The following is a 72,089-nucleotide window of genomic DNA, read 5'->3' on the forward strand; positions in this document are numbered from 1 at the left end:
GTTCCTCTCTTTGAAGACACCATTAACAAATTCCCTGCACTGGACTCCGCTGATAAAATAGCTGGGGCCTATCAAAATATGCTGGAGAATGCAATGTACATAAAGGCACCAGAAAAAACATGTCATATACGTAAAAGGGAATCTAACTGCTGGTATTCAGATGAAATTCAACATCTTAAAAGGATCAATCGCAAGGCCTTTAATTGCTGGAAGATGTCCAACTCTGAAGGCAATATAGCTAAATATCTTTTGCTCGCAAAAGTTCACAGAGATGCTGTTGCTTCGGCAAAGAAATGGGCCTTTGATCTAAGGATCAAAAGTGCAAACCTTGACATTAAAGAATTGTTTAAAACCTTGAGAGAACTCAAGGATCCGTTCCCTGCTACACCAATGATTAATAGAGACAAAAACAGGTATAATTCTGTTCTATTCTAATTCTATTCCAGAGGCTCTTATCAATAAAATACAAAAGATCCAGACTGATACTCAGCCATGATATTCCTGTGGAGGGGGAAGTGAACTTTCCTCCTTTTGAGTTTGTTCCCATCACGGAAAATGAAATGTTGGCCTTGTTGAGACAACTGAAACCCACCTTTTGTAATGGTGATCCGTGTCCATTGAGGGTGGTGAAAGCTTCTGCTGATCAGTTGATCCCACTTATTACCACATTTCTGAACTCTTCCTTTAGGAGAAGATATAGAAATACAAATCAACTACCCCTGTCTCAGTCTGCTGTGTACCGGGCAGGCCTTTACAAAATGAGTTGGTTTCTAGCTACCAACATCAATCATGTCCGAGTTCAAGAATACCTTTTTAAAATACATTTTATTCAAAAACATCAAATGCATTATTTAAAAATTACAAGAACCATTCATCAAAAGTAAAGGAAATGTGCACTTTCCACAACGCACAAATACATATAAAGTGACTTTCTCAGTGCGGTATTATATCCGGAAGTGGGGTTAGTAAGTGACATATATATATATAGACACAAATGACAAATTACTTATTTTCATACAGATTCATGTATTTTTTGTCAAATTGCACTATTTGATTGTAGCCGTTGCTTGGACAGAGGAATACATGTTTTTTCCTCCCTAACAGGATTGTTGTTTTTATCCCTTGGTTTTGTCTACATATGTTTCGGCGGAAAATATAAATTAAACACTATCCCTAGTGTCCATTTTCCTGTTTTAGCCGTCTTCAGGACAGATGTATTTCTTTAACGGGACAAAATTAATTCTTTCACCCCTTTTGTGGATGCACACACAGTCACTGTACAGGATTTTCTGTCGAATTGGAGTGTTTTCACTACTTTAAAAGAGGGGCATATATCCTCTTAGTGCGAGGGAGGGAACTCTGTTGCTGTTTGTTTGACCTCCACAATCGGTAACTCAGCGACCAGCATGTCGTTTTACTTTCTTTGGAAGTAAGCTTCTGTATTTATTAATCTTATTTATGAAGCTGGTCTTACATTTTGTAATGCTGGCCGTCATCTACTAATCCTAAATCTACAGACGGGAGCAAGCTACAACCATCAAATAATAATAACGCAGTCCTAGTGGTGTCTTGTCAAAATAAAACGGCCTATACTAAAAAACCTATAGCCAATCCTTACCTCTAAATACAACAAAATGTGAAAGGTGTATGAAATGCAAAAAGGATCAGTGTCCAAAATAATATGTCAGAATGGTAGATCAATAAAGTTCCCTTCCCCACATTTTCAGCACAGGGTAAGGTAGAGCACTCGGGCTCTATAGCACACTCTGCCTTCTCCTAGCACGAGGAGGCAGTATCTAAGGCCCGGCAGGAACTTCTAAGACGGAGTCTCTTAACAGCGCAAATAGCCTCTCGCTCGAAGAAAGTCTTGTTCAACCAAAAAGATCTAACAACGTAAAGTTCTCTTCCTTTTGCTCTTGACACATATCGGGTGGATTATCCACCCCGGGGTTTCCCTCTGCGGGGCTCAGAGTCCCTTCTATTTCAAAGACACTGTAGGCCCTCCTTGTTTAGGCTCAGGCCTTCCTTTCACTCATCATAATGTCCTTTGACTTGAGTAACTTCAATACTATATGTTTGTCACTGTTGCAGGCTCCCCTTGACTGGGTGCAAGCCTATCTTTCATTCTCTTGGGTATTTCTTGGGCTTGAATACTTTCGATTGTGCTAGGGATTTTTCTTAAACTCTTGCAGGACCACTTCGATTTTCTATCCAATCTCAAAAGTTTTATTTTCAGTATACCATCCTGGCATAGATCAGAGATCTTTCGACTGGCCACTCAGGTGGTGCTGGACCACTCTGCTATCAAATAAAAAAGGGGGTCTTTCTTCCTGTCTTTCCCAATGTTCCACTTTTATCTGGATTCCCTCACTCGCGTTTTCACCCATCTTTCATCAGTGACACTCTCGCCGCTGGCAACCTTTCTTCAACACAGCTCGCCTTGCACAAGTTCTCTCACCTCACCGGCTTCCTGCAGATCCATCTCGCTCACCATGCCACAGCTTCTCTTCGCTCTGATTCAGCATCTTGGCTTCACATTCTTCTCCAGTCTCTCAAGGCTTCTTTTTATGCACTCTGGCTTTCCAGGTCGTCTCTATGTTTCCGATTTCCCCCCAAAAGGTATTAGGGTTCGCCCTCTGCTGGGTTCGGACCCCTACTTAATGATTTACACAAAGGTCTCCCTCAGCCAGGCTCGGACCCCTCTCAGTTTTCACAAAGAACCAGTTTTGGACTTTCAGTCCTGGAATGCATTGTGGGGTATTTTGTTCCCACTTCAAAGCTCCCCAAAATGGCATTCCATGGCTTTGGGAGTTGCAGGACTTTTAATGGGGATGTGTATTGAGGTCAGGGTCTCACTGCCTGCCACTCGGAGACCAGGGCTCGCCTGCTTTGCCTAGGGGAGGAGCTCTGGTGTGGCAATGTCAGGCGACCCCAGTTGCCCTTGGTTTTGCCTCCTGAAGGTACAGTTAACTCTCCACACTGCAGCCTCGCCTATGATCAAAGGTCCAGTGTCTGGGTAGTTTCCCCCTCCTCCAGGTCTCCCAGGGTCTGTGCAGGTAACATGGTCTTCTGCTGGCTTCTCGGCACCTTCCAGCAGCCCTATCTCACTCCAAATGCTGTTTCTGGCTGCTGTTTTTATACTCCCAGCTAGAGTTGATTGGAGTCAGGTGTGAGTAGTTGTCCCTCTCTGCCTGACTTTGCCTGACAACATGGAGACTGCCCGTAGGAATCCATTGCCCATTGATTCCTATGGGTAATCTTCATGATTACCACCTGTCTTCTCTTCCTCCCAGTCCTTGGGTATTTCAACAGGGGAATGGGAACATGGGAATCGTGGTGTTACAGAAAGAAAGGATAAAGATGTTGTGGAATTTTGTCAGGAAAAGGCGTTTGGGTGTAAGGTTGTTGAAAAGTGGGTTTTGAGGAAAGAGGGGTAAAACTTGTGTTGGAATATAGGGATGGTACTTGTTTTCCCTTATGGTTTCTCTTTTCCTTGCAGAAAGGTGCCGGGGTATGATGGGACTCTGTTTACAATATCCCATGACAACTGAGGGGATGTCGGGTAGAGGTGTATCGGAATGGGAGGAATACCAAGAGCGATGGCCCGCCCCTGGTCACCTGAACAATGGATCCTCGTGAATAACCTGGAATAAATGCCTCAGGTTTCTCACGATGCCCATGTAAATGAGGTGGTGACAAATTCAAATGACTACTTGAGGGTTCTGAGACAGATCTGGCAACTGATAACCCCCTGGTAACTCGTGGAAAAACCGTGATAAACTAGTTTGAGCCATTGTCTTACCCAGACTTGGCTATTGCAACACCCTGCTAGATGGGACAAGCAAGAATTGTCTGGGTAAGCTCCAAAAGATCCAAAATGATGCGGTTCCAGCAGTCTCTAATATTGCTCAGAGAGAACCGTTATCCGGGTCCTGGAAGGAGCACCACTGACTCCCTGTTGTTGCCAGGTACCGGTTTAAGATACTCACGATGGGCCACAAATAAACCATATTATTTGAAGGAGAAACTGGAAGTTTACAAACCAGCTTGCAACCTTTGCTCTTCTGATGCACATTGTCTTTCTTACCAACCCACGTTTCAAAGAGAGGCAGGGGAAATGGTCGATCTTTCCCCATTTTGGTTGCTCAAGCTTGGAATGAGCTGCCTGATAACCTGCAAAAGGAAAAAAATCATCTTGTTTTTTGGAAGAACTTGAAAACTAGATTATTTGATTTGGTAGGTTTTACGTCATCTATTTTCTCCACTGTATAGTTCATATTGTCTTGTGTCTCTGCAGCGTCCTGATGCCTAAGGGCTTTGGTGCTTAACATATACATAGGAATAGAGGATTGTAAATCAATGAGGAAGCACAAATAGGTATTTGGGAAAACCACAAGAAGGTTATTAAGCATAATTGTGGAGAAACTATGAAAGCCATTATTAAGAGACTTAAAACCGCTCTGAATTATGTTCAAATATTAGTCTCCAAAATCAAAGAAAGGAAAAGGGGCACTGTCTTGTCCTATCACACCCACTCACTTACCCCTGCTCCCCAGCCTCACCCACATACTCAGCGGCAGCGGCAGCAACCCAGCCGAAGACGGGGGTTCCCAGCAGCTGGTGGCCCGAGGTCTATGCAGCTGTTTCCATACTGCCGGTTGCCGTAGCAACTCCATGCTAAGCGGCATTACACGGCCCCCTGGAAACCCTCCCATCACATGATCAGGAGACGACAACGGCATCGCAGGAGACATCTCCAATCATTCTCCTAGTCGCGGGTCACGTGACATGTGGCCACGGTCACGAGACCCGCGTCATGTGACTCCCATGCATTCAAATGGAGCAAACAGACGCGGAAGCAACGCTTCACAGCTGCTTCTCTGGAGGACTGTTTAGCGTTTTTTTTTTGTTGCAATTCTGGTATTTCCTGGACTACGGAATGTTTACCTGTACTGTTTTTTGGATCTCCCTTGACCTTGGCACAATCATTGTTTACCTGGATCACGACCTCTGGCTTGCATATCGGATATTGAACTGGTTTTCCTTGGCTGTGGTTTGAACTGCTGGTTTTCGACCTCGGACTGTTTTTGGACTTCTCACGGATTACGATCTTGATTGCTAATTGGCCCAGGTGTATTCACAGTCTCATCAGATCCACGCCAGCCTGCTGCCGAAGCCGGTAGTATCCTGCTCCCATCTTCAGGGTCTCCTCATCATCTCATTCAGTAAGCCCCGGGGGTTAAGCTTTGTTATAAGTACGCACTACTCGCTGTCACTGTATAATATAACCCTTTCTTGCTTTACAGCGGTTAGGGGGTTCTTCCGGTGTTCCCGGTTCCAGGCTGACAACACTGTACACCTGTGGCCTCAAAGATTGCATGGGTAGTGGTTCTTACTTTACTCGTGTGGTACTTGGGGATGGAGGTATCTCATATCTACATGATCATCAAGACAGAACAGAATGTGAAGCCTTACTGGTCGTTCGGATAATGGATACCTCAGCCGGGGACCCTGTGACCGCTTTAATGCAAGCAGTGGCAGTTCTTAGAACGGACATGGCTGCTGCCACATCTGCCATACACCACCATTTGGACGCCATACAAAGCACTCGCCATCCCTTGCCCGCAGACTCCGAGTTTGGGGACTCTCCTCCACCCCAAACCCCAGCTCCTGTCATACCCCCTCCTGTACCAACTGCTCCAATAGTTGTTCTGCCCCCTTTTCCTCTTGCTGCCCCCGAGAGATATCAGGGAGACCCGAGTAAATATCCCACATTTCTGAATCAATGCAAATTACACTTTTTGTACTGGCCCCAGGCGTTCCCAGACTCCGTATCCAAGGCAGCGTTTTTGCTTTCCCATTTGTCGGGTGTAGCCGCCACCTGGGCAAATCCCCTACTTGAGAGCGATCACCCAGCTCTCTATGATTTTGATCTGTTGGTAAGAGAAATGGCCAAAGTGTTCAACACCAGGTATAAGGCACAATCACGAGATATGGAGCTATTAGACCTCACCCAGGGCAGACAGACGCTCATAGGCTACATAACTAGGTTCAACCAATTATCAGCCGAGACATCCTGGCCTGAAGAAAAAAAGGCAGTGGTGCTTTACCGGGGTTTGTGTACTGCCATGAAAGACGCTTTGTCGGTAGTGCATCTCTACCAGCAGTCTATGCCGACATGGTCGATCTGGCTCTCCAGGTAGATGCCCGAAGGAATGAACGTAGGGCAGAAATTGGGCTTTCCCACTCTCAGACGACTCCCACACCTGATTCCACTAGCGAACCAATGCAGATAGGAGGGATACGTAGCCCCATCACCCAGACCGAACGAGAACGCAGAAGAACCGTCAATGCGTGTTTCTACTGCGGTCTCAACGGCCATTACGTCAAAGAGTGCCCTCGCCGTCCGAAGAACAAAGGCTCGGGTTTTCAGAAAGCTCGCCCTTGAGATCAGGGGCAAGGGTGAGTCCGTCACAAAACCCCCTTGAACCTGCCTTTGGCCCTATTAGACCAGTGGTGTTTCAGGCTCAGCTGAAAACCACCACAGACTGCATGCATCCAGTACACATAGTGATCGATTCAGGGGCCATTGGATGTTTCATAGACATCACGCTAGCCACTGTCCTGAACCTCCCATTGATATCAAAGAGACATCCTGAGCCAGTCCAGGCTGTTGATGGAACGTCACTCGCCTCGGGCCCGATCTTACAACAAACCGCCCCTTTGGAGGTAGTGATCCAAGAAACCCACAAAGAAGTCTTGTCTTTCGATCTTATCGCCACACCACAGTTCAGGGTCATCCTAGGCATACCATGGTTCAGGAAACACAATCCCTTGATCAACTGGGGCACGGGCCAGGTTTCCTTTGAGTCCGAGACATGCCAACATTTCTGCCTGGTTGAGTCTAGTACGGTTTCCAATCCAGCAAACGCCCTTGGGGCTGTGGCCTCTTTAACTCTCGAGGACGGTCTTGCGTCCATTGCCCCTCAGATGGTCAGAGCAGTCATGGCGGGAATACCGGCGGCTTATCACGACTTCCAGACCGTGTTTGACAAGGGGACAGCTGAAGGCCTCCCACCACATAGGCCTTACGATTGCCCTATTGATTTGGTTCCTGACGCGTCGATTTCAAGAGGTCGGGTATATTCCCTAACACGAGCGGAAGAACAGGCTCTACAGGAGTACATCCAACAGGCCTTACGGTTGGGTCACACAGGCCCCTCGTCCTCGCCAGCAGCGAGTCCGATCTTCTTCGTTCCAAAGAAGGAAGGGGACCTCCGCCCCTGTGTAGACTACAGGCGATTAAATTCCATTACCATAAAAAACAGGTACCCTATTCCTCTCATCTCCACGCTTTTGGATAGGCTTACACATGCTACAATCTACACCAAGCTGGATCTTCGGGGGGCTTATAACTTGATCCGCATGTGACGTGGGGATGAATGGAAAACGGCCTTTTGTTCAAGACAAGGATTATTTGAATATACCGTAATGCCATTCGGGCTATGCAATGCCCCTGCCACTTTTCAACGCTTTATTGATGACGTTTTCACTGACATTCTCAACCTATTTGTAGTGGTATACCTGGTATGATATCCTATTTTCTCCTCTTCTTTGGATGAGCATGTCCTACACGTCAGAGAAGTATTGTCTCGACTCAAGAAAAATGCATTGTACGCTAAACCTGAGAAATGCCTTTTTCACTCCAGCCAGGTCGAGTTTTGGGGTTTTCACATATCACCTGGGGGCCTGTCCATGAACCAATCAAATGTCTGTGCAATCACGGGCTGGCCAATTCCGGTGAATATCAAACAACTACAGTCCTTTTTAGGGTTTGCCAACCTTTACCGGCGGGTCATCGCCGGTTTCTCTTCCATAGTCACTCCTCTCACTGCCCTCACCAGTCCAGTGTTTTTGGATCTCCCTTGACCTTGGCACAATCATTGTTTACCTGGATCACGACCTCTGGCTTGCATATCGGATATTGAACTGGTTTTCCTTGGCTGTGGTTTGAACTGCTGGTTTTCGACCTCGGACTGTTTTTGGACTTCTCACGGATTACGATCTTGATCTCTACTTGGCTCAGGTGTATTCAGAGTCTCATCAGATCCACGCCAGCCTGCTGCCGCTGCCGGTACTATCCTGCTCCCATCTTCAGGGTCTCCTCCTAATCCCATTCGGTAAGCCCCGGGGGTTAAGCTTTGTTATGAGTAAGCACTACTCGCTGTCACTGTATAATATAACCCTTTCTTGCCTTACAGCGGTTAGGGGGTTCTTCCGGCGTTCCCGGTTCCAGGCTGACGACACTCTACACCTGTGGCCTCAAAGATTGCACGGGTAGTGGTTCTTACCTTACCCGTGTGGTACTTGGGGACGGAGGTATCTCATATCTACACGACCATCAAGACAGAACAGGAACCCAGAGGGGAGGTCCCAGGACTGATGGTGCGACTGGTGGTGCCATTGTGGAGTATGAACTATGACTATGGGCTACGAATCATTATGAAAGGGCACGTGTATATGGGGAAATAGCGAGAAAGTTATCAAGTAAACCAGGAGAAAGTCACCAAGTATAATTGTGGAGAAAACATGGAAGCCAAGGGTATAAGAGACCCCAATAGAGAAAGAATCAAGTTGAAAGAGTCTAAGGAACTAATAATAAGAGGATTCTATGTTATTTCATCATCAAGATTTATAACATCTGCCTTTTAAACGAGGATTACATTGAATTATTTTTGTTCTATGGTTTTCTTCTCGTTTAAAAGGCAGACTTTAAAAGCCTGGCGATGAAAGGATGATAGACCAATAAGAGGAAGGAATATACATCCAAAAGGATAGCAAGAAGGACATTAATTTATTTATTTATTTATTAACATTGATAAAGCGCATAGCAGTCCTAAGGCATCGTGGCGCTGTTACAGTGATAACATTACATTGCTGGTTACAGAGAGAAAAATACTTAGTTACATTGCATGAGATCTGGATATACATACTAGTTTACCTGGCAGTAAATAAGGTCTAGATGTAGTGGGAGTTGTGAGGGGGGAGGTATGGTGGGGAGAGTGTGTTAGTTGAAGATTGTAGTTTTGAGATTGATAGGTCTCACACACTCTGGCAGAGCCAACCTATGAACATACCGCAGAAACTCAAAAAAAAGACACTGGGAATCAGAATCAATAGTTCCTACTAACTTTTTGTCAGTTTATGACAAATTCAGACTTGTTGAAATTGGAAACCCTGAAATAAAGCTCCAAGAGAGACCGTTTAAGGAAAGGTGCCAGAAGATATATAATTGGCCATTTTCAGGTATCAGTTCTAGTGGTAGGGTCAGTTAGAACAAGGTTTTGGACTGAGGACGTTTTGCTTTGGACTTTTGAAGACAGACGAGCACCCTTAGTTAGTTTGTTTAGGCACAGAGTATTCCCATAGCAATAGGGAGAGGTAGGCATTTTTCATATTATTTAAATAAAACTGTTAAGAAAGTACAACTTGAGTCCGACTCCTTCTACCAACCTGACACAAAAGTAGCACTCTTGTATTACCCAATATTCTTCCTGCACCTTCTTGTATTTCCATGGAAATATGGAAGCATTATGTGGGGTGTACTCTAAGAGTTATGGATAATCTATTGGATCATCTATTGTGGCCCGTAGAGGTAGTAAAACCATGGGTGCTAGCACTAAATAGGTTTCATTCCATAGTGCTAGGTCAGAGATGGCAACAAGGATAGGAGTCCCAGCAGGTGGCTGCGTATCCAGCATCACTAATATTTAATTCAGAAGCAGTTATGTATGCCAATTTCATGTATGAATTATCCTCTAGTGAAGGTGATAGCTTAGCATGGGCATAATGTCCAAGGAGACTTATGATCCCTGTCAGTATGATGGTCCTCATTCTCCTTGTGTTTCTATCTCTCCCTCTGCCCCTCTGCCCCTTCAGATTCACCGGCCCAATGGTGGTGCAGATCCTTACCTGTTCGTGACTCAGGTTTACCGGTGGAGCGTATAGACGGCAGGTCCCTCAGATGGAACTGTGCCAATGTCTGTAATGGCCAAGTGGTATTGCCCTCTGTCTGGGTGTATGTGTGCCTTTGATAGTAATGTGGAATCGGCAGCCAGTAAGGGAGTCGCATTCCTCAAATTCTGGTTAAGGTGTTTCTCCCAGTGAGAGTCATGCCCACTCAGCAGGACAGGAAGTAAAGTCTTTTAGGGTGCAGTTATGTCTGGTGAGTGTCTTACAAATATGGCATTGATGAGAACGGTTTGTTTAGCAAATGTTAACACTAACAGATTGTGCACATTCCCATTTGATGTATTGTGAAAATGTGGTAAGGTTTGTGATCCCTGCCCATGTTATTTCTCTAGCCGTACCTTTTGAAGGAGTTTGAGTGCCTACTGTCTTCCTGTTTAACTGTTCTTCTCCAGGCTGATATGGGGATAAAAAAGAACAGTTCTTAGGTACTGGTAAGTGGAGTAATGACTTAATGCATTTACAGCAACACTTATCACAATCCCACCGAATATGTGCTTAGTACATGCGTGTGTTGCTAAGCATTTAACAATGCATCATACGCTCCTATTCTGAGTTGTGTGGCATCTATTGCTGCACATTTGCATTCTTCTGTGGGGACGTGATATAAAAAATGTTTGCAGAAAAACGGTAAACTGTTTTGTTGTTCTCACCACTGGCTACTTTTACCTGTGTTCTAGTACAATCACACACCGTTCTCTCCCACCACTGAGCTGCCAATTACTGTCTAATAGTTTTTCACCTTCTGTGTTTCCTTACTGAGTCCGATAGTGGTTACTGCTTTTCAGTATTGATTGATTTTGATTTTTTTCTCTACTTCTCAAATTATAATGAGAGGTTGTAGTTTAATCTTTCACTTTGTAAACTTCGGGTATTGCCTGTAAAGGTGCTTCTGGTGGTGTTGTGAAGGCAGGGAGCTGCTTCTACTTCTTGACATGCTCCTCATTGGTACACCCTCTAAGCGAATGGAAGTGTATGATGTCAAGAGGACCACATATGGGACTTTCCACCTTGTCTTCCATGCTGATTTCCAGGCGTGCAACTTACCAAACCTAATATTTCCAGGTTTTATATCATCAGGTGGATTGCTCAGCTGTTCTTGGAAGGTGGCAGAGACCTGTGAATGAAGGCACTGGAGGGTAGAGGTCAATGAAATAAAATAATGTAGCATGTTGTTGTCAGACAATGGAAGAGATGAGAATGCTCCTGTTGCTGTAGGCAAGCACAATGGATGAGCAGTGACAATTTCATTAGGGGAAATGGAGCCCTGCATTTACATTAATGCAATGGGCAAAGCTTGAGGCCAGTTAGGTTGATCAAGGATTAATTTTACTTGATTTCGACCAGAGTTTATATTCTTGCCATGCATTTTAGTTCGTTTTGTTCATTATTTGTGCACTCTGAGGGCATAGGACTTGTTGTGCTTTATACAAATTCCCTAATAATGATAAATAATAATAATATATGCGTAGATCTTCGCTAGACTACATTTAAGGACTTTATTGTGTCTCTACATTCGGGACGATGCCTGTGGTCGATAAGGGGTATGCAGCTTATGTTCAATAGATAAAGCTTTATAAATAAGACATGAAAACAAAAAAGGAAAATCAAACGAGAGACCTATCTGCTGAACATGGATGCCCTAAAGTGAGCAAGGATATTGTAAGTCCAAATGATCCCAGGAACACAAACAAGGACAAGAGAAGAGATTCCAGGAAATCAGAAATCCAGGTAAATTTAAAGGTAAAAAAATAACATAGTGATAGAAAAGAAACAAACAATTCCAGGAGTAACATGTCATAATCAGGATGCAGAAACAATCCGGTAGAACTAACCAAGTCAATCATGGGAAGTCGATACGGAGGGAGAAGAGAGAGGAAGGAATGGTACCGGAGAGCTTCAGGAAAGGAAAGGAGAAAGGGTTGGGAAAACTGAGTATCAGTAACTGAAAACTGAATAGGCGAGCACTGCATGGTAAAGGGCAACCAAGGACAACCCAGAGTCAGCAGGTGAGTGCACTCCCCCTCCCCATGACCCTCCTGGGCCCTGGGGAGCAACATCACGACCTGTGTGGCTGACCCCCTGCCCGCGATCGCCATCCTGCTTCCCCTGCCTTTTTCCTGCGTCCCTTCTCCCTCCTCCCGCCTCCTGGCCCACCCCCTCCCATGATTGGTGGAGCCTGACTCCTCGTTGGGCCTAGCGGCCGCAGTGGCCCATGCATGCCTCCTTCACACCCAGAGTCAGCAGGTGAGTGCACCCCGCCCACCCCCCTGGGCCCTGGGGAGCAACATCTCGGCCTGTGTGGCTGACCCTCTGCCCCCGATCGCCATCCTGCTTCCCCTGCCTTTTTCCCACATCCCTTCTCCCTCCTCCCGCCTCCTGGCCCACCCCCTCCCGTGATTGGTGGAGCCTGACTCCTCGTTGGGCCTAGCGGCCGCAGTGCCCCCTGCCTGCCTCCTTCACACCCAGAGGCAGCAGGTGAGTGCACCCCCCCCAGGACCCTCCTGGGCCCTGGGGAGCAACATCTCGGCCTGTGTGGCTGACCCCCTGCCCCCGATCGCCATCCTGCTTCCCCTGCCTTTTTCCTGCTTCCCTTCTCCCTCTTCCCGCCTCCTGGCCCACCCCCTCCCGCCTCCTGGCCCACCCCCTCCTCGTTGGGCCTAGCGGCCGCAGTGCCCCCTTCCTGCCTCCTTCACACCCAGAGTCAGTGGGTGAGTGCACCCCCACCCCAGGACCCTCCTGGGCCCTGGGGAGCAACATCTCGGCCTGTGTGGCTGACCCCCTGCCCCCGATCGCCATCCTGCTTCCCCTGCCTTTTTCCCGCATCCCTTCTCCCTCCTCCCGCCTCCTGGCCCACCCCCTCCCATGATTGGAGGAGCCTGACTCCTCGTTGGGCCTAGCGGCCGCAGTGCCCCTTGCCTGCCTCCTTCACACCCAGAGGCAGCAGGCTTTTGTGGCTGACCCCATATCCAGAGGCCTTTCTCATCCCCCAGCAGCCCGCTCCCACTCAGCACCCTCTTCCTGCTCTCCCTTCCCTCCCGCCTCCCAACCCGCTCAGGCCCGTTCTCATTGGTCCTCTCACCCTTCATCACTGGTCCTCCCAGGGCAGCCCTCTGCCCGTGCAGTCCCCGGCTAAGGGCCCCAAGGCCAAGGGTGGCTCCAACAGAGGCGGCTCCAGGAAGTGTCAGCAGGTGTCCGCAAGGGGACGCCAAGGAAGCCAGCAGCCAACAGACACCAACAAAAACCGTGAGTGTGGCATGGGTGGGGAGTAGAGCAATCACTCTACTCCAGAAAACCCCTGCCACTCTATCTTACCTACCAATAACATAGAGTGCCAGAATACTTCCATGCCCACTCTTAGATAGAATTGTGAACATTGGCCTGCGTCGCATCTAGATTGAATTGTGAATATTAGCTTGTCCACACTTAGACAGAATTGTGAATATTGGCCTGCGTTGCATCTAGATAGGACTTTGAAGGTTAGCATGTCCACACCTAGACAGAATTGTGCATATTAGCATGTCCACACTTAGATAGAATTGTGAACATTGGCCTGCGTCGCATCTAGATTGAATTGTGATTCTTTGCATGTCCACTCTTAGATAGAATTGTGAACATTGGCCTGCGTCGCATCTAGATGGAATTGTGAATGTTAACATGTCACTCTTAGATAGAATTGTGAACATTGGCCTGCGTCGCATCTGGATTGAACTGTGATTGTTAGCATGTCCACTCTTAGATAGAATTGTGAATGTTAGCATGTCCACACTTAGATAAAATTGTTAATGTTAGCATGCCCACTCTTAGATAGAATTGTGAACATTGGGCTGCGTCGCATCTAGATAGAACTGTGAAGGTTAGCATGCCCACTCTTAGATAGAATTGTGAATGTTAGCATGCCCACTCTTAGATAGAATTGTGAACATTGGGCTGCATCACATCTAGATGGAACAGTGAAGGTTAACATGCCCACTCATAGATAGAATTGTGAATGTTAGCATGTCCACACTTAGAAAAAATTGTGAATGTTAGCATGCCCACTCTTAGATAGAATTGTGAACATTGGGCTGCGTCGCATCTAGATGGAACTGTGAAGGTTAGCATGCCCACTCTTAGATAGAATTGTGAATGTTAGCATGCCCACTCTTAGATAGAATTGTGAACATTGGCCTGTGTCGCATCTAGATTGAAATGTGATTGTTAGCATGCCCATTCTTAGATAGAATTGTGAATGTTAGCATGTCCACACTTAGATAAAATTGTGAATGTTAGCATGCCCACTCTTAGATAGAATTGTGAACATTGGGCTGCGTCGCATCTAGATGGAACTGTGAAGGTTAGCATGCCCACTCTTAGAATTGTGAATGTTAGCATGCCCACACTTAGATAGAATTGTGAACATTGGCCTGCGTCGCATCTAGATTGAACTGTGATTGTTAGCATGTCCACACTTAGATACAATTGTGAATGTTAGCATGCCCACTCTTAGATAGAATTGTGAACATTGGGCTGCATCGCATCTAGATGGAACTGTGAAATTTAGCATGCCCACTCTTAGATAGAATTATGAATGTTAGCATGCCCACTCTTAGATAGAATTGTGAACATTGGCCTGCGTCGCATCTAGATTGAATTGTGATTCTTAGCATGTCCACTCTTAGATAGAATTGTGAATGTTAGCATGTCCACTCTTAGAATTGTGAATGTTAGCATGGCCACTCTTAGATAGAATTGTGAACATTGGCCTGCGTCGCATCTAGATTGAATTGTGAATGTTAACATGTCCACACTCACACAGAATTGTGAATATTAGCATGTCCACACTTAGAGACAGAATTGTGATTGTTAGCATGTCCACACTCACACAGAATTGTGAATATTAGCATGTCCACACTCAAACAGAACTGTGAATATTGGCCTGAGTTGCATTCTAGATAGGACTTTGAATGTTAGCATGTCCACACTTAGACAGTATTGTGAATATTAACATGTCCACACTCAGACAGAATTGTGAATATTAGCACGTCCACACCTAGACAGAATTGTGAATATTAGCATGTCCACACCTAGACAGAACTGTGAATATTAGCATGTCCACATTTAGACAAAAATGTGAATATTGGCCTATGTTGCATCTAGATAGGACTTTGAATATTAGCATGTCCACTCCTAGACAGAATTGTGAATATTAGCATGTCCACACCCAGACAGAATTGTGAATATTAGCATGTCCACACTTGCTAGTCCACACTCAGACAGAATTGTGAATACTAGCATGTCCACTCTTAGACAGAATTGTGAATATTGGCCTGCTTTGCATCTAGATAGGACCTTGAATGTTAGCATGTCCACACTTAGACAGAAAGGTGAATATTACCATGTCCACACTTGGTCTGAAATGCAGATAACGTTTGAAAGAGCATATAACCCATCATATCACACCATCATGCTTACTCTCTCCTTTACATCACCACTTAACTAGAACACAGGGATACTATGACACCATTCGGTATAACTGTTCTCATATCAACATCCGCGCTCACTCTACATCATTTTAAGTAAACACTGCTGGTTACACACCCCCCAGCCATGCGTTCTCCTCAGGCCTAACGCAGCCACATCCGATCTGGATAAATCCTGCCAGAACGAACACATACTCCTGACCTCTCAACCATCACACCTACCGCTAGAAAGCAGCTATTACACGGATACCGCACGAGCTGCACACATACCCGGTGCTCGCACGCACCTTTTGACCTTCTCTACTCCCTCTACTGATATGAAGTTCGGTTCCCAAGGGTGTTCAACCTACCAGCGCCTTCAGACCATACCAATGGTATATAAGGTGCTATATAAATGCAAAATAACATAACAAAAATAACATAACAAACAAGCAAAGGGAGCATCTGATGGCTGTGGTTAAATTCACAGTATCTGTTGTGGCAGACAGTCAGCAGGAGTCCGCTGACCAGAGTGACACCCCTTGCCTGATTTCATATGTTAATATCACTGCAGAAATGTCGCCATACAAGAATGGCTCTGTTTTTTTTGCGGCAATATTACCCCATGGAACATGCGGGGGACATCTCCACAACCCCCATATTTTTTTAAAGGGAGCATGGGAAACCCCCGCAATCCCTGCTCCCATTAAAACCTTACATTAACGCATCAATATTGTCGCCTATGCCATTTCCCGACGACCATATATATGACGACATTAATGGTGGGGATAATATTACATGATACCCCTTGCTTTGCGTGTTGCCGCAGAACCTGCAACGAAGTGTTGTTCTTCCAAACGTGTATCCACCATAGATTGCCCCATGCCGTATAGCAAAAACACTCTGAGCTGGGCACACTTCCTGGCAGAACCCTCCCTTAAGGGCCCACTACCGGATGGCTGCATGCGAAGACAATGATAGAAATGATCCACAATCTGAGGCGCATGAACCTGTGAAGCAGATTCCCAAGACCTGTCCTCAGGCACATATACTTTTAAGTCAGTATCTAAAATAGCTTGGACTTCATATTCTAACCTATCCTTCTCTCACTACATTTCTCTTACACTACATGCTTGCTGCTTTCATCTATACAATATCCGTAAAGCCCATCCATTTCTCACTTTTAAAGCTTCAAAACTGTTGATTTCTTCTTTGATCTTTTCTCGACTCTTCTACTGTTCCTCTGCTCTTTTTGGCGCTCAACTTCTCATCTTGTCCCTCTAAAATCTGTTTTTAACTCATCAATTCGTCTCCTTTGTCTCCTCTCTTTCCAAGATTCTATCTCATCTTCCCTCGCTACTCTTGGCTGGCTATCTTTTCACTCTCAACTCAAATTAAATTTTGTATGCCTAGTCTTCACGTCCCTTTATGGACTTGCTCCTGACTATCTCTCTGCTTTGGTACCTTACTTTACCCCTTCTCGTTCTATCCGCTCCTCCTCTCAATTTCTCTTGGTGGCACCTCGTTCGCCTTTTGTTCGATCTCGTTTTCGTACTTTTGCTTTTCTGGCTCCTTTAGACTGGAACCCCCTGCCTTACTCACTTTGTTCTAGTTCTGTCTATTCTTTATTTTGTAAGTGATTGAAGTCTCATCTTTTTCAACAGGTTTGATTGATTGTTTTCTTAATGTTTATGCTTATCCATTTTATTTTACAGTTCCCTGTTCCCGTTATACTGCATTGGTTTAAGGCGCTATATAAAATATAAATAAATACAAATGAATGCATATTCCTCAGAGTCGTCAATTGGTATCGGAATGGGTTTTTGAGGAAGGCGTGTGTTAAGGGGACAAGGTTTCATCAGAAATATGTGGATGACCAGATGAACTTTCCACGATTTGGGCAAGGAAAAATGTAACTCAACTGGGTTTATTACCCGTTGTACAGAATAGGGTCCCAGACAATTGGCTAACAATTTACGGGTCCTGTGTAACTTTAAATGTTGTGTTGACAATCACACATGATCATCCACTCGATAATTGAGGGCTACAGATCTGTGTAAATCAGCCCAACATTTTTGAGATTCCCGTGCAGCAATGAGGTTTTCTTTGATATTTCAATGAACAGCATGCATGCATCGAGCAGTCTCTGCCACTGCTGGCACAAAGCTGCCGTGGCGTAGTGTGTCTGGTAGCATTTGCGGGAGACATCCATAAGAAGAGACAAAAGGAGAAACCGTAGTTGAGGAATGGAGGGCATTATTGTAAACAAACTCTGTGGTTCTAACCAGTATCAATCAATCCTCCTGATTCTGAAGACACAAACATCATAGGTATTGTCTAAGGTATGACTCGGATGCTGACTTTGACCATCGGTCTGTGGATGATATGGAGATAAATAGCACAACCAAACAAACATGCTAGTGCTTTTCAGAATTTGGACATAAACTGTGTGCCTCGATCAGTTACAACAAAGGACATTAGACCATGCAGATGAAAAATAAGATGATTAAACAGGCATACAAGCTTGGCCGCATTGGGTAATCCCCTAGAGGCTATAAAATGACAAAATTTAATAAGCAACTCTATGACTGCCAGAATGGTGTTGTGTTTGTTAACTGAAGGCAGCTCCATGATGAAGTCCTTATGTAATGAATGCCTTGGGGTTGTGGGAAGAGGTAGTGGTCCGGACAGCCCAATAGGTTTACCAGGCGATTTATTGTCCTGGGACCAGATAGTACACGTAAGTAGATATTTGTGCATATGAGATCTCGTGGATGGCTACCCGATCCAATGATGCAATACAGCAAATGCCTTCAGAAAACCCATTTGTCTGGACAACTTGGTATCATGGCACCAGCTTAAGGCAAGTTGCCAGAGTTCTTCAGTGGGAATATTTAAAGTGAATTCCAACAAAGAAGTCCCTGTTTTTCTTCCACCCCTTTGGGTATCTCTGTAAGAGAAACTAGAGTTTTCCATGCATATAACCATTGCAACATGTGCGGAGGGGAGGTACAGAGACAGATTACATGTTCTGGGGCTAAGATATGTTCTTACACCTCATTCCCAGTATTGTTGGAACAATATTTATGTGAAAGCACATCTGCTTCCCCATTCTTCATGCCAGGACGATAGGAGTTAGTGAAACCGCAGGCCAACAAAAAACATGCCAGCGAGTCTGTTGGGCATTGATATATTTTGCTGTACTCAAAGCCTGTATATTTTTGTGGTCAGTAAATACTAGTACAGGGTGATTAGCCCCTAAACATTGGTATCTCCATTGCTGAAAGGTATTCACAATAGCTCATAACTCCTTATCTGTGAATGTGTAATGCCTTGCAGCAGAGGTTAATTTGCACGAGTAGATGTAACCGGGTCTAGACTTTGGGTTTGGCCACAACCATGAGATATAACTGCTCCAACAGCTACATCAGAAGCATCAGCTTCCACAACAGCTTCCACAACAAACATGGCTTCTGCATTAGAGTGCAACAACATAGGTGCTGTTGTAAATGCAGCGTTTAGTTCATCAAATGCCTTTGTTTAAGTGGAATGTGCATTTCACAAGTTTGGGGAAGCATCAGTGGGCATGTAACCGCTGAAGAGCTTCCCAAACATGGTGGACATGTTGACTTATTGATGGAGAATAGGTCACTATATCATCAAGATGTATGACAACAAACATATCCAATATATCGCAGAACACGTCATGAATACAATTTTAGAAGGTAGCCAGGGTATTACACAGGCTGTTGTGCATGACCGCACACTCGACCAAGCAATAGTGAGTGCAAAAGGCTATTTCCCACTCATGTTTGACTCTGACACAGACTAAATGATAGGCCCCACATAAGTCTAGTTTGTAATATACCACTGCTCCCTGTACCTGATACAACAGCTTAGAAATGAGGGGCAGTAGGTACATATTTTTAATGGTTATAGCATTCATATCTCTATAATCGATACAGGTTCTCGGTTTCCCTCATTTTTTAGCGACAACAAATAGTGGGCACGCTGCTGGAGATTTTGAATGTCAGATAAAGCCTCTTTGTAGGGAGTCTTCAAGTAATCATGCAGATGGCTAGTCTCTGTGCAAGGTGATATATACATCCACATGGAATACTAGATCTTGACACTAAACCTATTGGACAATAATAGACTATATGTGGGCAACCGTTCCATGCCCTTTTTGTTGAAAACGTCAAGAAATCCTGATAGCAATCAGGAAGCATGATCTGATGCACACCTATGTCATGGACAGCCAAAGAAAGAGCTGGACTGGGGTTGTCTACATTAGATTTGCCCAAAAGGCAGTTCTCCTCACAATGCGAAGGACAAATTGTCACAAACTTCTCTTCCCAATAAAACTTAAAAGCTAATATGCTTGCAAGGAAAACAAACAAGCTCAATAAGTACATACAGGAGTTTAAAGCTGAAAAAATCTATACATACTTAGTACCATACTTTTGGGAAATACGATATACTGAGAAAGTGCAATATATGTTGAACAGCCGTTTATCTTCTCTGAAAAAAGTAGCGACTCTGCCGGTGAGTATCCATATGTTTATGGCTATGAACAACATCAGCAACCAAGGGGCCAGACACTTTTTTAGGCAGACGCTATCCCTGAGATCGCGCATGGTACCCTTACTACCCATAATTTACCCCATGGGGTGGCAGGAGATGACAAAGACCCTGCAGGAAGACATACAAGAGATAGATAGGTTAATGTGACAACACATTAGAACAAACAAAATATGGAAATTCCAGTATTTAATATTTCAGGTATCACCCTGACATCAATGCAATTACAAGTCCTTTCTAAAGGACTATCATGTGTTCCGAGTAATCAGACGGATTGGTTCACATCGGAATTAGAGTTTAAAAAGTTTTCCAGAAAGTTGATACTTCAATGTTTCCCAGGTAAAGAGTGGAGAATACGGGGCTATGCATACCATCCGTTTTTACACCCATGTACAATCAAATCCCCAAGGAGTTCATTCTCCTTGAGAGATGTGTCATAGAGGACCTCCAACGATTAAGCACCCTAAAAAAACATGTTAGACGTCATTTATCTAACACTGAGAGGAAGGCCCTACAAACACTCACAGCGGCCCATAGATTAACCATAAAATCAGCAGAGAAAGGAGGTGGGGTGGTGATATTCAATAATGTCCAGTATAATTCAATCGTATCAGAATTACTGGAGGAGCTACCCGACACTGAGTCATGACTCCTGCCCTGAAATAAAACAAGACATTCTAGAAACTAGTCAATTTGGAGTAGACAGGGGATGGATTAAGAAAGAAGAATTTGAATATTTGAACCACTCTGAACAAAGAACCTGATGTTCTATGCCCTCCTCAAAATACATAAAGATACATCCAAGCCCCAGTTTAAATTTGTTGGTCTTTTCCTTCAATCAGTAAGCAATGAAACACTGACATATATTAAAGACACAATGGCAAAAAATCAAACAGTTTGAGGGTTTGGAATCTGATTCTAATACAAACGTCTTGGCGACCATGGACATACGATCCCTATATACCAATAATTTGGAAGACCAGGAGGTTGAAAAAATCAGGGAACACCTAACCCATGCGACAACACAACACAGGGTACCGGGTGAATTCATTTTAGACCTAATGAGCAGAGCCCTCAAAAGAAACTTCTTCCAGTATGCCAATCAATGTTATTTACAAACACGAGGGACTGCTATTGGTGCAACCTTTGCACCCAATCTAGCAGTACTCTTTATGGCAGCATTCGAAGAAGAATTTGTGCTCTCTGATAAAAACCCATTTAAGCCTCACATTTTATAATTGGCCACCAACTATAGCTGCTATTGTGTTCATCTGTACAGGGTCTGATGACTTCCTCTTTAACTTCTTAAACTGGCTGAATAGATGCCATGCCACTATCAAATTTAGAATGGAGTTTGACCACTATAGGATCCATTTCCTGGACCTGATAATAAAAACAGGAGGAGGGCTCCACTATATAAAAAAACCATAGATAGTAACACCACACTCCATTTCTCTACTCTTTATCTAAAGGACCTTAAGGAGAACCTACCTTTTGGGCAGTTTCTGCACCTCTTTGGAGGACTACTATGAACATGCAGAGACTCTCAGTACAAATCTCAAAAGACAGGCATATCCTAAGAAACGTATCTCCCACTCTATGAAAAGAGCTCAGTTCACACCAAGAGAAACTCTCCTGGTACCAAAGGACCGGGAGTCCACAGTAAAGAGACTTACTTGTGTGAGCACATATAATGCAAACTCCTACGATATCAAGAAAATGATCAGGAAATATTGGCCCATAGTGAGCGCTTGCATGCTGGATACATCACTGCCTCTCTTTGATTTTAAGAGATCTAAACATGTGAAGGTCAACTCAGTCCATTCAAAATCGAAACAGGAAAGGGCGACTCAGTCTAACTGGGAGCTATGCCCAATAAAGGGACACTGTAAGGTCTGTAAATTTACCAAGAAGACACAATCCTTTAAAATGAAGGAGTGACTATGGGAATTGAGGTTCATTTCGAATTGTAAAACAAGGAATGTGGTGTACTGCATCCAGTGCCCATGTGGACTCTGGTATGTAGGACAGATGAAAAGAGCTGTGTACATCTGAATTAATGAACATCGTTCAAAGATCTGATGTAAAAATATTGCCAATCCATTAGTCTCTCATTTCATGAAATATCAGCATACGGCTGATGATTTACTATGTTGGGTGATAGGCATTGTCAAATATGTGACCAACCCGAAGAAAATACTTCTACACAAGGAAGCAAGGTGGATATACCACCTTCTTAGCCTGGAAGTAGGCATCAATGAAGAAATGCCCAACCACTGGAGCATTAATGGATAAATAAGGTATCATAGGCTCTGTTCTGATATACAACCATCGATAGCATGGCATGTCATTCCCGATGGATGGTCTATGTGTTTAGATACTTCACCTACTACTACTACTACTACTACTACTTGCCGTCAGGAAATGGCCCCCCTGGCTCAGAGTCCATTCAATAAATAGGTGCATACACAACAGTTCCCTTCAGCAGGACATGTATGTTCCTAGCACCACTTGAGATACAGTTCTTACATGGATAAAGTAACAATTGCCATAGGACCTAGCGATGCCCACTTCTATGCCTTTGGATGTTTTGGAATTACCCGTATACAGCATGCAGTTTTCAAGGTTGTATTCAGGCAGCCCCTTTAGAACCAAATGGGCTCTCCAGTTTTAACAACAAGGGCCTGTCTATATATACTTTAATTCAGACCAGCACATCTTTCATTTTAGGCACACACAGTTTTCATTTGAAAGACACTGTGATTATTATAATGCTTCCGCTAAAGTGGGAGCAAATTTCTACTCCAATATGGCAATATGGTAACTCCTTCTGCTTAATAGAATCATGCCTAATTGCACGTATCCCCTGGTGTAGGCTCCCACAAGATTAAATATTCTGGTTCTACCTGCGTCACTCCAAGCTTTGATTATCTTGATAACCCGACACACGGATAGACGTGGATACACAGCCGTTCTCCCAATCCTCAGGTAAGAATAGATAGGACTTTGCTTATTCTATGCAGATTGCACCGCAGATGGAGACCGAGATAGGATGGGCATTTATGAGTCTTTTTGTCCCCCTTCCCACTTCTCCAGCAGAATTAATTCTGACTTGCAGGATATCCCGCTTCTGACCAGGCCTTAGGATTGGTTGCCTAGGTTTGGTCCCGACAAATCTATCTGCTCTGTATGTTCACTCTGTTTCTGCACCCTGTGCACCCAGGCATTTCCTACCTATATGCGCAGATTGGTTTCATTACATCTGGTGTTGGCTCCATTATCACCTACAGACCCATGGGCAAGCCAATGAAGAGTGCTACTCACAGACACAATACAGAGATTTCTCGCATAGAGGGGTGAACCATGTCCCCCGACTGATAGCGCGGGCTATGGCTTTCCTGTAGGTAGGTACCCTTCTATTGGCAGATAGGGATGCTGTTTCTTTTAGCAAATTCACCTTCCAGCCTATCTTCTTTTCTTAGTCCTTTGCCTTACTTACCTTAAATACAGAGCTCAAGTCATGCCCTCTATGATTGGCACATCACTCGCCCTATGATGTACATGACAAGAGAGGTTTAAGTCCTTCCCCCGATGGCAAAGTACCCCTCAAATGCTTGCGGGTGAGCTCACTGAGTAGAGTGCATGTTCAACTACTATTTAGAGAAACCTATCACAAGACTTCGGTTTATTTATGGTAATGGTGTTTATTTCCTGCTTCTGGTGGAGGACTCACTGGAAGCCTTTCTGCGAGAATAAGTTGCACATCTAAGATAATATCACAGTGGTTTCACTTAGTTAACTAGTATTAGTACCCAGCGAGGGCACAATCAGAATGAAAGAACGATTCTGATTGGCCCTCGCCGAGGCATTAGCCGGCCGGGAATCCCTTGCCATTGTCCCCGGCGGGGGGGAGTGGCAGCCCCTCAGCCAATGAGGAGGCTCCTCACGACTGAGAGGCTGCCATCGCCCCCCGCCAGGGAGTCAGGTAAGGCTTTGTTTTTTTGTCCCTTCCCCTTTCCTCCCTCCTCCCTGCCCTCCCCACTGCACTTACCTTCTGGCTCCTTTGTCCTCGGTGGAGGACGATGGCAGCCTCCAACCGTGTGGAGATTCGGAGTGGGGCCATCCCCGCTCCGCGCCTCCACATGGCTGGAGGCTTCCATCGTCCCCCGCCGGGGACCCAGGTACATTTTTTTTTTCATTTTTTCTTTTTCCCTCCCTTCTTTCCGCCCTCCCAAACCCACTTACCTTCTCTGTCTTCTTTCGGAAACAAACACTTCTTCTGTTCCCAGGGCGTCCGCTCCCGATGGCCACCATGGAAAGGGAAAACAGACTCCGTTTTCCCTTTCCTGGTGGGCATTTTTTTTTTTCTGTCCCGAAAGGCTGCAGCATTTCAGGACAGAAAGAAATGTTTTTAGTGCCCCGGTCATGCAGATATTGCTTCGCTTTCGCATATAACTGTGGGCCCGGGGCATTGCCTGAGTCGGTATTGCCCCTGCCGCTCGGGGCATATTGCTTAATTGGAATTGATCATATCTTATACGTTTATTTTATTTTTTGGTCCTTAGGGGTCACCTTATATCGTTTAGTTCTGAGGAAAGGCAGAGCACGAATACTCTGCTGCAGAAAATGACATCCCCCCTGTGGAGCACTTTCAGAACACAGTAGTGTAGCTACACAGTTACTGTACGTAGACCCCTGTTCCATGATTAGGTTTTTTGGCCTTGCACTGGCTATTTAGAGGCTAGTTAGATAGCAAGGGCAATGATGATAGAAAATAGACTGCAAACTCTGGCTTAATTGTGCTTCCTTGATCTATCACTTGCTTTTGATATTTTCCATAATAGGAACCAATCATGTTTTTCGTTATATGTTTCATATCTTCTTGTCTATATCCATTGTATTATGCATTCAAGTTACATATATATTTAAGTGCTTGTATATTTGTTTGAAGATTTAGATTAACTATTTTTGTCAAATAAAGAACCTGCAAGGTACAAAAAGATCAAGTGGCAATTTTGATTATCAAAACATTGGGGTCTGTCTGCCCTTGATTTAGATGGGCAGCACTGAGCGGAATAACATTGAGTATTCTGCCACCACCATATCAAACAATTTCAAATAATTAATTTCTTATGATAAAAAAATTTCCTGGCGGGACATTTCTTTTGTGTTTTGCTTCTCTTTGCAATAAACATTGGGGTGGTGTAATCACAACCAAGTTAGACCCAAAATAAACCCGAAATGCAGGGGTTGCGATAACATCAAAGGCTTGCACTTCTGTCTGGTCAGGAACAAAAGCCAGCACCACAGGTTTGGTACTATGGGTAATGGGACCCGATGCTAAAGCAGTGCCATCAAGGGCTCTAACAGGCTCCGGACTGATCTCCTATATCATTGGTATATGATGGTGGTATATGATGGTACTGGCCAAATGAAGCATCCATATAAATACCTGACGCCCCAGAATCTAAAAAGACGTCAGTGGATAACGCATCCCTAACTTCCATTTTTAACAGTATGGGAATCCCGAAGTGTGTGAAAGACATTTCTGCTTATTGTGGAGCAAAATGACTTTCTCAGACTTTTCTGCATGCTCCTTCCATGGACGAGCCTGTTTGTTTCCTTTATGTCTTGTGGTTTTACCTGGACACTGTGTTACGAAATGACTTACAGGGTAATTCATAGAATTTCGCAGAAAAGTGTCGCAAGCGGCTGGCGCAGAGTGTCCGCGTGCGATTGTCTGCGCCAGGCACGTGCGCTAAAACCGATTTCCGCGCACAGCGTATTCATGGATTTTAGGCTCCCAAACCAGCCGTGGCGCAGAGTATCGCAGCGACCCTGCAGCAGCGCCAGTAACGCCCCCAAGAACGCCCTCGCGCAAGGAAAAGCCATCAAAATCGCTAAATCATCGCAAAGGGCTGCGCTAACCCTGGACCAGTTTACAGGGCTGCCAAACAAGGAACGCAAAGCGGGTAACGTTCATATCAGGGGTACGCGGGAAGTTTTACACGCGATTAGCCAGGGTACGTGTATTACAGGGGTACGCGGGAAGTTTAACACGCGATTGGCCAGGGTACGTGTATTAGAGGGGTACGCGTGAAGTTTTACACACGATTAGCCAGGGCACGTGTATTACAGGGGTACGCGGGAATTATCACACGCGATTTTGCTGGGTAGGTGTATTACAGGGGTACACGGGAAGTTTTACACGCGATTTGGCTGGGTACGTGTATTACAGGGGTGCGCGGGAATTATCACACGCGATTTGGCTGGGTACGTGTATTACAGGGGTGCGTGGGAAGTTACACACGCGATTAGGCTGGGTGGGTCCTCACAGGTGTTCCCTGTACACCCTCCACGGCCCCTGCAGGCAGCCCACAAAACAGGGGACTACCCTGCACACCTGCTCATGTCCCCCTGCACCCCTACCCCCCAGCCACCAGGGGCAGCCTCCACCAGGCCCCCACTCATGTCTCCCACCACCCCCACCCCCCAGCCACCAGGGTCACCCTCCACCAGGCCCCCACTCATGTCTCCCACCACCCCCACACCCCAGCAGTGCAGGGGCAGCCCCCACCAGGCCCCCACTCATGTCCCCTATCACCCCACCCCCCCAGTCACCAGGGGCAGCCCCCACCAGGCCCCCACTCATGTCTCCCACCACCCCCAAACCCCAGCAGTGCAGGGGCAGCCCCCACCAGGCCCCCACTCATGTCACCCACCACCCCCACCCCCCAGCCACCAGGGGCAGCCTCCACCAGGACCCCACTCATGTCTCCCACCACCCCCACCCCCCAGCCACCAGGGTCACCCTCCACCAGGCCCCCACCCATGTCTCCCACCACCCCCACCCCCCAGCAGTGCAGGGGCAGCCCCCACCACGCCCCCACCCATGTCCCCTATCACCCCCACCCCCCCATTCACCAGGGGCAGCCCCCACCAGGCCCCCACTCATGTCCCCTATCACCCCCACCCCCCCAGTCACCAGGGGCAGCCCCCACCATGCCCCCACTCATGTCTCCCACCACCCCCAAACCCCAGCAGTGCAGGGGCAGCCCCCACCAGGCCCCCACTCATGTCACCCACCACCCCCACCCCCCAGCCACCAGGGGCAGCCTCCACCAGGCCCCCACTCATGTCTCCCACCACCCCCACCCCCCAGCCACCAGGGGCACATTCCACCAGGCCCCCACTCATGTCACCCACCACCCCCACACCCCAGCAGTGCAGGGTCACCCTCCACCAGGCCCCCACTCATGTCTCCCACCACCCCCACCCCCCAGCCACCAGGGGCACCCTCCACCAGGCCCCCACTCATGTCACCCACCACCCCCACACCCCAGCAGTGCAGGGTCACCCTCCACCAGGCCCCCACTCATGTCACCCACCACCCCCACACCCCAGCAGTGCAGGGTCACCCTCCACCAGGCCCCCACTCATGTCACCCACCACCCCCACCCCCCAGCCACCAGGGGCACCCTCCACCAGGCCCCCACTCATGTCTCCCACCACCCCCAAACCCCAGCAGTGCAGGGTCACCCTCCACCAGGCCCCCACTCATGTCTCCCACCACCCCCACCCCCCAGCCACCAGGGGCACCCTCCACCAGGCCCCCACTCATGTCTCCCACCACCCCCAAACCCCAGCAGTGCAGGGTCACCCTCCACCAGGCCCCCACTCATGTCACCCACCACCCCCACCCCCCAGCCACCAGGGGCACCCTCCACCAGGCCCCCACTCATGTCTCCCACCACCCCCACCCCCCAGCCGTGCAGGGTCACCCTCCACCAGGCCCCCACTCATGTCTCCCACCACCCCCACACCCCAGCAGTGCAGGGGCAGCCTCCACCAGGCCCCCACTCATGTCTCCCACCACCCCCACCCCCCAGCCACCAGGGGCAGCCTCCACCAGGCCCCCACTCATGTCTCCCACCACCCCCACCCCCCAGCCACCAGGGTCACCCTCCACCAGGCCCCCACCCATGTCTCCCACAACCCCCACGCCCAGCAGTGCAGGGGCAGCCCCCACCAGGCCCCCACTCATGTCCCCTATCACCCCCACCCCCCCATTCACCAGGGGCAGCCCCCACCAGGCCCCCACTCATGTCCCCTATCACCCCCACCCCCCAGTCACCAGGGGCAGCCCCCACCAGGCCCCCACTCATGTCACCCACCACCCCCACCCCCCAGCCACCAGGGGCAGCCTCCACCAGGCCCCCACTCATGTCTCCCACCACCCCCACCCCCCAGCCACCAGGGGCAGCCTCCACCAGGCCCCCACTCATGTCTCCCACCACCCCCACCCCCCAGCCACCAGGGGCAGCCTCCACCAGGCCCCCACTCATGTCTCCCACCACCCCCACCCCCCAGCAGTGCAGGGGCAGCCTCCACCAGGCCCCCACCCATGTCTCCCACCACCCCCACCCCCCAGCCACCAGGGGCAGCCTCCACAAGGCCCCCACTCATGTCTCCCACCACCCCCACCCCCCAGCCACCGGGGGCAGCCTCCACCAGGCCCCCACTCATGTCTCCCACCACCCCCACCCCCCAGCAGTGCAGGGGCAGCCTCCACCAGGCCCCCACCCATGTCTCCCACCACCCCCACCCCGCAGCAGTGCAGGGGCAGCCCCCACCAGGCCCCCACTCATGTCCTCTATCCCCCCACCCCCCCAGTCACCAGGGGCAGCCCCCACCAGGCCCCCACCCATGTCTGGCACCACCCCCACCCCCCAGCAGTGCAGGGGCAGCCCCCACCAGGCCCCCACTCATGTCCCCTATCACCCCCACCCCCCAGCCACCAGGGGCAGCCTCCACCAGGCCCCCACCCATGTCTCCCACCACCCCCACCCCGCAGCAGTGCAGGGGCAGCCCCCACCAGGCCCCCACTCATGTCCCCTATCACCCCCACCCCCCAGCAGTGCAGGGGCAGCCCCCACCAGGCCCCCACTCATGTACCCTATCACCCCCACCCCCCAGCCACCAGGGGCAGCCTCCACCAGGCCCCCACCCATGTCTCCCACCACCCCCAAACCCCAGCAGTGCAGGGTCACCCTCCACCAGGCCCCCACTCATGTCACCCACCACCCCCACCCCCCAGCCACTAGGGGCACCCTCCACCAGGCCCCCACTCATGTCTCCCACCACCCCCACCCCCCAGCCACCAGGGTCACCCTCCACCAGGCCCCCACCCATGTCTCCCACCACCCCCACCCCCCAGCAGTGCAGGGGCAGCAGGCAGTCAGGCAGCAGCAGGTGGGAGCGTGCTCGGGCTCTGGGGGCAGTAGTTCAGCCTTCCGGGCAGGAGCGTGGTATTCCGTGTGCGTACGCGTGGCCAGCTTGGTAGGGAGTGATTTTGCACGTGAAAATCCTGCATGTCAGCGTGAAAACTGAGGAAAGGCCCTCAGCGCGTAAGCGCGTCTGTGACGTCACCCGCACAGGTGTTTCCCACACAGCACGTGATGACAGAGCACACGTGGAAAGACTGCACGTCAGAGTGTAATTGCGTGTGATTGGTGGAAATGGCCCTACACGCAGAAGTGACAAAGCGTGTGATTGGTGGAAATGGCCGTACACGCAGAAGTGACAAAGCGTGTGATTGGTGGAAATGGCCCTACACGCAGAAGTGACAAAGCGTGTAATTGGTGGAAATGGCCCTACATGCAGAAGTGACAAAGCATGGAATAGGTGGAAATGGCCCTAGCACGTACACGCCGCGTAAGTGACGCTGGACGTGTGGGCCTGTATAAAAGGTACGTGTAGAACACGTTTTCCTTGTACGTGCTTTTCGTGGAGAGCGAGTGGGTGAATTCTGTACTTCTTGTCGTTTCACACGCGATTTACTTCACAGCGTTTCAAGTTCGTATTCCCTGTTACCTCTGACAGCTTTTTCTCTTTTTCCTCTTTTACTGGTTTACCTGGGCCTGTTCCCTCAAACAGTGTTCCCTTCTACTGTTGTCCTGTCTCCTCAGACAGCGGACAAATCTTCTTTTGGCGGGGGTGTTGCCAACCAAACGTGCTCCTTTTACACGCTCGTTTACCAGGCAGACGGTGAGTCACGCACGTATCTAACATCTGTGCTTGCCCCGTGTGTAGCCTACCCCTTCAGAGGTCATTCTAGGCTGCGTGTGACACGCATACGTTCATTCTTGTGTTACTGGGTGCCACAGCGTAGTGCAGGTTTTTCTTTCTGCACACGTGGTCTAGGAGGGGTTGCGTGCACGTCATCTCCCTTTTTTGGGCCTCCTGTGCGTTGCGTGACCCGTCATCTTTCCCCAGGGGTTACATTCAGCCTTGCTAGAGCACTAGGGTACAATTACCATCTGGTACCCAACCCCTTTGACTCCCAATTGCCCAGGACAATAGTCTACATCCACTCCCATACGCACATTAACATCAGTGCCATGGCTGGGAGGCGAGGATTCCGTAAGGGTGGCAAAGGTGGAAGAGCCACAAGTGGTGGCCGTGGTGGATCCGGTAGGGGACGTGGTCGTAACTTGCAGGGTGAGCCTGTCCCCCCATGTGTGGAGGACCAGTCACGGGCACCCACAATCCCCCCCCTTCCCCCCCTCCCATTGAGGCTGATGTGGCTGACACCATCCATGCTCAGCCCTTGTTGGACCAGGCCATTGTGGCACCAGACCTGGCTGACTCCATGGCTGACTTCCAGGTCAGCAGGGCTACGACACGTGCGCTGGTGCACGTTGATGCCATCATGCCACGTGGATCTGGGGCAGCAAGGTCATCTGCTGCACCAAGGAGGCAGGGCGGAGAGGCTGCAGGGGCAGCTGCGGCTCCATCCACCCCAGCCCTCACACACCCAGCCAGGACAGTGTCGGTCCTAGTCCATGCTGCTGACATTCCCCCTGACACCATCACACTAGAGCCAATGCCTGCACCAATTCCCATGCTGAGTGTGCAATCCCACACTCCTGATACAGAGTCCACCAGGGCTCCTGCCCCTAGTGTCCAGAGCGGCGCAGGACACTCAGGATCACCACCACCTTCCAAGCGGAAGAGGAAGAGTGCTCGTCCGGCACAGGCTGATGCCCCAGACACGGCTACACAGTCCGGCCCGTCCAGGAAGCCCAGCTTCACGGATGACGAACTGAATGCACTTGTCGAGTATGTGTCCGCACATGACAACGAGATGGTCATTGTTGCAGGATCCAAGACCACACCTGCACAACGCCAGGCACACTGGCAGACCGTTGCGGACATCGTAAGTGCCCTTGGAATCGTGAGGCGCACAGCCAATGATTGCTATAAGCGCTGGAATGACCTAAAGCGCAGGGCAAAGAGTAAGCTGGCCTCAAGTCATGCCGCAACTCTAGTGACTGGAGGTGGGTCTCCAGTAGTAGACATGGAACTCACTCCACATGAGTCAGTCGCTGGGACCTACGTCACGGAGGAACAGATCCAAGGCGTGGGAGATCTGGCTGATTACGAGGCATTGTCCGGTGAGTGCACATGCATGTGTGTGTCATCCATGTGCATGGTGTGTGTGTGAGGGCTTCTGTTCGGGTGCCAGGTGAGAGTGTGTGCGCCTGAGTCGTATGGGTCAGCCATGTGCTTCATGCAATCCTTCCTGCGCAGCTGCATTTGGCCATAGCAGTATCCCTTCTGCCAACAGTAGACATCTAGCACAACTGCACGCCAGTTGCCCTTGAAGTGTCGCCTTGACACAACATATTTGCTTCTTTTTCACTGTTCATTCAGTCAGTTTGTTTGCATTCCACCACTTTCACTAGGCATGTCGCTGTCCACTAGTCACATGTCTGACATGGGTATGGTAAAGTGGAGTGACTTTGTTACCTGGATATCATTTGTACACACATGTCCCTGTGCAATTTGACCATTTCAGACTGGCAGCTCCAGGTGAAAAATCTGACCTGTTAGAATTAGAAAAGCAATTACATGCGGGAACTGGACTGAATGAATAGGTGCTGCCCTCCTCTCCATCTTCACTCAATAGCAATGGTACATGCCATCTGTGTGATGGCATGTGTGTTTCACCTGCCAATCACAGGCCAATGTGTGATGCCACTGCCAGGCAGCATGCAGAAAATGTGTTCATCTTCCATCTTGGTGTCATCAGTGTGTGCCATTTGCCTGCACTTCATACGCAGTGAGGGTGCATGCATGGGAGGGTTTTAGTCATGTGGGACATGTGTCAATCAAGTGCTGGTTCTCTTGCTTCTCAGCCCTCAATGTGTGCCATGGTGCTAATGCCTGTTTCCATTTCTTTGTTTTCATGTCTTTGCAGGGGAAGACGCACCTGATACTGCTGGGGTTGTGGAGATGGTGCAGACCCAGGAGGTGTCCCAGGGCCGACCAACCATCAGTGAGGGACGTGGTGTGGTGGTGGGGGAGAACCCACAAGTGCTGCAGGTCGTGCTCTCAAGGGGTGTCTCTGGCTGCACCTCCCCCGAGCTGTACTCAGGTGTTGATTCGGATGAGACCTACGTGCCGTCGCAGGTGAGTGTTCCAGGGAGGGATTCTGTTCTGTCTTACCCACCTGCACCAGGGTCAGTACCCTCCATGGGGATGTCAGTGTTGGCAGCTACGCCTTCGGTGGTTACGGATGCAGGGTCACACTCCGCGACATCTGATCCTGTTCCTGGGCCAGCAGATCAGAGGGGGAATGCAGTCCTGCAGCCTCAGGCAGTGCCGGCACAGCAAGGCGCAGTTCGCCTTGCCCCAGACAGGTGTGGTGCCCGCCGACGTGGTGGCCGTACGCCACCCGGCAATACCGCATGGGAGCAATCCATTTACGGTATGGCTACCCAACAGGCTGCATCATCCGAGATGATGGCTCAGCCCATGGATAGGGTGGCCACTTCCATTGTCCCCCCAGAAAGGCTGATGGAGCGACTAGAGCAGGCAACCGACTCCATCTGCCAGTCACACAGGGACGACATGTTGGGGTCCAACAGGGACAGGCGGGCGGCACTGGCGACTCTGCAGGAGGCCATCTCCATTGAGTCCCAGGGCCACAGGGAAGCACTGAGGCAGGAGCTCCTTCACCTCAGGACGACTCTTGTTGAGCTTGAGGCTTCAACACACCAAAGGACAGAACAGCAGCTGGAGCGTCTCACCCGTACGCTCTCAGCTGAGATGCAGGCAACGAGGGCGGAGGTCCGGGCATCCCGTGAGTTGTTGCATGGGGACCTCCGCACACTCATCCTCCAGAACCAGACCTACCACACCCGCATGCTTGCAGCCATGGAGGAGCAGACTAGGGCCTTGCGTGGGCTGCCTCCCATAGTGCAACCACCTCCGGATGCAGCTGCACAGGGTGATAATAGCGACAGCAGTGATACTCCCACAATAGGGTAGCCGTGTGGGCCATGAGCCCATGGAGGTGTTTTATCTTCCCAGGATCCACGCAGGTGGGTTCTGGTGTGCATCCTGTCCTCGGACCTCCTGGGTGGCCTCCCCAACCCCCCCGGGCCCATCAATGGCCATTTTTGATTGTTTCTTATTTTTATTTTTATTTTGATTTCTTTTATTCCCAATTTTTTTGGGACGATCTGTTGGCTTCCGTCGTTCCTGTGGGCATACGCTGCATTGTGGCTGGGCACATGCAGGCTTGTAATGTATTTGGTTCAGATGCTTGGGTTTGAGTCACACACACCCCTCCTGCTTCCCGTTTCCATGGGCTTGCAAAGGGTGTGCCCAAGTGACAGTGAATTACACAGTGACGTTGGACTCCCATGAGCTGTGTGGGCAGTCTGTAGTCAATACTGTGTATACATTCCTAGTGCATATTGCTGTTGTGTTGTACACTGCATGTTGCATTGATGTGTAACTCTTCTTCTGTGTCTACCTCCCAATTTGCAGGTCCCTTCCTCATGTCCACACAAGGACCTCTAGTCTGGAGATGGGGTCCATGTTGGCAGCAGTGCACCTACAACTCTACATGGCGCCAACACTGCACAGTTGGTAGTGGTGGGAGTGCAGGCATTTCCAGGTGGTGAGACTACTAATATGTAACATTTGTGATGTCATGTTAATGGTACTACGTGCTCAAGTATGTTGTTGGTCCGGCATTGCTGTGAGCATTTCAGGTGTTGCAGGTTTCTAATAGTGCCACTGTACATAGTGAGACTGATGTCATGTTGTGGGGATTACTTTGTTTACCTGCAATTAGCATGACATGGCACGGTGTGTCGTGTGGCGGTGCTGGGGTTGGGTTGGCTGACATGGCACTGTCCTCTTGTTGCATTTTGCAAGTGGGTATTCATTTTAGCTGCTTCAATGTGTAACTTCACAAAACTGCATTGGTGGTGTCTGTGTGGGTAGGGATGCACACATTGTGACACTTCCAGGTGAACAATCTCAGGCTGACATGGTATTCCCGGTTCATTCTCCAGACATTCCGGATCAGTGTCAGGTTGAGTCATCATTGATTGTCAGATGGAATGTGCCAGGGCAGTGTGCACTCCACAGGGGTGTGATTTCTATGTGAAGTAATTAGCCACTAGCTGTGTACGGGCTGCCTCCCCCCGTGCCCTTTCCCCTCCCATGCGCAGCGGCTGTGCATGTGGTTGGGGATGTGGGGCCACCACCATGTCCACGGCCAGGCCCCGGCGTGTTGCAACGTTGTGCAGGACACATGCTGCCACTATGATCCTGCACACTACTGGGGGAGCGTATAACAGCTGCCCGCCAGAACGGTCAAGGGAGCGAAAGCGTGACTTTAGCACTCCGAATGTGCGCTCCACTATGCCCCTGGTTGTAATGTGGGCTGTGTTATATCTTACCTGGGGTGGCGTGGTGGGGTTCCGAATTGGCGTCATCATGTGGGGGCTGAGAGGGTAGGCACTGTCCCCTGTGGAGGTGGTGATTGGTATCATTGGTGGGGTTGTGACCTTGCTCAGTATCCAACATGCATGCATGTGCAGTGGCATACATACTCACCAAGCAGCCATGTATCGCCATGCCGCCCAGCTTCTAGGTCCCGGCTTAGGGTGGACATTCGGTAAATGAAGCTGTCGTGGATGGAGCCGGGATAGTTGGCATATACTGAGGTGATGATTCCCTTGGCATTACATGCTACCTGCACGTTGATGGAATGCCAGTGCTTGCGGTTCCTATAGATGTGCTCAGATGCCCTGGGGGGACATAGAGCCACATGGGTGCAGTCGATGGCACCTAGCACTTTGGGGAATCGTGCCACAGCGTAAAAATCCAGGGCGGCAGCATGCCTTTCTGCAGGTGTTCTGGGCAGGTATATGTGCCTGCGGACTGATGGGCGTGCAGTGATGATGTTCAAGACCTGGTGTAGGCAGCGTGACTGGGTGGCCTGTGACACCCCACCCACTATGGCACTTGTCCGCTGAAATGATCCAGTGGCTAAGAAGTGCAGTACATTGAGGACCTTCTCCAGGGGGCTGAGTGCTTGGGAGCACATGGTGGGTGATGTGAGGTCATCCTCCCACTCACTCACCAGGTCCAGTATGATGTGTGGTGGAAACCTGTACCTCCCATACACCTGGTCATCAGGCATCCCGAAAAGGCTGGTTCTGGGTGTGAATATTCTGGCCCTGACTATCCTCCTCCTCCTCCTTTGGTAGCCCACTGCCACTGCTGCTAGGAACGGTATGTTCATCCTGGCGTATGAGCTTGTTATTGTTAAAGTCTGCAAATTTATGCTTTGCGCGTGTTCTAGGCGAGCGTGTGACCCGCGCACCCCTGGAATCCAGTTCCCAGTCCAATAGCGTGTGGAAATTCACACGCACCACGGGATACAGGTTCGCTGACGTACTTGCGTGTGTAAGTGCCCGCGCACCCATTAAATACATGTACATAGGCCAATCGCGTATACGCGCACTTTTGTCCAATTACACGCGATGACACTCTGACGTGCAGTATCTCCACGTGTGCCCCGTCATCGCGTGCTGAGTGGGGAACACCCGTGCGGGTCACGTCACAGACGCGCTTACGCGCTGAGGGACTCTGGTCCAATAGAATTGCGTATGCGTGCTGACGCGCTTACGCGCTAAGGGCCTTTCCTCGGATTTCACGCTGACGTGCAGGATTTTCACGTGCCAAATCACTCCGTATCAAGCTGGCCACGCGAAAACACACGGAAGACCACGCTCCTGCCCAGAAGGCCGAGTTACTGCCCCCCAGTGCCCCGAGCAGCCTCCCACGTGCCATCTGCTGCTGCCTGCCTGCCTGCCTGCTGCCACCATGCCCTGCCATTTGGTGCCTGCACATCAGCCATCTGCAGGGGTCCAGTTGCTGTGTCCACCCCTGCTGGAACTGAAGACTCCCGACTGGGATTACATCGCTCCACAGCCCAGCCCCAGGACCCAGTTGCCCACCCACACCTGCCTCTGGGTTGCCATGTCGGGCACTTCCACATCTGGCACCAGTGGCAACCCCAGGCCAGAGGGGCAGAGGGGCACCAGCTTCACTGTCACCGAAGTTGGTGTCCTGGTGGAGCATGTCCTGGGGCAGTATGATGCCCTCTTTGGATCGTCCCGCGCCAGCAAGGAAGGATGGCAGAGGATCTGGGCCGACTGTGTGGTTGCCATCAACGCGGAGGGGGTGGCAACCCGCGACGTCCTGAAGATCAAGAAGCGCTGGGAGGACTTGAGGTCCAGGACCCTTGTGAAGGCCCGGCGCCTCGTGGAGGGGGGCCGGGGCCGCATGAGTTCCATCCAGATGAGGGTCCTGGAACGCGTACGCCCAGCGCTCCACGCCCAGATCCTTGAGAGGGAGGCCCGTCTGGAGTTGAGCGGTAAGTGTCCATGCATTACTGTGTGAGACAGGGCATGTTGCGGTGTGCTGGTTCTATGATACTTGCCTGTATGTGTGCCATAGGCCATGTATGCATGTATGTGTGCAGGGACATCATGGTAATGCATGTGCGACCAGTGATGTGTTGAAATGCCGCATGGGGAGCCCTATGCAGATTTTGAACATGAGAGCATGCCAGTCTCTGTACCTGGACATGGGTGGGGGTGAGGGATGGGTGCTGATGCCAGGTACATATATGGTAGCCATGTCTGTGTGCCTGACCTGCGTGTCTGTGACTTGTGCATGCCATGGATGCATGACACATGTGTGTGACAATGCACAGATTCAGTAAAGCAGCCAAATTACCCTTGTATCCGCTGTGTTTGGTGTGTTTGGGGCCAGATGGATGTGACTGAGGTGAAGTGTGTGCATGTGATAGGCATGAGCCATGATGCATGTGAGTTACATATCATTGAATGTTTCAAGAGTCCATTGGACATGCATGGAAATGTCCATGGCATGCCCCATGCCTGTTACTGTGTGTGTTTTGCCTGGACTGACCCATGTGTTGTGGAGGGACATGATGGAAGTGTACTTTGACAGTGGTGCTCATCTGCTATTGCTTCCTGTCTAGGGGACCATTGTACAGTGCCCTGATGCTTGTGTTCTTTGTCTCCCTCTACGCAGCGGCTAGTGAAGAAGAGGGCGGAGACGGCGCTGTGGAGCAAGGCGGCGGGGATGCCCCCACGGCTGCAGCGGAAGGGGTGGGTGAGCCCCCACAGGGGCCTGCTACGGTGGGAGACGGTGAGGAGCCATCCAGGTTGGTGGTTTGCACAGAGGAGGAGGAGGCCGCCACTGGGGCACACATGGGGCCTGGTGGGGGCATCCCTGCTGGTGCAAGTGGTGCAGTCCAGGGCCAGGAGGCAGCACAGGTCACCGTGGAGGGGCCTGTGCATGTCGCTGTCCCTGACCCTGTGAGTGCACCACCATGCACCAGCAGGGATGCCCCGTCCCAGGCCTGTCCGCAGGTAGAGGGGATGTCCATGTCACCTGACTCCCCTCCACCTGCGGACGTGGGAACCCCTGGCCATGCGGGGAAGGTCCTGATTGGGGTCGCGATGCGCACGGCTGTGATTCGTGATGCCGTGCGTGCTTCCCGGGAGGAGCACGCACGTCATCACGAATTGCACCGTGCCGACGTGGCCCAATTGGGATCGGCCATGTTCGGGGGTTTCCTGCATGTGTTGGCCAATGTGGCGGCCCTCTCCTCCTCTGTGCAGGCTATCCACCAGTCGTTCTCCTTGCCGTCTTCCAGCCCAGATGCCACCAGGGCCCCCTGTGGACCTGCCCCGACCAATGCAGCCAGCTCGGTGGGGATCCCATCCCTGCCACAGTCGGGAGTCAGAGATCCAGCAGGGGTGGACACCAGAGCAACTGGACCCCAGCAGATGGAGGATGTGACGGCATCATCGGGCAGGGCACGTGCACGACGGCGTTGGTGGTTTCCATCAGCCTGGATGCCGTCGTGCTGGCACAGGCAGTTGCGTCGGAGGCAGCAGCAGGCTCAACGTGGGAGGCATCATGGCTCGGGGCCATCAACATCAGGGGTGCAGGCATCGGCCGGAGGGCAGGAGAACCCTGGAATGGGAGTGGCTTCCGTGTGGGAGCGGTTGTGCCAGTGGATAGGTGCGGAGCGGCAGCGGGCAGAGGAGGAACGGCTCACGATGGTCAGGGCGGAGGACTCCATGCGGAGGGCGCTGAGGCGGGCTGAGTGCCTCGAGGGTCTTCGCAGGGAGTTTGAGCTTGACACTGCGTTATCCCTGCGGGACCTCGGGGCCAGGGAACATGCCCGCCTCCAAGCCATTGACCAGGAGTTCGATGATGCCCTGGCCCATGACAACAACCAGTGAGCCGTCCGAATAGCCCGCTGCCTTTGTATATAGTTGTATAGTTAGGGTTAGGTTTCCTTTGTTTTTTTGAAATTTTTTTGGTTGCGATTGGACAATGCACCACTTTTTTGTATATAGTTCAGTTTTTAGTTAGTAGTCATAGTTAGGTTTAATTTGGTTGGGCTCATGGACCCAGGATGATCTTCTTCATGGTTCTTCATTGGCTTATTTTATTTTTTCAGATTATTTTCTTGGACATTCATCTTGTTTTGTTTGATTTGCTTTGTGTTTTTTCTTATTTCTTTTCCATTCTACTTGCTCTTCAATACATATTATTTTTTTAATCTTCAATGTGTCGTATCATCTCATTGCTTTCAGGCATGTCATGTTGGGTGTTTTGTCATTCACTTGCAGCCATTGTGTGTGACAGACATGTGTTCAATTGCATTATTTAAATTGGGGGTGTAACATGTAATTGCCTTTGATATGTGGGTGGGTGTGATAGTTGGTTGGGCCTTTTGGCAGGGGAGGATGGGCATTACGGACATGATTGGGGAATGTTGGGACCCAGGTGCAGGGGGGCATGGATTGGACATGGGTGGGGGCCTGCTGGCAGGTGCCCCACAGTGCTGGGGGGTTGGGGGTGGTGGGTGACATGAGTGGGGGCCTGGTGGAGGGTGACCCTGCACTGCTGGGGTTTGGGGGTGGTGGGAGACATGAGTGGGGGCCTAGTGGAGGGTGCCCCTGGTGGCTGGGGGGTGGGGGTGGTGGGTGACATGAGTGGGGGCCTGGTGGAGGGTGACCCTGCACTGCTGGGGTTTGGGGGTGGTGGGAGACATGAGTGGGGGCCTGGTGGAGGGTGCCCCTGGTGGCTGGGGGGTGGGGGTGGTGGGAGACATGAGTGGGGGCCTGGTGGAGGGTGACCCTGCACTGCTGGGGTTTGGGGGTGGTGGGAGACATGAGTGGGGGCCTGGTGGAGGGTGCCCCTGGTGGCTGGGGGGTGGGGGTGGTGGGTGACATGAGTGGGGGCCTGGTGGAGGGTGACCCTGCACTGCTGGGGTGTGGGGGTGGTGGGTGACATGAGTGGGGGCCTGGTGGAGGGTGACCCTGCACTGCTGGGGTGTGGGGGTGGTGGGTGACATGAGTGGGGGCCTGGTGGAGGGTGCCCCTGGTGGCTGGGGGGTGGGGGTGGTGGGAGACATGAGTGGGGGCCTGGTGGAGGGTGACCCTGCACTGCTGGGGTGTGGGGGTGGTGGGTGACATGAGTGGGGGCCTGGTGGAGGGTGCCGCTGGTGGCTGGGAGGTGGGGGTGGTGGGAGACATGAGTGGGGGCCTGGTGGAGGGTGACCCTGCACTGCTGGGGTTTGGGGGTGGTGGGAGACATGAGTGGGGGCCTGGTGGAGGGTGCCCCTGGTGGCTGGGGGGTGGGGGTGGTGGGTGACATGAGTGGGGGCCTGGTGGAGGGTGACCCTGCACTGCTGGGGTGTGGGGGTGGTGGGTGACATGAGTGGGGGCCTGGTGGAGGGTGCCCCTGGTGGCTGGGGGGTGGGGGTGGTGGGAGACATGAGTGGGGGCCTGGTGGAGGGTGACCCTGCACTGCTGGGGTGTGGGGGTGGTGGGTGACATGAGTGGGGGCCTGGTGGAGGGTGCCCCTGGTGGCTGCGGGGATGGGGGTGGTGGGAGACATGAGTGGGGGCCTGGTGGAGGGTGACCCTGCACTGCTGGGGTTTGGGGGTGGTGGGAGACATGAGTGGGGGCCTGGTGGAGGGTGCCCCTGGTGGCTGGGGGGTGGGGGTGGTGGGTGACATGAGTGGGGGCCTGGTGGAGGGTGACCCTGCACTGCTGGGGTGTGGGGGTGGTGGGTGACATGAGTGGGGGCCTGGTGGAGGGTGCCCCTGGTGGCTGGGGGGTGGGGGTGGTGGGAGACATGAGTGGGGGCCTGGTGGAGGGTGACCCTGCACTGCTGGGGGGTGGGGGTGGTGGGAGACATGAGTGGGGGTCTGGTGGAGGCTGCCCCTGCACTGCTGGGGTGTGGGGGTGGTGGGAGACATGAGTGGGGGCCTGGTGGAGGGTGACCCTGCACGGCTGGGGGGTGGGGGTGGTGGGAGACATGAGTGGGGGCCTGGTGGAGGGTGCCCCTGGTGGCTGGGGGGTGGGGGTGGTGGGTGACATGAGTGGGGGCCTGGTGGAGGGTGACCCTGCACTGCTGGGGTGTGGGGTGGTGGGTGACATGAGTGGGGGCCTGGTGGATGGTGCCCCTGGTGGCTGGGGGGTGGGGGTGGTGGGTGACATGAGTGGGGGCCTGGTGGAGGGTGACCCTGCACTGCTGGGGTGTGGGGGTGGTGGGTGACATGAGTGGGGGCCTGGTGGAGGGTGACCCTGCACTGCTGGGGTGTGGGGGTGGTGGGAGACATGAGTGGGGGCCTGGTGGAGGGTGCCCCTGGCGGCTGGGGGGTGGGGGTGGTGGGTGACATGAGTGGGGGCCTGGTGGAGGGTGACCCTGCACTGCTGGGGTGTGGGGGTGGTGGGTGACATGAGTGGGGGCCTGGTGGATGGTGCCCCTGGTGGCTGGGGGGTGGGGGTGGTGGGTGACATGAGTGGGGGCCTGGTGGAGGGTGACCCTGCACTGCTGGGGTGTGGGGGTGGTGGGTGACATGAGTGGGGGCCTGGTGGAGGGTGACCCTGCACTGCTGGGGTGTGGGGGTGGTGGGAGACATGAGTGGGGGCCTGGTGGAGGGTGCCCCTGGTGGCTGGGGGTGGGGGTGGTGGGTGACATGAGTGGGGGCCTGGTGGAGGGTGACCCTGCACTGCTGGGGTGTGGGGGTGGTGGGTGACATGAGTGGGGGCCTGGTGGATGGTGCCCCTGGTGGCTGGGGGGTGGGGGTGGTGGGTGACATGAGTGGGGGCCTGGTGGAGGGTGACCCTGCACTGCTGGGGTGTGGGGGTGGTGGGTGACATGAGTGGGGGCCTGGTGGAGGGTGACCCTGCACTGCTGGGGTGTGGGGGTGGTGGGAGACATGAGTGGGGGCCTGGTGGAGGGTGCCCCTGGTGGCTGGGGGGTGAGGGTGGTGGGTGACATGAGTGGGGGCCTGGTGGAGGGTGACCCTGCAGTGCTGGGGTGTGGGGGTGGTGGGTGACATGAGTGGGGGCCTGGTGGAGGGTGACCCTGCACTGCTGGGGTGTGGGGGTGGTGGGTGACATGAGTGGGGGCCTGGTGGAGGGTGCCCCTGGTGGCTGGGGGGTGGGGGTGGTGGGAGACATGAGTGGGGGCCTGGTGGAGGGTGACCCTGCACTGCTGGGGGGTGGGGGTGGTGGGGGACATGAGTTGGACATGGGTGGGGGCCTGCTGGCAGGTGCCCCACAGTGCTGGGGGGTGGGGGTGCAAGGGGACATGAGTTGGTGTTCATTAGTTCAAGGAGACATGTGCCTTTGCTGGGGGGCATGACCATGGTGGGTGGGCTGCCTGCGGGACATGACCAGGGATGCAGGGTAGTCCCCTGTGGTGTGGGCTGCCTGCAGGTGCCGTGAAGGGTGTACAGGGTACACCTGTGAGGACCCACACTGTCAAATCACATGTGGACTTTCCGCGCACCCCTGATATACACGCGCCCAGGCTATTCGCGTGTGGAACTTCCCGCGCACCCCTGAAATACACGCGCCCAGGCTATTCGCGTGTGGAACTTCCCGCGCACCCCTGAAATACACGCGGCCAGGCTATTCGCGTGTGGAACTTCCCGCGCACCCCTGAAATACACGCGCCCAGGCTATTCGCGTGTGGAACTTCCCGCGCACCCCTGAAATACACGCGCCCAGGCTATTCGCGTGTGGAACTTCCCGCGCACCCCTGAAATACACGCGCCCAGGCTATTCGCGTGTGGAACTTCCCGCGCACCCCTGAAAGACACGCGCCCAGGCTATTCGCGTGTGGAACTTCCCGCGCACCCCTGAAACACACGCGCCCAGGCTATTCGCGTGTGGAACTTCCCGCGCACCCCTGAAATACACGCGCCCAGGCTATTCGCGTGTGGAACTTCCCGCGCACCCCTGAAATACACGCGCCCCCAGGCTATTCGCGTGTGGAACTTCCCCCGCACCCCTGAAATACACGCGCCCAGGCTATTCGCGTGTGGAACTTCCCGCGCACCCCTGAAATACACGCGCCCCCAGGCTATTCGCGTTTGGAACTTCCCGCGCACCCCTGAAATACACGCGCCCAGGCTATTCGCGTGTGGAACTTCCCGCGCACCCCTGAAATACACGCGCCCAGGCTATTCGCGTGTGGAACTTCCCGCGCACCCCTGGAATACACGCGCCCAGGCTATTCGCGTGTGGAACTTCCCGCGCACCCCTGAAATACACGCGCCTAGGCTATTCGCGTGTGGAACTTCCCGCGCACCCCTGAAATACACGCGCCCAGGCTATTCGCGTGTGGAACTTCCCGCGCACCCCTGGAATACACGCGCCCAGGCTATTCGCGTGTGGAACTTCCCGCGCACCCCTGTAATACACGTAGCCCGCTCCCCCAGGCCCGATCGCGTGAGGAACTTCACGCGAACCCCTGTAATACACGTAGCCCGCTCCCCCAGGCCCGATCGCGTGTGAAACTTCACGCGAACCCCTGATATACACGTAGCACGCTCCCCCAGGCCCGATCGCGTGAGGAACTTCACGCGAACCCCTGTAATACACGTAGCCCGCTCCCCCAGACCCGATCGCATGTGAAACTTCACGCGAACCCCTGAAATACACGTAGCCCGCTCCCCCAGGCCCGATCGCGTGAATAACTTCACGCGAACCCCTGTGATGCATGTACCCTGCTGAAATCGCGTGTTAGACTTCCCGCGCACCCCGGTATACACGCACACGTATTTTTTGTCAGCGGGTGTCCGTGTTTGTGGGTACCCCTTTGCACGTCATTTTTCTTGGAGGGCCACAGTATGGGACATTCATCATGGCAGTATATAGGTGCTATTTGTTGGCGCACCTTTTGGCGCACATTTCTTACAGCCGCAGAGACGCTACCGCCTGCTTTCTTGTGGCGGTCGTGTTTGTGCCTGTGCGCTGGTTTGAGCGTGCGCTTTTTTGCCCTATTCTATTCCATGAATACGTGTTGTAGGCGAGCGTGTGGGCGTTCCGCGCACTTGTGCCCTGTACTTCCCCCGTGACGCCCACGTTTTGGCAAGTTGTTCCCCATTCCGAGTGTTACGCCCGTGTTCCGCCTACTTTTGTTGCGTGCGCCCCGCTATGTGCGAATTTCTCTGTGGCCTGTGCGATTTTCGCTGTGACCTGGCGCATGCTGTTAGATGGCCTGTGCGACAACGTGCGCCGCGCACTTTTTTATCGCACATCCGCTGGTTTTCTCGCGCACGGCCTTCCATGAATCGACGTGCGCTGCTTTTCGTGCGATTTTCGCAATTGCACTGCGATTTTCGCTATTCCACTGCGATTCGCACGTTTTTGCCCACTTGCGCCGCGCTGATTATTCCATGAATCGGCCTGCTAGTGTGCCACAATATAGACAAAGCAATGCTTTCTGTCTTCATTCTTTCTGTTCTTTGGACAAAGGACCTATAATACCCCTGGTTAGCATTGGTTCGGGATGATACTCAACTTTGGGTGGGACATTACTGGAGGAATCAACCGCTAAATGGACGTTGGACAGCAGGCGCTTTTGCACGCATCTCCTTCCAGCAAGACGGTAATCATTCTTTAAGGTTAAGTCCCATAATTCAGCATAGTTGCCTGGTAGGGAAGGAACAACCACAAGGGCGTCCTTTAAATCATTATTCAAACCCTTGTGAAATAGGGCAGCTTTTTTGGGGCCACAAGGTTTCTGCAGTTAATTGATTTGACCGAACCACATTGGTGAGCAGGTTCTTCTTACCTTGTGTCAATTCCAAGAGTTGTAAATCCGTTGCTTGACCCCTATGCCTGGAATAAAAAAACCCTGCTGAATTCTGCTATGAGGTCCTCAAAGTCGTACAGAATTTGATTCTTGGCTTCCAATTGTGTTTTTTTCCCATGCTGACGCAACACTTCCCATGGAGGACAATATAAAGGCGGCTCTAGAAGGGGCATCAGGGAAGGAGGCGGATCTACACAAAAAGTGTAGCTTGCACTGATTTAGGAATGTTCAATAGGATTTGGGATTGCCTGAGAAAGATTCAGTGGCGCTAAAGGGACATCTAATGAGACAGCATCTTCAATGGGCACCAATATGGTTACAGGGCCATTCATCGGAACTGCCGCTGGAGATGGAGCAACCAAAGCATCAAATCCTCCCTCCCCATCCTGAGGCAATGGATGCGCTGTGGCTTGCAATCCGTCGATGCGGGTATGCATTAGCAGCAAACCTGGTGTTTATGGCGGAGACGGACTGTACCAAGGCAGTAATGGTGTCAGCAGCCGCCTCAATGACAATCCCAGCAAACAGATGCGCTCGGAAAACTTGTATTACATACCTTAACTGACTGCAGGGAGTACCCTGCCCAACTTCCAACAGCACCCAGGAGAGCCCTTAAACTGAACAGAGCCGTCCAAGAAGAAATAATAGGTGGGATGAACATGGTCACCAAAACATGGAAGGACCCCAGGTTGCAAAGGGAAACAAGAAAAGGATTTAGAATAGTGAAACAATGCCAAAAGATAAATAAAATAGTACTTTGGAAATGCAACTATATAAGGTCTTCTAGACAAAAAACATAAACCTATTTGATAACAGAATGCCTCCTTCTGCACTGAGTACATAGGTCAGGAAACTGCACAATGAAATGAGGTGAGACAAAAGAAAAAGGAAAACCAAACGACGTGCATACCAGCTGAATACGGACAGCTAAGGGGAGCAAGAATATAGGAAGACCAATTGATCCCAGGACCACAAGCGGGGACAAGAGAAGAGATTCCATAAAATCAGAAATGCGGCTAAATACAAAGGTAAGAACCCCCACCCCCAAATAGTGATACAAAAGAAACAAACAATTCCAGGAATGAAGTGTTTAAATCAGGATGCAGAAACAATCCAACAGTGCTAGCTAAGTCAATCACAGAAAGTCAATATAGAGGAAGAAGGGAGATGATGGAATGGTACTGGAGAAGGGCAGGCAATGAAAGGAGAAGGGATTGGAAAAATAGAGGAACAGGGACTGAAAACAGAACAAATGAGCGCTGCATGGTGAACAGCAGCCGTGTGTAAATGAGGCCCACTTACTTGTGGTAGAGCAAAGGGAGCATCTGTTGGCTGCGGTTAGATTCACTGAATCCTTTGCGGCTGTCGTGTCAGCAAGAGAAAGCTGACCAGCATGACGGCCCTTGCATTGCGCGTTGCGACAAGGCTTACTGGGAAGTGTAGTTCTTCTAATCGAGTAGCCTCCACAGTGTTCCATGATGCCGTATGTACAGCGAAATAACTCTGAGCGGAGCGCGCTTTCTGATAAACAAAATGCAGGCAAGAGAAGGCCTGCTTCTTGTTTTTTCACTTGTGTGCTGTTTTAACCTTGGGCTTAGTGATGGCCTGGCTCCTGGAGGACTACAACACACCGAGCTACAGAGTTGTGCAGCTAAGTAGACAGGCGTGTGAGCGATAATTGCCTAATAAGCAAAGTAGAAAGTCTTAATCAGTATTCTGGCGGGTATCGGAAGCCAGTGCAGTGCCCTTGGCATGAGATAAATGTGTTGATTGTCTTTTTGACATGGCATGTTGATCTGTGCTAAGTGAGGCAAGGTGCGTTCCTGGATCAATTTAGAGGAAGGCATTCCCATCATTGCATGTGGAGATTAACAGGGCCTGGACTACAGTTTTGATGGAGTTTTGAGGAGGGTTAATCGGTATGAGGGGGTTTGGGCATTTTTGTTGATAAGTTGGCGGAAGGAGAGAGTGCTCTGTATTCACATCTGTGTGTGTGAAGTCGTCAAGGTACATGTCATTTAGCTACACTTGAATGGTATCCTTCTTAGATGGGTGTCTCAGTAGAACACACTCTGTATTTCTGGAATTGAGCTTCAGGTAGGTGCTTCTTATCCAGAGGTGTGAGATGTCCTGGGTACAACTGACTTTTCGGTATAATTGGGTGTTGTCTGCATCTTCATGGAGTGAGATATTTGATCACTGAGAAGAGATTCCAATGATTCCATGTATATATTAATGATAATGTTAGGACCGCTGCCAGTTCTTGGTCTATCTGGCATAAGTGGAGAAGGAGACATCCTCACAGCATTTTAGGTTATCCAAAAAGGCCGCGGATTGGGTCTCTCAATAGACCTTCAAGCAGCGCTCTAGCGCTTTTCCAAGATGCCGTCCAGAACTCTGGGGAATCACTCCCTTGATCTATTCATAAGGACTTAGAACGGTAAACTAACTGCGTCGCTTTTGTCCCTTGAAGCCCTGATGCTGTGTTTGTTTGCCTTTTTTCCTGCTTCTTGCTAAACACTTTCCTTTGTCTGGCTCCTCCACTCCTTGCCGCTCGACATTGTTTCCCGTTGCCCTCAGTTCTCCGGAGCCTCCCTTTTTCCTGATTCCCTGTCTCGTGTTCGCTCTTATCCTTCCTCTTTGTTCTCTCCTGCCTCTTTCCCGCCTCCTACACTCCCGGTAGGAATTCTGACTTCTCCACTCGGCAGAAGGTTGTCCTTCATGTGGATTCATTTGGAGCTCCTATGAAGTTTCAACTTACACTGCTTTCGGCATTGTCCATCGAGGGATCTTCAGAGCAAGAACTCTGGGTTTTTCCACTCACAGTTTTTTTTCCATTTTTGGGCCTTGGCCATCACTGCTACCTTTGTCGCCATGGTTACTGTAGGGCTCATTGGGAATAGTGAGGGACTGTCCTGCCACTGCAATCTTCCGACCCAAGCACTCTCCTACATTGGGCTATGAGGTCAGTTTTTGCTATTATACCAGCCAAGCTTGATAGATCACTAGAGTGATTTTTGAGTATTGAGCCTTTTGGAACTCCACAGATAACAGGGCAGAGGTCTGTCCGGAAGTTGCACATCTGGGTGCCTGTCCGAGATTTAAGAAGCAAACCAGTTGAGAGCTGTGTCAGCTAAGCTCATTCTGTTCATGAGCTTGTTTTTCAGTGTGAGGAGGTCAATGTGACTAAGAAATCAAGCATGATCAGGAGACATGAGTCACCTTTGTCCATTATTTAAGAGCACCTATGACCTGTATTGTGGCAGTTTCAGTGCCACATTTTGATCTGATCACAGTGAGGCCGCCAGGGTTAATCCGATCGTGGAGTTGCCTTATCAATGATTTTTCCAATGAATGAGAAGCTAGTAATTGTTTGGTTGCTTGCAAAGTCGTCTGGTGCAACGTTGTCTTTTGAGGAGAGGGCGGATTAGTCTGTTATTCAGATTCCTGCATGAGTGAGGCATTTTCTTTCAGAAAGAGGGGTCTGAGGGCGGGCACATTTGTCTACTTTAGGTCGGGAGGAACACATGTTTGTATACGGCTGCTTGTAGTGACACAAAGGAGTCAGCAAGATCCTTGCAGGCAAGGAGAGTGAAGCCATGCAATGTTTTTGATATGCATCATTGGAACCAGAATGGTGGCTGGACGAGGGACCGATGTTGCAGTATATATCTGTTGCCAACTGTTATCTTTCTTGCTGATGAAAAATGTGCTAATATAATTGCATTTTTTTGTAGAGGCAGGGATGCCGGGTCAGGCAGTGAGTTTAAGCAGTTTTGATAGCTATGAAGAGAGCTTTACTCCTATTTGTGGCCGCCGAGATAGTTCATAAGTGATATGTGGTTTTGCCCTGATGATGAAAGACCGGCACATACTGCATGAGGCCTTGAAGGGAAGAAGGTCATTGTTGATCTGTTTTTTACACCAGCATTTTTTGAGTGAGCCGATGGTGAGTTAGTTAGTGGTTCCATGTACCAGTGTGTGAAGGGTTTAATCCTGATGTGATGTAGCTTCTAAGGGACACATGCGTCAACCAGTTCTGAGGGTTAATAAAGGAGCATCAACATTGGGTTTGTTTTCGAGTACTTCCAAGGAGAAGTCCTAAAAGGAGCACCTCTGGACATAGTGCGCTACCTGTCCATTGTTGGTCAGGGAGAATGTCTAAGGTGTAAGGAGGGCGGGGTCCCTGGCCCTTTTTAACGTTTATATTTGCCAACTGTGCTGTCTTCTAGAGAAGATAGGAGCAAAGTTCACAAACTATGAAGATGACACACAGCTCCTGGTGGAGATTAGCCTGTTGGGTCTTCCGGACCATCTGATTGATGGTAAGCATTTGTATCACAAAGTTAAATGTGGTATGCTAGTTAGGGTGCAGCAACAGAGGCATGTATGTAAGAGCTGCCATCTAATGTGGTAGTGGGTGGAGGGGACTGGCTTTGGACTCGGACCCCGGTGTTGTACTTATGCCGGCTTGTGGTGTTGATTTGTGAACACTGTTCATTTAGCCAAAACGATTTATTTCTTTAAAAAAAATCGTAACTGGTAAATTATATTCTGGTTAGTTTGGTAGGACATTTGGACCATGTTCTAATTGTGCTTCTTGTTTTTTTCTTTTCCCGTAGGTAACTAATGGAATCAACAAAGGGTTGTGGCTGTGGATGTATATGCTAGAGGAAGACTAGAGTGGCACATTGTTTTTATGCCATCATTTGTATTTCTATATAGACACAGATAGGATTGAATTGAATTACGAGAAACTCATTTGAAGTGTGGGTTCTTGTGTTTTACTTAGTACACAAATGACTGACATAGACGTGACAGTACCCTGACGAATTTCCTTTCATTTTTGTTTATACCCCCTCTTTTTGTGTGTGTGGTTGACGGAAAGAAACATGTTGGATGATTGTATGTTGAGAAGGGTGTGTATGAGATGTGTTGAATGAGAGAACGCTGTGTTTGTTTGAGAAAACCCTGTTTAATTTTGTGTACATTTTTGCGTATTTGCACTTGCACAGACACTTTAGGTGCATAATACCTCAAACTTTAAGGACAGTTATCCTGCCCTGTCCTTTACACCCTAGACTGACTGTTTTATCTATGTTATTGCACTAATGTCCTTTTCTCCTTTTTATTGTTGTTTACACTGAAGAACAAGCAGGGTCAATTTGAAAATTAGCTAATTATATTGCTCCTCTTCCTTGAATTACTTAATGCTAGTACAATCCCTTTAGATGTACTGCTGTGTTCTTCAGTGAGTGTATTATCTCTGTATAGATTTTTATGATTGACATTTGTGTATATCAATAAAATGTGTATATTTTTTTTAAAACTGCCTATCGATTTAATGCAACAAGGGCAGATCTTTTTTTTTTCTCTCAATCACTTTGTTGACCCAAGGTTACCAACGTGGAATTTAAACAAGATACCTGTCGGACTCTCATGTATAGTTTTAAAGGTGATTGACCTTTTTTGGAAGGTGGTCTAGCACAGGCTTTTCTTCCCTTCTTACCTCCTTTGTGTTATTGGTATTACATAGAGGACACCAAGAAAATCCAAAGCATTTATAAAACTGTGAAAGATTGGATGTGTATGTTTAAACAGCAGAAAAACTGAGATTTTGATTTTTGGATCACCACAAGCCAGAACAAAACTGGATCCATGCTTTACAAGCTTCACTATCAAAGCACAGGATAAGGTGAAGACTCTGGATGTGATGTTGGACGCGGGCCTAGGTGCTGAGGCTCAAGTAGACAATGTTGTGAAGAAATCCCAATACCATCTCAGACTGTTGAGATTGGTAAAATCATACGTTACTAACAAGAATTGTGAAATTCTAGTCCGGGCCATTATTACGCCCATAGTAGACTACTGCAATGCGCTGCAAGCTGCATAAATAAATTATAAATTTTGCAGAATGATGCAGTACATATTATTAAAAACATATCACGAAGAGACTATGTGGCCACTGCCAGAAAATAATTACATTGGCTGCCAGTTGCATCTTGAATCATTTTTAAAGTAATTACCATGACAGAAAACATTTCTTTTTGGATCCGCACCATGTTACCTTAAGAAAAGCATTGCCTTGCAAACTTATAGGAGATACCAGAGGTCGACTAATACCTTTCGGCCTATTTGCCCTAAGGTTAAGAGAACAAGAGGGAGTGGTTGTTCTTTTCCAGTCAAGGCAGCTAGCGGACCTACGAAGAGATAATAATCTCCTCACGTTCCGCAAACGATTGAAGACATTGCTTTTCAATTGAAACAGCCTCACTCGTGATTATGATTCCAGGTCAGAAGTGTCTGTCTTATGTGTGTGTATCTCTTTTTGTGCGCTCTGATGCCTGCGGGCTGCGGCCCGTATTAAATAGATAAATAAATAAAAATTAAATGGAGGTATGGAGAGAGCCAGGTTTCCATGACAAAAATGGCATTGCAGCGTGACATACAGCCGAGGGTGCATACATGAGCATTATCCAAAAACTCCCAAATATGGTTTAGTTCACATACTAATCTGCCTGGCACAGGCACATGCTTTAAATGGGGTTTGCCTGCTTAACATAGCACCCTGCGAGTAAGGTTCATACAGCCCAGGGATGTATTGTTGAGGGAGGATCTCATACATGGAACATGGGTGCTATTGAGATATACAGGACATTGTTAAGTACAAGCTTTGAGTTCGAAATGGAGCTTGGCTGGGAACCGGTTGTGTGTAGCCATTGAATGGGGCTTAGGAGAAGGCAAACCCTAGAGTTTGTGCTTTCTTTCTAAATGAACCATGGCCGCCTGCCACTTTTGCCACGTTTATCAACTCCTTTCATAGACTAATATACAAGTGGTTGGTGAAAGGCTTAAGTCAGGAATGCTTCAAAGGAAGATTAAAATATAGAAAGGCAGTACAAATACGACAAAATAAATATTAATATTTCAAATGGCTCATTATCTAATTGGTCAATACTTTCAGAAACGCTTTATTTTTGCCACAATTCTGATTGCATCGTCTTGCTCTGCTTGGCTTGATAGTAAAGAGTACAATGTAACATTTTCCTATGCATATTTTACAAGCTGGGAAGAAACATATGATCAAACGTTTACTGCTTTAGTACTGACAATTCACATTATGGCTTTGTAAAGTTTTCGTAACCTGAGCCCCTTTGTGTGGGAGATGTGGAGCACATGAGGGAGGGGAATTAGCATGCTTATGCATTTGTAGACATTGAGCCACCCTTTGATGTGTTCTATTCTTTCCCTATCAGTCCTGCACCATGGGGCTACATAATCTAAGCATGTTGATCTTTCTTTATTCCTTTATCTTATTTTTAAACCTTTTCACATTGGATATATTGGAAAATGGGGAATCAGATGCTCAGGTGAAATCGACTTTGAACGTGTAAATTCACAAAAATTATAGCATGTTCAGCTGAAGCATATGTACATTGCATTATTCATATGTAACCCCTGTAAATGCTCGATATTGGTATAATATAGCAGTGCTCTGTATCTGGACAACACGAGAGGGTGCTGCAATGTGGCCACCTGAGGATTTACCTTTAATCCCCATCATAAATAGGATGGCAGCTTTAGCATCATTTAAATATACACTTCATTTTTATTTCATTTAGTAAATTGCCTCCACCTATCCCTTACGAGGAACGGTAAACAATGAACGGTCAGGTATACTATACGACCTATGTATATATATATATATATATATATATATATATATATATATATATATATGTATGTATATATATATATATATATATATATATATATATATATATATATATATATATATATATATATATATATATTACTGTTATTTATCTTGTATAACGTGTTTAAGACCAGAGACCAGTTTCTAAGTGTGGAATTCGAACTTGTGCTGCTATGCATTGTCTTGCGTTCAAGACACACGCGTTGCCCCTGTGCTATCCTCCCGGCATGTGAATACATATACATATCACTTTCTATGGATGTCTGTACATTGGGGACTGGGAAAGGGTTCAGCCATCCTTACTCAGAGACCCATATTCCCTTCCGCTTATTCAATCCTGGCTCATTGGGGCATTACTACAGCATACGCATGACCACCCTCTGATCCCATGGAGTGATAGATGTAGGATGAGTGTTGTGGAACATTAAATTACCCGTGTGCATTGGTTACATAGTGATCAGAGAATACAATCCTTTTATAACAGACATATTGGTCAAATATAACGAACCTGCACCCCCTGCACTGCTATACACCTAACTCTAAAACTATTTGCATTGCACTCTTCATCATGAGTGTCTGCATTATCAATGAGACGCGCAGCAGATTGGCGTGAGGCTAGGGAAGCAGTGAGGGTAACGCAATGCTGATCTGGACCCTGCACCCTGGGGCTTTCCTAAACCATAGAGAGTGTGACATCAAATGAAAGATGCCCTTTCTTCCCTTGGAAAACTAACTTTAACCATAAAAAAGGGGGTTTTCATTGATGATTGTACTATTTGACAGCTCCAAAGCCCACTTGCTTTTCACATTTGCTCCACCATACCCAAGATGGTGGAGGCATCCTGACCAGGCAGCACTGTGGAATGGTGAGCCCTTTCTGGCTCCTCAATGGCTCTACATTGGACACTGGGCTCATCAAGATGAATCTTGGGATACGGAAGGGGAGAGAGGTGGGGACCGCCCCACCTGGAGTAATGATGGCTTTCACATAATGTATATACTTCAGACTGTTTATCAATGAGTCCAGTGTTACCCTGGATCTTTGGTGTTTGCTCTCTTACTGTCTGTACTCTCTCCTGCCCTGGATGTGTGCTCTTTTTAATCCCTGCTTTCTTATGACCTTTGTGTTAGGACAGTTTTTCTGAAGTCCAGTTAAGGGCCTAGTAAAACCATTCAACTGAGGCAGTACAAGACTCCACTCTTAGTATAAGACTGTACCACCTGAGTACATGGTAGCGTAGGCAGAGCAGCCAGGCTTATCTTAGGAGGGAGAGAGGGCAGTAGATACAGTACAAGTGAAAATTGTAATACAAATTATCCAAAGAAACACTGAAACACTATGTATTATAAAAATGAAGAATTTATTTAAATACAAGTAGGCCCAGATAAATCTAGGGGTTAAGTAAATACTGAAACATTATATGAAATCACAATATAAAACACAACACTATACTTGAAAGTACACAGACCCAAGTATAGACCTTATTTGGAACACCTAACAGTAGTTCTAGGGAAGTCAAAACCTTGTTATACACATTTAGTATAGGCCAAGCCTATTCTTTGGGAGTAAAAGACCAATGGGTACTTTTAGATTACTTTTGGTAATACAAGGACAGTAGGCCCTTCCAGTTGTACAGTGACTCTTGGAACAAATCACATAAACAGTCAACTGGACAATATACTTTTGGTGAATAGTGAAACACTTATTCTAGGTGCAGTAAAAACCTATAACTACTTTTGTCATAACACACAGTTATACCAGGTGAGCAAAACCTATGGATGTAATGTACAATTACAGATGCTTTGGAAATCAGGGAACCCCAGATTGAGCTAAGCAATAACTCTTGTAACTTGTTTTGGATGGCACACAGCTAACACAGGGTAAGTAAAACCCACTTACTTTAACTTCACAATGAAGGGGAAAGTAAAACCCAATGTCACACTTTACTGAATAGATATTCTAGGTAGGCAACAACCTAATGTAGACTTATTAAAGACAGGCTAGCAGCAAGTCAGGGGAAGCAAGACCCAGTTGGGGGCCACTCATACAGTTATCCTAGCAGGACTAACCTGGTGATACCAACAGTTGGAGGACACTCATACAATTACCCTTCAGGAATAATCTGGTGAAACCAACACATTACTTTTGTAAAGAGGCACAACCTAATCACAGGAGAGTAAAATACCTTTCACATCTACTTTCTTTTAGACTGGCAAAACAGTGGCTAAGGAAGGAAAGATGTTAGTCATACTTTTAAGAATAGTGCATCACACATCCAAGATCAGTAAGAACTTTTGTAACTGTTCACTCTTAGAATTACAGTTACCAACCAGCTCTTTACAAGTAAAAACACTTGATTTCTTTTCTAGGCAGAAGTCCCAATCCCTTCAAAGTCTTTCCCTTATTCTTGAAGCATGAGTGTTCTCAGTGGCAGAAGGGGGGGTCACTAGGACTAGTGACCAACAGGCAGTGTTAGAATAAGTTCTCTAGTAGCAAAAGTCAGAGTTTCCTTAGGAAAACTGGGCAAACAAGTGAGTACTTTACTTCTAGGGTTAGAAGAGGGTCCAGGGGCTTCACAGAAGACACCCCAGCAGGATTCTAGCAGTGGGACAGAGTGTACTGGACGAGGGACCTCCCAATCACATAAAACACCCCAGGACTACACAGAAATCCCAACAGGCTTAAGGTAAGTATATACCCAAGCCAACACAGTACCTCAGCAATGAAGAAGAGGTTGCAGCAGGAGAACTTCAGGGACTGCGGCCAAATACCCGGTCACTGGATTCCTTGTCCTGGAGACTGAACACAAGACCTCAGAAGGGACTTTGCAGCAGGGATCAATGAAGAAGGCTCTAGGCAAGATTTCTCTTGTGGCTGAATGCGGATCTGCGGGTTTGGCGCCTTTTCAAGGAGCACAGAAGAAGAAAGAAAATCGTGGTTGAATTCTCATCGTTTAAAAGGTCCAGTACTCTTGTGAGGGGACTTTTTGGACTCGATTCGTGTCTCTGGAGATAGACCAAGATGCCCACGAAGTTTCAGCGAGATTCGGAATTCGGAAGACCGTGCACCGCACAGTGGCAGGAGGTCCCAGGGTATTGGGGTATTGCAAGAACGCAAGGTCGCAGCAACCCGTGGGATGGCTCAAAATGCAGGTCGTCTTGAGTCTAGTGGGTCTCACCAGGCTCTGGGTTCGGGTCGTCGTTTTCGGAGACCCCAGGTCGATCGGAAGGAAGGGCTGCAGCAGGCTCCGGTTACAAAGCAGGCTCTCCGGCCGCTGGAAATCATTCCCGCCGCTTTTCCTTCGTCATCCTCTTCGGTTTTTGGTTCCAGTGGTCGACATGACCTCAGCTTCCAGGTTTCCAGTATTTATCAGGAACTGCAACACAACCTCTGCATTCTCTCCCCGCATTTTACAAGAAAGGGGCGTTTGGCTGTCCAATCAGGACAGCCAACCCCCCACTGGGATTTGGCCCAGTTGAAAGAAGACCTAAGACAAAGGAGGGGGATGTTTGGGACCCCTCCCCCACTTCCTGTGCTTACAGACTGACTGGAGCCTGGGCGGGGTGTCCAGGGGACTCCTGCCAAAGACAAAACTCAAACAAAGGATTTTCGCACCCTGTATGTCAGGGGAAGGAACAAGAAACGACAAGAAACACTAAAATGGCAGAAAAAGAAGACAGGGGCCATTTTGGTAAAAATGAGCACCCTTAGGTGCCTTTACTGCAGCTGTGATTACAGCACGCAGTAAAGGTGCACCAAAGTAGTAAAAGGTATCACTGCCACCAGCCATTAAAGGTAAGCTTGTCACTGTAACAGAATTGTTACAGTTTAAATGTGAAAGGGGATACATTGTATCTCCCCAGCACTCCACATAAGGTGGGGTGTGCTGGTTTCACAGAATAAAATGTAAAAGGGATCCAAAGATCCTTTCTACCCTTGGGAACTGTAGTTCACTCAAGGTTAGCACAAGAAAGTTAAATGGGGAGCCCCTAGGGCAACCCAGCAACAACAGGCACTTATTGCCAATAAGTTGTTAGACATGATAACTTTAAAAAGACACTATGGAGAGTCTTAAAAATGACACCCATAAAAAGAGTTAAAGACAGGTGAGTGTGGAAAAAGGTTCCCACTCACTGAGGTATTAATGGAAAATATCTCACTAGAAAAGCAAAAAGTTCTGGAGTTCAACCAGGCAAGGAAGATTTACCAGCCCTGTGGAAATCTTACCTAACACTCGTCCCCCCCAGACTAAGGAACAGGGGAAGCTAATCCTCACCTGGATAGATCTCTTGTTTCTAGTCGGTTAAACTGTTTGCTGAGTCAACTATCAATCTTTTTGTAACCCTTGCTGTGATACTTTTTCTTTTATTAGTTATCATTTGCAAACTATATGACCTACAAGTAGTGTTGGACACTTTACTCTTGTCTAAGGTATAGGGGATCTGTTTAAACAGTCCCTCAGAAGTTGTGACAACCTCTGAACCTACAATAGGCTTTTTAAAAGGGTTCTTATAAAGAAATCCCTTAGACCTAGAGGGGTCTCCATGATTCCTCACCACCTCTCTCACATGAGCAGGTTGGGTCTCAGGTATCCTAGTTGGAGGGGTTGTGGCAAAGCATTGTACATCCTTCCACTTCCTCTTAGATCTGTTTTTACCTTGGTTAGGGTTTTCCCTTCTAACTCTAGGATTTACAAGGGGGTCTTCAGCAGAAGAGCCCACAATGTCAAGGGGTTTCGCCTTAGACATATATTTTCTGGATTTCCACCAGCTTTGAGGTTTACCAGTCCTCAAAGGCCTAGTTAGGTTTCCATCTTGTCTATCCACCCCTTCCTCAGAAGTAGTGTGGGTCAAAGACTGTAGAATTGGAACTGAAATGGTAGAGCATGGTTTGTGCTCCCATTTCCCTAATTTTCTAGATTTTGATTTGCCTTTGTTAGAGGTTACCCTGCTAACATTAGGACTTACAGTAGGATTCGCTATAGAGGATCCTACTGGTTTAGAGTGCTCTCTTGAAACAGAGACCCTAGCCTTGTCAGAACACCTATCCATCTCTCCTGTAGGAGTAGTTGGAGTCACAGGCTTTTTATTAGAAGGCCTAGTAAGAAAGCTACTATTAGGTTTCTTATAACTCTTTTTGGTGTTCAGTATTTCAGGCCTAGAAGTTACATTCTGGGCATTCTGAACTAAAGGAGAAAATTCAATTCCTACCTTGTGGTCAAGGAAACTCCTTGCCCTGTTGGGGTTGTTAAAAACACCTTAGCTTTGTACATCCATCTGGATCACCTCCACTGTAAGTGGGTTTTCAGGCATATCCATGTTTAGAGTTTTAGGAACCATTTCCACTGTAAGTGGGTTTTCAAATGTTTCAGCCACTACAGGTTTAACTGAAGGGGCCTTTATTCTAAAGGACATACACCACACAGGGTGTGTGACATGAACACTAAGGTTCTTGTCAGGTTCAACAAAGTTTTTACACAGTGTTATAGATTGGACAGGAATATATAAGTTTCTATCCACAGGGCGAACCACTTCCACTCTAGGTGGGTTTTCAAGAGGTTCTATAAACTCAGTGTTAACTGAAGGTGGGGTCACAACAGTGACCTGGTTAATGGTATTATACCATATGGGTACTAGGACAGAAGTATTTAAGTTTCTGGGAACTAGTTGAACCACTTCCACTACATGTGGTTTTTCAAGAGGCTCTATCACCTTAGCAGCAGCTAAAGGTGGGGTCACAGGAGTGACCTCTAGCTTTGTGGGCCTAGGGGCTTTGTCCCTATTTGAAGTTATGGGTGCTACACCCAAGTGCCATTCAGAGTGGCAGTTAATGCCTTTTATCTCTAAAGAGGGGTCTCCTAAGGGGACCTCTCTTACTTCAAGTTTAAGAGCCTCAGCCTTTTTACAAGGGGGCTCAGCTGAGTCTAAGACCACAGCTTTTCTGCTACAGTCAGTATTGACAGATTTCTTAAGGGATGAGGAGACAGCACTTTTTGACCTACATCTATGCTCAGAGTCCCTTAAGGCGTATAGATATGTAGAAGCTTTTTTCTTATATCTATCTATGAGAGGTGTTTTTACCCTATCCCAGTTACCTATTTCTACTTCAGGTAAATCCAAGAGCACATGGTAGTCCCTCTTGGGAAGTCTAAAAAGAACCCAGGGTATTCTATCACTCTCACACAGACCAAACCTTTTACAAGTGAGGTCAAAAGTTTTCAGCCATACAACAATGTCACACTTCAGATCATACTGACTCACCAATTCTGGAAACCTGGAAGCTGTAGACACAGAAGAACTGGAAAAAGTAGAGGGGTGCAGAAAATGGTCTTCAACAGACCTGTTATACTTTTTCTCATATTCCCACATCTTCATATTGTTTTCCCACAGGAATTTCCTTATATTCAGTTCCTTAGATATCTCAGAGCACATGGTAGGCAGTAAGGTAGAGGCAGGAGAAGGAGAGGGGGGTGAACTAACATCCTCCTCATCAGAACCATCATATCCCTCCTCTGAGGAGTTTGGACAGCTGTCTGAACCCTCATCATCCTCACTCCCAGCAATATTGTAAGAAGTGGACACAGGTTCACTGGAACCATGCATATGGTCCCATAACCTTTGTAATAATTCAAGCTTACTTCCTTCACAATTGAGGCCCTTCTCTATACACATTGTGACCACAGTTTCCATTGCAACATAAGAGAAGTCCTCAGACCTAAAGCAGGCCATGGTGTTGGTTCTTGTGTTAAATACAATAGGTACACTTTACCTTGGCTAAACCAAACCTACTGGATAGTTTCCTTTGGACACAAATTATATCAATAATCAATGTAATGCAATCCACCTTTATCCCAGCGCATGCCAACAGTGTTAGGACAGTTTTTCTGAAGTCCAGTTAAGGGCCTAGTAAAACCATTCAACTGAGGCAGTACAAGACTCCACTCTTAGTATAAGACTGTACCTCCTGAGTACATGGTAGCGTAGGCAGAGCAGCCAGGCTTATCTTAGGAGGGAGAGAGGGCAGTAGATACAGTACAAGTGAAAATTGTAATACAAATGATCCAAAGAAACACTGAAACACTATGTATTATAAAAATAAAGAATTTATTTAAATACAAGTAGGCCCAGATAAATCTAGGGGTTAAGTAAATACTGAAACATTATATGAAATCACAATATAAAACACAACACTATACTTGGAAGTACACAGAACCAAGTATAGACCTTATTTGGAACACCTAACAGTAGTTCTAGGGAAGTCAAAACCTTGTTATACACATTTAGTAAAGGCCAAGCCTATTCTTTGGGAGTAAAAGACCAATGGTTACTTTTAGATTACTTTTGGTAATACAAGGACAGTAGGCCCTTCCAGTTGTACAGTGACTCTTGGGGCAAATCACATAAACAGTCAACTGGACAATATACATTTGGTGAATAGTGAAACACTTATTCTAGGTGCAGTAAAAACCTATAACTACTTTTGTCATAACACACAGTTATACCAGGTGAGCAAAACCTATGGCTGTAATGTACAATTACAGATGCTTTGGAAATCAGGGAACCCCAGATTGAGCTAAGCAATAACTCTTGTAACTTGTTTTGGATGGCACACAGCTAACACAGGGTAAGTAAAACCCACTTACTTTAACTTCACAATGAAGGGGAAAGTAAAACCCAATGTCACACTTTACTGAATAGATATTCCAGGTAGGCAACAACCTAATGTAGACTTATTAAAGACAGGCTAGCAGCAAGTCAGGGGAAGCAAGACCCAGTTGGGGGACACTCATACAGTTATCCTAGCAGGACTAACCTGGTGATACCAACAGTTGGAGGACACTCATACAATTACCCTTCAGGAATAATCTGGTGAAACCAACACATTACTTTTGTAAAGAGGCACAACCTTATCACAGGAGAGTAAAATACCTTCACATCTACTTTCTTTTAGACTGGCAAAACAGTGGCTAAGGAAGGAAAGATGTTAGTCATACTTTTAAGAATAGTGCATCACACATCCAAGATCAGTAAGAACTTTTGTAACTGTTCACTCTTAGAATTACAGTTACCAACCAACTCTTTACAAGTAAGTAAAAACACTTGAATTCTTTTCTAGGCAGAAGTCCCAATCCCTTCAAAGTCTTTCCCTTATTCTTGAAGCATGAGTGTTCTCAGTGGCAGAAGGGGGGGTCACTAGGACTAGTGACCAACAGGCAGTGCTAGAATAGGTTCTTTAGTAGCAAAAGTCAGAGTTTCCTTAGGAAAACTGGGCAAACAAGTGAGTACTTTACTTCTAGGGTTAGAAGAGGGTCCAGGGGCTTCACAGAAGACACCCCAGCAGGATTCTAGCAGTGGGACTGGGTGTACTGGACGAGGGACCTCCCAATCACAGAAAACACCCCAGGACTACACAGAAATCCCAACAGGCTTAAGGTAAGTATATACCCAAGCCAACACAGTACCTCAGCAATGAAGAAGAGATTGCAGCAGGAGAACTTCAGGGACTGCGGCCAAATACCCGGTCACTGGATTCCTTGTCCTGGAGACTGAACACAAGACCTCAGAAGGGACTTTGCAGCAGGGATCGATGAAGTAGGCTCTAGGCAAGATTTCTCCCGTGGCTGAATGCGGTTCTGCGGGTTTGGCGCCTTTTCAAGGAGCACAGAAGAAGACAGAAAATCGTGGTTCAATTCTCATCGTTTAAAAGGTCCAGTACTCTTGTGAGGGTACTTTTTAGACTCGATTCGTGTCTCTGGAGATAGACCAAGATGCCCACGAAGTTTCAGCGAGATTCGGAATTCGGAAGACTGTGCACCGCACAGTGGCAGGAGGTCGCAGGGTATTAGGGTATTGCAAGAACGCAAGGTCGCAGCAACCCGTGGGATGGCTCAAAATGCAGGTCGTCTTCAGTCTCGTGGGTCTCACTAGGCTCTGGTTTCGGGTCATCGTTTTCGGAGACCCCAGGTCGATCGGAAGGAAGGGCTGCAGCAGGCTCCGGTTACAAAGCAGGGTCTCCGGCCGCTGGAAATCATTCTCGCCGCTTTTCCTTCGTCATCCTCTTCGGTTTTTGGTTCCAGTGGTCGACATGACCTCAGCTTCCAGGTTTCCAGTATTTATCAGGAACTGCAACACAACCTCTGCATTCTCTCCCCGCATTTTACAAGAAAGGGACGTTTGGCTGTCCAATCAGGACAGCCAACCCCCCACTGGGATTTGGCCCAGTTGAAGGAAGACCTAAGACAAAGGAGGGGGAAGTTTGGGACCCCTCCCCCACTTCCTGTGCTTACAGACTGACTGGAGCCTGGGCGGGGTGTCCAGGTGACTCCCGCCAAAGACAAAACTCAAACAAAGGATTTTCCCACCCTGGATGTCAGGGGAAGGAAAAAGGAAACGACAAGAAACACTAAAATGGCAGAAAAAGAAGACAGGGGCCATTTTGGTAAAAATGAGCACCCTTAGGTGCCTTTACTGCAGCTGTGATTACAGCACGCGGTAAAGGTGCACCAAAGTAGTAAAAGGTATCACTGCCACTAGCCATTAAAGGTAAGCTTGTCACTGTAACAGAATTGTTACAGTTTAAATGTGAAAGGGGATACATTGTATCTCCCCAGCACTCCACCTAAGGTGGGGTGTGCTGGTATCACAAAATAAAATGTAAAAGGGATCCAAAGATCCTGTCTACCCTTGGGAACTGTAGATCACTCAAGGTTAGCACAAGAAAGTTAAATGGGGAGCCCCTAGGGCAACCCAGCAACAAAAGGCACTTATTGCCAATAAGTTGTTAGACATGATAACTTTAAAAAGACACTATGGAGAGTCTTAAAAATGACACCCATAAAAAGAGTTAAAGACAGGTGAGTGTGGAAAAAGGTTCCCACTCACTGAGGTATTAATGGAAAATATCTCACTAGAAAAGCAAAAAGTTCTGGAGTTGAACCAGGCAAGGAAGATTTACCAGCCCTGTGGAAATCTTACCTAACACTTTGCAATGGGGATGACCCAGAATGGTGAGTGGTTATTTAAGACTCCTTCTTTTGGCAACCCCTTACAAATGTTCAACCTTTGTGATTTAACCTGGATGCATTCCGCGAGTGGCGCATCTCCAAAGCGTTTTATGCTACGTCCGAGATCAGTAGTAGCAACATTGTGACTTTGGATTTGGAATGTGAAGAATTTAAATTGGCCAGTCAAAGTACTGACCCTGTAGTTCTGGTTACGTTGGCTTTCCCATAGGAAGAACAGTTTTTGTGCAGCTTATAGCTTTGACACCGTTTGAAAAATACACACAGAGGTTTGCAAAATAAATAAAGACCTGATTGAATTATTTTAAATTTTGGTGTGAGTTTGTATGAGGGAGCTAGTGGGGTGCAAAGTTATAGGGGGAGGTCCCAAAACATTTGAAATCTGGATAGACCTGAATGCAAATACATTTTACTTGTGACTACAGCCTAACAGCTGGATTGATTTGCACCAAACTTGCGTGAGGAGCAGCAGCAATGATGATGCGCTTTGTGGTGTCATTTTTGATGTCCTGGGTGTTAGTCTTAGCAGTGCATGGCGGTGGCGTGAGTTATGGTTTCACAGCTTCCCATAACTGCCAAATTTCTTGGGTGTTGAGATTTTGCCTTTGAACCATAACGTTCCTTTAACAATGTTTTTTCACTGAATTTATTAGAGCATTTTAACCATACCATCCCTTTGCCAAATTTTTGTTCATTGAATTGTCATATATGTCTAAACAAAAGGCTGTACTGGTATTAATTCATGAGCATCCTTATACAGGATGGTTGTGCTTATACCCTGAACAAAACATGCCTTGTACAGGGTGAAGTTGGGAACATTCTTGAATGATCATTTGGAGCATTTCCTTGTACAAAAGAGGTCATGTTGAACACCACATATGAAGTGGGCATTGCATATGCAATTGCTTCTTTCTCTAGAGTGTGTTATTGTCATTGAGTAGTGCACTGGATACATTCAGAAATGTACACGTGCAGGTGACTTGAACTTGGTTTTAGACAATAGACTTGATGGGGCAAGAGGCAGATGCACCACACTGACTGGGTCAGCATGTCTGTTAGGTAGGTTTGATAACAATGGGCCTAATTACGAACCAGGCGGAATGGGTTTAATGGCGTCGGTAAAGGTACCGGCGCTGTTAAACCCATTCCGCCCTATTATGAGGTTCCCTTGCGGGACCCGCTCTGGACGTCTGGTCAGACCAGACGTCCTTTGCGGGTCCCACGAGGGGACCAGGGAGGTAACAACAGGCCCGTTATTAATGGACCCGTTGTTAGCTCCCTCTCCATTCCCAATGAGCCCTATGGGGGCTCAAATGGGAATGGAGATGGGTTCCTAGAATGAGGAATTACCGGGTCCTCCAAGGTTGGAATGGCCTGGTAATTCCTCATTCAAGGAACCCGGACCAGGACCCGAGTATGGAGACAGCCATGCCCTTAATAAGGGCATGGCTGCCTCCAAACTCGTAATGAGGGCCAATGACTTACAAAATCTGGAGGAATTGCCACCTAGTAGTGAAAGGAGTTCCCCTCTTCCCCTCCACTCTCCCATCCATGATTCCTATCCACAAATCCACTACATTCTTTTTCACAGAATTTGTTGTTTCCGTAAGTAGAAATGACTGAAGTTGCAATTTCGGTCCATGCCATAGTCAGATTGGAACTTCACCTGTGATGCATGTTCACGGCCAGATTCAGATGTTGTTTCCCTAGATAGGTTTTATGTGATCTAGAGTTTTTTTCAGAAGATTGACTACAGGATTCAGTAATTTATCAGACAAAACCTAGGGTCAACTAGTGTTCATTTGGCCTTGGATGCAATGACAGGTAGTTAGAAAGGCAAAGGATACATACATGAAGCATGCTCGGACCAGAAACATGCTCGGACCCTAAGTGAGATGTATGAACTGAAAGTGGAACAGCTAAAAGAGGAGTTGAATGGCTTACACAATTTTTATGGCATGACCTGATAGTGGACATTAAATGCAGGAGACAATGAGTGACACCTTCAGTTGTGACAATTACATGGCAGAGGGAAGAGTGCATGTGCCTTGCAATGTGCTAATTTCTGCTTCCAGGCATGATCCCACACTCACCTCTTCACTCATGCTGCAGTGCTCCTTCCTCTGCTATTCTTCCCTCTCCAATCCCTGAGTCCTATTGGACAGTTTCATCACATACACACATCCCCTTCTCCTGAACGGACTGCTACTAGCAGAGGTGGTCAGCATTCACTCTCTCACATTTTTCTGCTGTTCCTGTCCACCTATCCTTCATTCTTATAAAGGTTGTGGACTGATTCTGAAACCACCCCCATCTCTTACCACCCACTCTCACCACCCTGTTCCTGGTATATATGGTCCACGCCCAAATGTCCCCATTCCTCTCACCTCACTCCCTGCTTCATCTTTGTGACCGTAGATTTTAAAGTTAATACGCATGCAAAGAAAACAAAAAAGCTCAATAAGGACATACAGGATTTTAAAGCTGAAAAAATCAATCCATACTTATTAGCAAACCTTTTGGAAATAAGAAATACTGTGAAAGCACAATGTACGTTGAAGAGCCGCAGTGGAGGGAGATGGGTTACTTTCACTGACACAAGTCAGTGGGTGAGGAGCCATATGATTAGCGCTATGAACAACCTCAGCATGCAATGGCCAAGAGAACATTTTTAGAAAGAGGCTACCCCTGAGACCATGCATGAGACCCCTACTACCCAGAATTCACCCTATGGGGCGGCAAAAGACAACAGGGACCCTGCACAAGGACATACAACAGGAAGAACGGGGAATGGCGACAACACATGAGAACAAACCCAATATGGAAATTCCAGTATTCAATATTTCAGGTATCACCCTGACATCGATGCAATTACAAGTCCTTTCTAAAGACTATAATTTGTCCCGACTAATCGGACGGATTGGTTCATGTTGGAACAAGAGTTAAAAATGTTTTTTAGAAAGTTGAGATTTCAATGTTTTTTTCGTGACCATGATCCTAGAAAAAGTGGAGGATACGATACAGGTCTACGCATACCATATGTTTCTATACCATTGGATAATAAAATCCCCAACGTGTTCATTCTCATTGAGAGATTTGTCACATGGGACCTTAAAAGATTACGATTCAAAAACAACATGTTAGACATAATTTATCTAACACTGAGAAGGAGGCCCTACAAACACTCATGGCGGACCATAGACTGACCATAACATTAGCAGAATATGGATGTGGGGTGGTGGTAGTCAATAATGCTCAGTATAATAAAATGGTCTCAGAATTACTGGAGGACAATAACAGCTACCGGACCCTTAGACATGATCATTCCCCTGAAATAAAACATTCTATAAATAGGGGATGGAGTACAAAGGAATAATTGTAATACTTGAACCACTCTGATCAAAGAACCCTGATGTTCTATGCCCTCCCCAAAATACACAAAGATGTATCCAGCCTCCAGTTCTAGTTTTGGGGCAACTGTTCAAATTTGAAGATCTTTTCCTTCAACCCTTAAGCAAGGAAACCCAGACATACATTAAAGATAATATGGCAAAAATCAAACTCTTTGAGGGCTTAGAATTTGATCCTAATACAACCTTCTTGGTGACCATGGACATAAGATCTCTATATACCAATATCCCGCAAGACCAGTTGATTGAGAAAATCAGGGAACACCTAACACATGTGACAACACAACAAAGGGTACCGGGTGAATTCATTTTAGACCTAATGAGCATAGTCCTCAAAAGAAACTTCTTCCAGTATGCCAATCAGTTTTATTTACAAACATGAGGGACTGCTATGGGTGCAATCTTTGCACCTAATCTAGCAATACTCTTTAGGCATCAATCAAAGAAGAATTTGTGCTCTCTGATGAAAACCCATTTAAACCTCAAATGTTATATTTGGTTCCAATATATAGCTGATATTGTGTTCATCTGAACAGGGTCAGAGGACTCTCTCTTCAACTTCTTAAACTGGCTGAATGCCCATGTCACTATCAAATTTACAATGGAGTTTGACCACGATAGGATCCATTTTTGGACCTGATAATAAAAACAGGAGGAGGGCTTTTGAGCTGCTCACTATATAAAAAAAAACAACAGATAGGAACACCACACTCCATTTCTCTAGTTTTCATCTGAAGGACCTAAAGGAGAACCTGCCTTTTGGGCAGTTTCTGCTCCTTGAAACACAACTGCACCTCTTTGGAGGGCTACTATGAACATGCAGAGACTCTCAGTACAAATCTCAAAATGCGGGGATATCCTAAGAAACATATATATCACCCCCTCTATGAAAAGACCTTGGTTTACACCAAGAGAAACTCTCCTGGAATCAAAGGAACAGGAGTCCACAGAAAAGAGACTTACTACACATGGATAAACTAACAATTGTTATAGGACCTAGTGCAGCCCCCTTGTATGCCTTTGGATGCCTTAGAACAACCCTTATACAGCGTGCTGTTTTCTAGGTTGCATTCAGGCAGTGCCTTAGAACCAAATGGGCTCTCTACGTTTAGCAACAAGGGCCTCTGTAAATATACTTTAATTCAGACTAGCGCCATGTTTAATCTTAGGCCCATACAGTTTTCCTTTGAACAACAGTGTGATTATTATGTTGTTTCCCCTAATGTGGTAACAAATTTCCACTCAACTATGGTGCCCACAACTGTCTTTGCTTAATAGAATGATGCGCATTGACATGCATCTCCCGGTGTAGGCTCCCATAAGATTATATATTCCGTCCCTACCCGCGTTGCTCCCAGCCTTGGTTACATTCAAAACCGACACACAGATAGACACTGCCCCATTCTCCCGATCCTCAGGTAATAAAAGATAGGACGTTGCTTATTCTAGACCACGCCGCAGATGTAGACCAAGATATGATGGGCATTTATGAGGCTTTTTGTTCTCCTTCCTGCTTTCTCCAACAGAGCGAATTCTCACCTGCAGAATATCCCGCTTCTGACCAGGTGTTGGTTGCCTAGGCATTGTTTCTAGCATATTAAGAAGGTTTGGTTCCAACAAAACTGTCTGCCCTGTATGTCCACTCAGTTTCTGCACTCTGCGCACCCAGGCTTCTCCTACCTATATGCACAGATTGGTTAATTACAACTGCTGTCTGTTCCACTATACCCCACAGACCCATGGGCAAGCTATTGAAGAGTGTCACTCAGAGAAATAATACAGAGATTTCTCGCATAGAGGGGCAAACCATGTCCCCCGACTGATAGCGCGGCTATGGCTTTACTGTAGGTAGGTACCGTTCTATTGGCAGATAGGGATGCTGTTTCTTTTTGGCACACCACTCTTCCTATGATGTACATGACAAGAGAGGTTTAAGTCCCTCCCCCACAATGGAGAAGTACCCCTTAAATACTATAGGGTGAGTTCACTGAGTATGTAACGCTCACCTGGCTCCCACGGAGGCGCTGGTCTGGTCTGGGTTGCTGTGGCCTCTTCAAGCGTGATGCGCAGAATTCGGACCACCGATTGAACAGGACCCCCAAATCTTGCTTGTCTGGCCTGTAGGAATATCCTTCTGCAGATGAGAGAGGGGATTAATTGTCTGCTGAATAATGTGCTTGCTCCCCCCTTTGCCCCTTCGTTCTCCTCTGACTTCCTCCAAAACCCCCGGTTTAAGCTCACCTTATGGTTTGGAAGGATGAACTCTCCATCCTGCTTCTGGTGCAGGGGCGCGCGTTCGTCCAGTTACTTCACTGGTTTTCAGAATGGCGCTGGCAAATCCACTTGACTTTGCTGAGCGATACGCCGTAAGTATGAAGATGCAAAAGTTCAAGTGTGAGCCTCCTTTTATGTTGTCTTTTTCTGTCCTTTATTTCAGGTGCAGAACAAAGGCGATGCGTTGAGGGGTTAAATTGCCGGGGTAAAATCAGGTGAGTCAGTGATGAGGGCGACCCCTCTAAATGTCTTTATAATTCCCCAGTAATGTCTTTTGTCCTTTCCCCATAGGGGCCGGGGTGCGGTACCTGCCAGAGATGAGGCGCCGACCCGAGATGTAGAATGGCTCACCAAGAATAGCCGGTAAGTAATATGGCTGAAAATCCGGCTTTCCTCTTGTGTTCCCTTGCTCACCTTTTGTCTCTTCTTCTCTCCCTTAGGTGCGGTGCAGAGATGTGGCGACCGGCACTGAGAGCCGCGATGGAGCCGGGCGGCATCTCGGGAATAGGTGAGTGAAGCGCGGCGCTGCAGCGAGCAACGCAGTGCTTTTAAATGGAAGTCTTCCTTCAGGAATGCTGGTGTGAAGATTCCGGATGCAGGTAAGAAGGTTGAAATAGTTCTTGGTTTTCACCTTTTCTTCTCTTATTCCCTTACAGGTGTTCCAGGTTCGAGGCGGGCATGGCTGGAGTCCAGGTGCAGGAGCAGACACGGTGAGCATTCAGCTGCTGGGATGCAGAACAACGCGAAGCACGTGTGGCTGTCCGGGTGTGGCTTAAATAGCCTTGGAAGAAGTTCCAGGTGAGTATTCTTCCACAGCCCCACCCAAGTAACAAAATAGTTCCTTCAGAAAAATAGTCCCTCCTAAGCCTCATTTGGCTTGGTTCTTCATGCAGCATTGTCTGCATCAGTTGATTGTTGCAGCATGGTCTGCTTCAGGTAAGTGCACCAAACACTTCCCTTTATGAGCCTGGCGCCTAAGGCGCCAGGACTGATGTCCAACATGAGCCTGGCGCCAACGGCGCCAGGACAGAGTCCAAAGAGCCCCTATAAAGGGCCGCTGGGCTTTTACCCGGGGGCGTGATGCCTGCTCCCGGGGGTGCTGGGCCTGGCCTGGTGCTCCGGGGGTAGGCATCATGACAGAGTAGGACGTATTTTCACCTACTATTTAGAGAAACCAATCACGATACTTAGATTTATTTATGGTAATGGTGTCCTTTTCTTATGTTTGGTGTAGGACTCACTGGAAACTTTTCTCAGGGCATGAGGTGCGCATCTTAGATAAGCTCACAGTGGTTTCATTTAGTTAACTAGTATTGCATTGATCATATCTTATACATCTATTTTATCTTTTGGTCCCCAGCGGTCCCTTTATATTGTTTGATTCTGAGGAAGGCGGATCACGACTACTCAGCCCGCCGAAAAATATACCCCATGTGAACCACGTTCAGGACGCAGTAGTGTGGCTACACAGTAACAACATATACAGCTGTGCTCAACGTTGACCCCTGATCCATGATTAGGTTTTTTGGCCTTGCAATAGCCATTCCAAAGGCTAGTTAGATAACAAGGGCAATGATGATATTTGAATATTGACTGTAAACTCTGACCCAATTGTCCTTCCCTTGATCTATAACTTGCTTCTGATATTTTCCATAATAGGACCAATCATGTTTTTTGTTATATGTTTTATATCTTCTTGCATATATTCATTGCATTATGCATTTAAGTAACATATATATGTGCTTGTCTATTTGTTTGAAGATTTAGATTAACTAACTATTTTTGTCAAATAAAGAACCTGTAATTTGCAAGGTACAAAAATATCAAGTCGCTATTTTGATTATCAAAAAGGTCGAGTCTGTCTGCTCTTGATTTAGGGCTGAGCATGATAACACTGAGTATTCTGACACCACCATATTAACGTTTTTCAAAGACTTCGGGCCTCAATACGGGTGAGGCGGTAGGGGGTTAGCAGCGTTGGTAGAGCTGCCGGCGCAGTTACACCCCTACCGCCTCATTACGAGGTCCCCTCGCGGGACCCGCTCTGGACGCCTGGTTTTACCAGACGTCCTTAGTGGGTCCCGTGAGCAGCCCAACATGATAACAACGAGCCTGTCATTAACGGGCCCGTTGTTTGCATGCTCCCCATTCCCATCAATGGGGGCTCAAATGGGAATGGGGATGGTCCGGGTTCCCTGAATGGGGAAATACGGGCCCTCCTAGGTCAGAATGGCCCGGTATTTCCCAATTCAGGGAACCCGGACCCGGACCCAAGTTTGGGGGTAGCCATGCCTTATTAAGGGCATGGCTACCTCCAAACTCGGGTCTGGGTGTCATGATCTCTGCTTCCAAAAGATCAGGACTTGCCCGACTCCCTTGGAAGCAGACCCATAACCCCGTTTCCGAGTGCCAGCCAGTCCCAATTGGGACCTTTTGGACCCTGTCCTGGCGCCAGTGGCAGCAGGCTCATAAAGATGCCCAGTTCCAGCGCTGGAAGCGCCGGGCTCATAATGCTTGGGTGGACTTACCTGCAGCAGACCATGCTGCTTACTTACCTGCCAGTTGAACCCCTGATCCTCTTCTGTTTTGGACTACTTTTCCTGTTGGGTGGGGCAGGAGCCACTCCCTAGGTTCAGAACACTGGAACTCTTCTGGAAAGCAGGAACTCTTTTCTTACCTAGGCGTGGCTGTGGAAGGAGACACCTAAGCACTACAGGAGGCTATTTAAACCACACCCGATGGATGAATCTTGCTTTGTGTTATTCTGCATTCTCTGCAGCAGAACGCTCATCGTGTCTTCTGCTTCTGATACTGGGCCTAAGGGAACAAAGGCTTACCATCCTGGAATCCAGTCTTCAGCAGCACCGGTAAAGACAAAGAAAGAACAGGTTAGCACTACGGTCTTCAGTGGCAGCGCATCTCTTACCTGGTCCATCGGCTGTCACCAACGCCTCGCGCTGCATTCTGGCATCTGAAAGACAAAGGCTTACCTACTCTTCGCATGCTCCGGAGGTCTTCGCACTGCATTCCGGCATCCGAAAGACAAAAGCTTACCAGCTCTTCGCACGCTCCGGAGGCCTTCGGTGCTGCATCCCGCATCTGAAAGACAAAAGAAGGTGCGTTTAAAGACATTGGGCAACTTTATTACTCACGTGCCATTACTCCTTCCCACGCCGAATCCAGTGGGTATTCCAGCACCCTTCAGCTTCTCTAAAGCTCCGAACTGGTACCTGCAAGATAAAAGGGACAGTTAGTGCGCATCGTGAAGCAGGCTACAAGCGCTTACTTACGTGCTTCCAGGCGCTTCTATTCCTCACGCGGGTTCGATCCTCAACTCTCATCAGCCCGCCATCCGCCATCACCGGAACCCTGCAAAACAAGAGATATCATTACAAAAGACTTTTAAGACATTTGAAGCGCCCAGAATTTACCGTTCGTGCAGTTAACGACGGACAGCAGTCCTCTGAGGTCAAGAGGCCTGCACCCTTATCCAGTGAAGAAACTGGTTACGGCACCCTGCCCCGAGGCAGATGGAGAGCTCGGCGTTCACTTACCTAAGGTGAGGGCGTTAACCTTTGGGGTTCTACAGGAGAAGAGAAAGGGAAGAGGAGAGAGGCACCCAATAACCCCAGTTCATTAATCCCATATTTTCTATCTGCAGACATCTTACTCTTCGGGTCAGACATACAGTGCACAGAGGTCCAGCCCAAAGAGCCAACCGTGTGTTACACATCACCTTTGAAGATACGGCATTCACCCAGTCAAGACCGGCGCCTCTGCGGGAATCAGGTGAGCGTTACACTGGGTCCGTGGTCCCTGAATGGGGACATACAAGGCCATTCCGACTTTAGAGGGGCCGGTATTTCCCCATTCAGGGAACCCGGACCCGGACCATCCCCTTTCCCATTTGAGCCCCCATAGGGCTCAATGGAATGGGGAGCATGCTAACAACAGGCCCGTTAATGACGGGCCTGTTGTTAGCATTCTGGTCCCCTCGCAGGACCTGCAAAGGACGTCTGGTCCGACCAGACGTCAAGAGCGGGTCCCGTGAGGGAAACCTCATAATGAGGCGGTA

Source organism: Ambystoma mexicanum, chromosome 1q (assembly GCF_040938575.1).
Source record: "Ambystoma mexicanum isolate Mex_15411 chromosome 1q, UKY_AmexF1_1, whole genome shotgun sequence".
In the NCBI taxonomy this organism is placed as follows: domain Eukaryota; kingdom Metazoa; phylum Chordata; class Amphibia; order Caudata; family Ambystomatidae; genus Ambystoma; species Ambystoma mexicanum.